Here is a 66705-nt window from a genome sequence, read left to right as displayed (position 1 = left end):
GATGCCATGTGGGCTGAGGCTTCTGGGGGATATCTCTCAGGGCCATGCATACATACCCTCAGAGCTCAGTCCCAGCAGGGTGAATGTGTGGGGTTGGGGGATGGACTGGTACCCCTTGTCCAGCCTCCTGGCACTAAAGCAGTTGCGGGGGAGGGGGGAGGCACTCTTCTTTGCTGCTTGTCCAGCCCCAGTGGCCCTCACCTCCAAACTGCTCCCCAAATGAACCCTAACCCCCGCCTCCACCCGCCCGGCTTGCTCCATCTCTTTGTGGTTGAGTTTACAGTGTGCTCTACTCCCCAACCCCCAACCGCCTCTCTCCAGGTACCGACAGCCAGGGCATCCTCCTGGGCTTCAACAAGACCGTTCTGCGGACCTTACCACGCAGCGGAAACCTCATTGTGGTGGAGAGTGTGCTCATGGCGGTGGCCTTCCTGGCCATGCTGCTGGTGCGGCCCAGGATGGGGCGGGGCGGAGTCAGTGAAGTCTGGGGACCGAGGCGGGGAGAAAGGGGTGTGATCTGGGCGCATTGCTGGCAGCCCGGGCAAGGTTATGGCTTGGAGTCCTGGCTGAGTCCGGGGGTGGGGGGGGGCGCTGAACCTAGTGGCCAGGCTAGAGGCTCGGGACTGAACCTGGAGTTGGAATCCCAGAGGCCAAGGGGAAGGGAACCAAGGCTGGTCCCATGTGGAGTGGGAGACTGTCTGAGAGGACTGGGCTGGGGGCGGAACCCCAGAAGCAGAATTAATATGTTGGGGGCGTGGTCTGGGCGTGGCCTACTCCTGGAGGCGGAGCTGGGAGGCCTGGCCGAGATCTGCGAGTGCGTCTGGAGGTGGGGCCTGGGGCTAGGAGGCGGGGCCCAGAGCTGTGGGTGCGTCTGGGGGCGGGGCCTGGGAGCCGCTGAGGGCCAGGCCGCCCTGCCCACCAGTTCAGCTCGCGGGTCCGCAGGTGCTGGGCCTGTGCGGTGCCGCCTACCGGCCCACTGAGGAGATCGACCTGCGCAGCGTGGGCTGGGGCAACATCTTCCAGCTGCCCTTCAAGCACGTGCGCGACTTCCGCCTGCGGCACCTGGTGCCCTTCTTTATCTACAGCGGCTTCGAGGTGCTCTTTGCCTGCACGGGTCTTGGCCTGGTAAGTTCAGCCTGCGAGGCATTGCCAGATAAAATACGGGACTCCCGGGCAAATTTGTATTTCGGATAAAAGATGAATGGGTTTTGAATACATGTATGTATATGCACAGGTGTGTCCCAGATGCTCCCCTCCCTCATTCTTCTCTTCCCTGGCTTCCCCACTTCCCCCCCACTTCCCCTCTGCCTTAGGCAAATTATCGTAGGGCTCTGGGCCTCAGTTTCTTTCCACGTAAAGTGATTCCAACACTTGCTTCCAGAGGGGTTTCACGGTTGAGATGGGATCCCACTCCTGCATCTGGGGACACTGTCCAGACTGTCATCTCCTGTCTGTGCCCTCACAACCTTCCCGTGACCCTCGGAGGGAGTTAGCCTGGATCTCTAACACCCCTGTCCTCCCTGCAGGGCTACGGTGTGTGCTCCGTGGGGCTGGAGCGCCTGGCCTACCTCCTCGTGGCTTACAGCCTGGGCGCCTCAGCCTCCTCCGTCCTAGGCCTGCTGGGGCTGTGGCTGCCACGCCAGGTGCCCCTCGTGGGTGGGGCCGGAGTGCACCTGCTACTCACGCTCGGCCTCTTTTTCTGGGCCCCCGCACCTCGGGTCCTGCGACACATTTGGATCCTCTACGTGGCAGCTGTCCTCTGGGGTGTGGGCAGTGCCCTCAATAAGACCGGACTCAGCAGTGAGTACAGCCGTGGGTGCTGGGATGGCAGAGGACCCTGTGGGGACCTCAGGGTGGTTGGGGAGGAGCAGACCAGGGACAGATACAGGCTCCTGTGGGCACCCTGGGGATCTGTTACGGTGCAGGTGGACCTCCACTGACTGACCCAGCCAGGTGCCCCGCGGGAGGGCTGCTGTATGGGAAAGAGCTGGGAGCAGGCATGAGGCCCCAACCGCAGTCTGCGGAGTGGCAGGGTGCACGCCCTGAGTCTGGGCCGTGGGGCAGGGGCATTGGGAAGTTCATGCAGGCGCAGCTCTGTGTGTCTTCCACATCAGCTTCTGTTCTGATGGGCCAGAATGTCACCCCTGGAGGTGTGATGTGGAGGACATCCCTGCCGTGGGCAGGGCAGGGGCTGGCTCAGGAGACCGCTGTGCTGAGGATCCAGCCATCTGTGCTTGTCATCGGGCTGGAGCTCCACACTCCGGGCCATACTCTCTTGGCTGCTGCTCAGAGGCAGCCAACCTGGGTGACTCGGGTCCACGACAAGCCGGGGCCTGGACCTGGCATTCCCTTCTGCCCACACAGCTGTGCCTCCTGCCTCTTCCTGGGGGCTCCGTGTCCCCTCCCAGCAGCTCCAAGGGGTACAGTCACACCACAGGGCCTCAGGGCAGGGATGTTAATGTCCCGGGTGGCAGGGGACAGTGCAGTTTGCCAGGCGCCATGCCAGGCTTTCTTGCCTTGAAACCTCGGAACACAACACACAATACCTGTGGTGGCATTTTACAGGCCGGATACCTGGTGGGGGACTTAACTCACCCTGAGTCATCCCCAGAGCCAACGTTGGAATCCTCCTCTCCGTACTAATTCTCTGCACTTTACCGTCCTGAGAGTACAGGCTGCGTCTCCTGACTCCAGTGGGCTCTTTCTTCCCGCCCCAGGGAGGATTCCTTGAGAAATAGTTTGAACCTCCCAACTTCAAGTCTGATTTGCAGAAAGCTTGTTTCTGCGAGCAGTTTGCCCTGCCTGAGTCCTGGACGAGGAGAAACAGCCTCCGAAGGTCCAAGAGAGGGCAGGAGATGACGGCACATAGAGCTTCCCACTTGGGAAGCCACACATGTGCTCTCGAGTGAGGCCCAACTGTCCGTCCCCCGCCCTGCCCCCTCAAATCCCCCACCACCACCACCCCAAGCAAGGTGCCTTGTCTGTTCCTGCCTCTCCTGGGCTCCCCAGGCGGCCTAACAACCAGGGCATCCACCAGGGGGCAGGCCAGGACCTGTTCACAAGGGCTTTCTAGGTGCTCCAAGGCTAATGGCTGAGACCAGCCCAATGCTAGGCCTCGGGTGGGTCCCAGCAGGGAGATCAGCCACTCTGGGGCCCTGATGATGCCTCTCCCCTTCCTGCCATGTCCTGCCCGCCTGCAGCACTCTTGGGAATCCTATATGAGGACAAAGAAAGGCAAGATTTCATCTTCACCATCTACCACTGGTGGCAGGCGGTGGCCATCTTCGTGGTGTACCTGGGCTCAAGCCTACCCATGAAGGTGAGCCTGAACGTGGTGGGAAGAGGGTCTCTGGGCTGTTAGGCACCCCACTGGCCAGCCCCCGGACCACAGATACTTTCTGAATGTCCACTGTGGCCTCGCAGTGCCCGAAGGGCACCACTCCCCAAGGGCTGGGTCCTAGGTCAGGCCCACTGAGTGGCCCCAAACCAAGACCCTCTTACTGCCTCACTTCCCATGGTCCTCAGTTTACCCATCTCTGAAGGGGTTCAAGTCTTCTCGTTCCTTGTGGGTGCCTCCCAGCCACCTTGTGGGTCCTTTGATGACCTGTTTCCAGATGTCACCTCTGAGCTGTCCCTTCCCAGCCTGCAGGGAGCAGGGTTCCTCGTACTCTGCTCCCACCAACCGGTGGGTCTGTTTAGCAGGTCCCCACCAACATTTGAAAAAATGAAACAGAAGAGAATGCGGTGCTTGTGTGTGTGTGTACTGTTAGGATGGGAAATTCTTTTTTTTTTTTTAATTTTTTAAAATAAGATTTTATTTATTTATTTGTCAGAGATAGAGGGAGAGAGAGCGAGTGAGCACAGGCAGACAGAGAGGCAGGCAGAGGGAGAAGCAGGCTCCCTGCTGAGCAAGGACCCTGATATGGGACTCAATCCCAGGACGCCGGGATCATGACCTGAGCTGAAGGCAGCTGCTTAACCAACTGAGCCACCCAGGCATCCCAGATGGGGAATTCTGTTTGGCTGTGGGTCACGGTCAAAATCTTCGGGGGGGGGGGTCCATTTCTTATGGTCTCTGCGTGTCAGGGACACAGTGGTCTTAGCTCCAGCTAAGGGCACAGCTGGGCTTTGAGCCGTTGCCCTCGGGGAGATGCTGAGGAAGCTGAGGTGTCCGGACAGAGAAGGAGCTGCGCCGGGACATGCGGGCCACGAGTGGACCTATCCCGCGAGGTATCTGTGCCCACAGGCCAAGCTGGCGGTGCTGCTATTGACCCTGGTGGCGGCCACCACCTCCTACCTGTGGATGGAGCAGAAGCTGCGGCGGGGCGCGGTTCCGCGCCAGCCCCGCATCCCGCGGCCGCAGCACAAGGTGCGCGGCTACCGCTACCTGGAGGAGGAGAACTCGGACGAGAGCGACGCGGAAGGCGTGCATGGAGGCGGCAGCGGCGGCGGCTTGGGGGACTGCGTGGAGGAGGAGGCGCCGCCCGCGGGGCCCCGGCCTGGCCCGGAGCCAGCTGGCCTCTGCCGCCGGCCCTGCCCCTACGAACAGGCCCTGGGAGGCGACGGGCCAGAGGAGGAGTGAGGGGCCCAGCCAGCTCGCTGGCCTCCGTTTCCCGAGGCTCAGGTCGGGGTCGGGGAGCATCTTCAGGAAGGACCTTCTCCGGGACCGCAGGTTCCAGAACGCCCCAGAGCCCCGGGCCACCTGCCACGCGGTACTCACCCTGACCCTGGGCCGGGCCTAGGGTTGGAGGGACAGCGCAGCCAATTCAACCCCGCTCCACGACCCCTCCCCAGGTCTGAGGAAGGACAGGGTCCTCCTGCCACAGCCACCCCCGGCCCTCCTCCCCAGCGCAGCCCTCAGCCACGCGCCTCGGCAGGGTGTGTCTCACGCTTTGCACGTCTATCCCCGTGGTCTGTCAAGAGGCACGACTTTTTACAGAAAATGAGAATTAAAGAGGTTTTGTATTGTCCCGACGGGGAAAGTGTCAGTCTGCGGGGGGTCAGCAGAGCATCCCGGATGTGTGCCCGTTGACCCTGCTGGGCCGCTGACTTTGAACCCCCATGGACCACCGATGACTGGGAGGATCCCCTAAGCCCCGCCCATCGGGCTGTAGCCCCGCCCCTCCCCACCTCTGCTTGTTTTGCCAGTCCCACCGTATCCGCCCAGGACAGGGAAGCCCCTGGGTTGGCCTGCAGGGGCCAGAGCGGAGAGTGCGAGGGGGCCTGGGCCTGGGCGCACCGTGGAAAATAACCGAGGCCCCGGGGGGGCCAGAAACCGAGAATGTTGGGGACCCCTGGGTGAGCACAGGGCTGGCACAGACAAAGCTCTCAACGAACGTGAACCATTGTATACCTATAGCGAGTCCCTCCCTGGACCCTGGGGTACCCTTTGCCCAGAGGACTGGCTGCATTCTTCCTGGGCCCAGTACTAGGGAAGGTGAAATCTGTGGTCTGTGACTCCAGGGAAGGGAGCGCCCCCGCCCCAGGTCTTCTGCAAACCCACGTACACCACTTACCAGGCTTTCAGGCAGATTCTGGGGTCCTGTAGTCATGGAGGACAGGGAAGGCGACAGCTATAGCCAGGGTCACAGGTCACCTCCCCCAGCCTCCCTACCAGGTGGCCGGCATGTTCAGGCAGGTGAAGAACCCCAAGCTTCCCCCGGTACACTCAATTTCACGGTCCAGCAGACCCAAAGAGGGTCACATCCTGGGACCTGTAGTCCGGGGGAGCGCCTGCCCTGCCCTTCCAGTTCCGTATCAGCATCTGCGTGGAAAGGAAAGTTCTCCGGCAACCGATGTGACAACATCCTCCTGGCAGGATTCCAGCTGAACTCCAGTTCGAGCTGAGCAGACACTCGGATAATAAGCCTCTGAATGCAGGACTGGGTGCCCTTCAGAGGAGCGCAGACCCGTGGGTGTGCTGGGAGAGGGGGCAGGAATAGGTCTACAATTTGTCACAGTCCAGAGTCATGTCTAACATCTATCCAGGTACCAAAGACTCCGATGTTGAACAGATGGGAAAGTGGCCCAGGAACGGGGAGCAGCCACTGGGGAGGGGAGCGTGGTTTCTGATCACGCTCCTCGTGGCAGGGGAGTTCCCCATGAGAAGGCGTTGCATGCCGCATCGCTCCTCCTGGCAGGTGGGTGGGACCCGCACACGGACCCATGACAGGGAACACGCACGCAAATGTGTCAGGCAGCGAGTGTCAGGTAACACCTGAAGGCTGCACACAGATCCACATTCAGGGCACTGCGCGTGTGTTCACACACACAACAGGCCACACAAATGAGCAGCCACACACCGTGCAAGTCGGGCGGTGTAACTGCCCACGGCAGTGAACCCCAGCAGGCTGGCCCTTTGAGGCTGGGCTCCTTGGGCCGTGACATGTGAACGGCCATCCCCGGGTCTGGTTGTAAGGTATGACATTGGTATCATCCCTCTTCGTCTCTGTCACCTCTGGATAAAGTGGCCGGGCGCAGTTTCTGGACCTCTGAGTGGAAGGAAGGTCAGACTCCGTGTTGGGGCTGTCCTTGCTCTGACCGTGACCGCCTTCGTTGCTCCAAGAGTGGCTCTGTGATTTGGTCACTCTGTACCAGAAAGATTTTTTATTTGTTTTTTTATGTTTAAAAAAGATTTATTTGAGAGAGAGAGAGAGAGAGAGAGAGTGTGTGTGTGTGTGTGTGTGTGCGCGCACACACACACATAAGTTGCAGGGGCAGAGAAAGAGAGAGAGAGAATCTCCGAGACTCCCTGCTGAGCGCAGAGGCTGGATACGGGGCCCTGAGATCATGACCTGAGCCGAAATCAAGAGCTGGATGCTTAACCAGCTGAGCCGCCTGGCGCCCCAGGAAGACTCTTAAATTAAATGACCCCAAGAAGGTACAATCTGAGACCTGAATGATCTTTAACTTCTCGGCAGCAGGTCAGATAGCCTGAAATTCTCCTTCTCACAAACACCTAGGGAGGTTGGGTAAGAAATAAGCTTGTTTTTTAAATAGGTAGCTGAGTTCTTGAGAAAGTAAGAAAAGTTCTTCAGGCCCCAAACTGAAGAGGGATTGGAACCGGGAGCAGGGAGCAGGGACGCCAGAGCTGTGGCTCTCTGGGTGGGAAGGGCCGGGCTCTGACGCCGTGGGCCACGCGCCGAGGGCTGCAGCCCTTACCGGGCAGGGGATTGGTATTAAGGCCGTACGGAAAGCTGGGACCATGGAGAAGCAACACTTTTAGGACAAGAAAAAGAAGAAATTCCACCCACAGATACAGAAAGATGTAAGGAATTTGGGGCTCTGGGTGGAAAAAAAGTTTCCCTTAAGAGCTTTGTGTTTTCAGGCGTTCCTTAGAGAAGTTTGGAGAGCCTATAAAGGAGGCTCCCCGTCTGTATGGCCTCCGAGCCCTAAAGTTGAGAAATTAACATTAAAAAGTAGTTATGGCTTGCGGCGCCTGGGTGGCTCAGTCGGTTAAGCGTCCGCCTCTTGATTTCCACTCAGGTCACAACCTCAGGGTCGTGAGATCGAACCCTGCAGGGAGTCTGCCTGAGAGTCTCTCTCCCTCTATCCCCTCCCCCAACTCCTGCACGCGTGCACAGAGGCCCCCGTGAACACTGCATTAAATATATTCATCACACAGTAAACAGCAAAAGGATCCCCTCAAAAGGAGGCTCCATGGGTCGGGAATGAAACAAGAATGAGGGGGCCAGGGCAGCTTTGGGTCTTTGTTTTGGTTAAGGGGGGGCCCGAGCTGGGGGTCCCGAAGGCAGGCTGGAGCGCTGGTGGTGTGGAAGGGACCTGCAAAGACATTCAGCTCGGTGGAAGGAGCTGGGCACGAAAGGCCCCCTAGTGCAGGATCCCATCTAGGTGAGAGGTCCAGAAGACGCAAGTCCCTGGAGACAGAAAGCAGACTTATGGGGGTCAGGGGCCGGGGGATGGGGAGAACGAGTGACTGTTGACGGGTCGGGGTCTCTCCCTTGGAGTGATGGCAGTGGTCTAAAAGTAGCCGGTGGAGATGGTGGTCCAATTCCATGAATATCCTGAAAGCCTATGGGTTATCTGTTACAAGGGTGAATTTCAGGGTATGCGAAGTATATTTTAGTAAAGCCGGCATTGAAAGGAAAGGAATCTGGCATACAATTGGCGTAATGATGGTTGAAAATTTCGGGATAATTGCAGGTCTGTGGAGTGAGGGAAAATAGCTTCAATTAAAGTCCCTACAAGATGCGCACAGCAGGCATTAATCAGAGAAGAAAGGGTCTATTTGGCCCCTGGTAAGCCCAGCGCTGTTTGATTAAGGCTGTGGGCGGAAATTCTAGTTGGAGATATACAGGGGCGCCTGGCTGGCTCAGTCAGCAGAGGGTGTGACTCTTGATCTCAGGATTGTGAGTTCAAGCCCCACATTAGGTGTGGAGATTATTAAGTAAATAAACTTAAAAAAAAGAAGGAGTAGTCATATAGTTGACCATTGAACACCTTGGGTTTGAACTGCATAAATCCACTTATGCTTAGAATTTTACAGGATGGGACTGTACATATATTTTCTCCCCCTTATGCTTTTCCTAACATTTTCTTTTTGCTAGCTTACTTTATTGTAAGAACACGGTACCCAATACATATAATATACAAAATACGTGTTAATTAACTGTTTCCATTATCCGTAAGGCTTCCTGTCAAGAGTAGACTGTTAGTAGCCAACTAAGTCTGGTGGGATTCAAAAGCCAGACTCAAATTTTCAGCTGCATGGGGGACCAGCACCCCTAGCCCTCACAAGGTCCAAGGATCCAGCTCTAATATTATTTGGAGGGATTCTGGGTCCAATAGTAAAAAGGGGAGGTTGGGGCTTAAGGTCCATTTGGAGAGAGATTTGAGGAGCGGTGTGATTTTTTTAGAGAGCTGTCAGAAGGAAAGAGCACATGGGGGAAGGTGACGTGAAAGTCACTCCTAGAGTTAATTCCATCCATTGGCAGGGACCTAGTAGTCAGAACGCTGTCACCATCGGGAATGAATCTACTGTCAAGGTTGGGGTTATCAGATGCAGAGTAATTTCATTGGAATTTGGAACATAATGATTTGGAGTCATATTGTCTACTGCGAGGCACAAAGCCATACTGGTCAGGGAGGCACATGAATGCCATGGGACAATCCGTCCATCACCCTACCTGTAGGACAACGTCCACACTGAGGATGTAAGGAGCCCAAGGGTGCCCACATTTTCTTTTGGTGCCATTTCCAGTATTTTAGAACAATTCCATTTGCTAATAACATGAACATAGGCTTGAAGATCGGAGGCCTTCTGTGGGTACCCTCTGTCATTTTGAGGGCCTTTTGCTATCAAGCATGACTCCCTTCTGATTCTAAAAGATGGTCAAGTGAAGAATTCCGACAGGTTATATATAGCTGGAATGGATTTTATCTTAGATTGTAGGAGGCCGCAGCCCCTACAGAGTATTGAAGAAATCAAATGATACTGGATAGTAATGGGGCCAAAAGAAGGCCCATGAGTATCTCAGACCTGAGTAGGATTCTCCCAAAGGATGGCAGTTCCTTGACCCAAGCCTAGCTCACCAAACGACCAGAAAGCAGAGTGGCTGTATTTTTATGCAGAGGGCCTGGAAACCCTGACTTGGAATCAGGATCGCCCCACTGGGAGGATCATTTGATATCTGTGCATCCAGGAGACCTTGGGGCCACCTCCTACTAGAACACACTTCATTGTATGTCAGGTTTAGCTCTTTACGCTCCTGTAAGAGATTTTCACTAGGATTGTATTTGTGCATTGTGTACTTTTAATGAATCTCATAAATTAGGCGGGTCTCCATGAACAGGGTACCAAAGGGAAATATCGAGCCTGCTTGAGATTTGTAATTAGAAGGTCCTGTTCAATGGATTCCTCTTGGCTTCAGTCTGATCTCCATCCCTTACAGGATAGGAGTTAGACTGCAGAGCTGTCTTGTTCAAGAGATGAGCCTTTTGGGGGCGCCTGGCTGGCTCAGTTGGGAGAATGTGCAACTCTTGGTCTTAGGGTTGTCAGTTCGAGCCCCATGTTGGGTGTAGAGATTACCCAGATAAATAAACTTAAAAAAAAAAAATGAGAGAGAGCTAAGCCTTTTGTATTTTGTAAGAAGGTAGGATTCTAGGATACCTGTTGAAAACTTGGGACAGGTTGAATCATTTTGTATTGTATATTGGATGTTCTGAGGCAATACATGTAGTTTTGTTTTTTTTAAAAAACATTTTATTTATTTGAGAGAGAGAGAGAGAGAACACCAGAGTGGATGCGAGCGGGGCAGGAGCAGAGGCAGAGGGAGAAGCAGAGTCCCCACTGAGCAGGGAGCCCGACTCAAGACTTGATCCCAGGACCTTGAGATCATGATCTGAGCTGAAGGCAGACGCCTAACCGAATGAGCCACCCAGGTGCTCCTTGTTCTGCTTTATAGACGGCGCATCCATTAACCCCGGCTGGGCAGGGAAAGTGCGGTGAAGTCGCTGGTGGGCCAGGGGGCATTGCTGCTAACATGCTAACAACGGCCCACACTTCTGCCAACTCAGCTGTCCTTCGAGCCATCACGTTTGATCAGGGAGGGCCCGATGACGGGATGGGACCGCTGCTCCCCAGCAAGCTCCCTCACCAGAGCTTCCATGCGTGAAGCCCCTTTCTTGTTTGCTTGCTTATTCCCGGGGGCTCCCAAAGTGTTTAGCGACTCTGGGACAGGGGGTGGCCTCTCCAGGCATCGGTGTCGGGCAAGGGACCAAGTATCACACGGAGACTACACCCGATGGCTCAGGTAAGGCTTTATCCTAAAGATGTCATCTCTACTGCAACAAGGGAGGCTTGTGGGTAAATTGAGCCCACGCGCTGCCTCCACGATGCAGACATCGTGGACATCTGTCTGTAGGGTGATGAGGTTGGAACCAGCGAACTCATCTCCAATATAGGGTCCAACATACAGCTAGTAATTGTTCTCATGGACTGTGTGTGGGGGCTGAAGCAGGCAGCTTTTCACCCAAGAAACCCATGGGCAGCCATCCTGAGTGGTAAGCCAAAGGGCCCAGCTCCCTGAGATCCTTGTCTTACACACCACAAAGGATGACCTTGAAACCAAAGGGGCCAGGGGACTGCAAGGTGAGTGGAAGCCCTTTTCTCTCCCGCAGCTCTCCCCTGAGGACCACCGTCAGAAGGCTTCGGGTTATTATTTTTCCCTTGACCTGCAATAAAGTTATCTAAACTGTCTGTAATTCAGGATATTTTCGGGAACATTCTATTTGCATTTTTGTCTTTTTCCTGCAGGACATTCCGAAGTGAATCAGCATATAGCAGCAAAGAGAGAACGTCAATCCCAAAGAAACATCTTGACCTTGTGGATCGCTGGTGGGCCATCTGCCGTGGAAAGGCCAGGCTCTGCAGGTCAGCACATGGTGCTCACACACAGTGGCCACCCCAGGGATCAACCACCCTTTCAGGGGATCACTTGGGAAAGGTGGGGGCAGCGGCTGGCTGAGACACAGGACTGTTAGCCTTCTTCTCGCAGAAGAATGGCCTGGCCCTGCTGGGGGGCAGTCCGGGGTCAGGATCCTCAGGCAGCCGGATGTAGGGCAGAGGCTTGGGAAAATCTAGAGGAACTAACAGACTGTGCTTCGTCACCGCCTGGAGCACAGACACGCCCCCCCCATCTACGGAGGCTGCCCAAGCCCTCCACCTGTGGCGTGAACCTAGTTGGTAAGCAGAGAGATCTATCGCCCGTGGTCATGCTCCAGCCACCCTGTTCACAGAACCAAGGGTTTCACTTGGGTGCCTGGCACCCCCTGCTGTATGCCAGGCCATGACCTGCCCCCCGCCCAGGGACTTACGGATTTGGGGATAAATGACATATAGGCACCGATGGACATGAAGTAATATCCATCACTCACCTAATAAACAGCAAAAGGTTTCCCCAAGGAGAAGGCTCAAACTGAATCTAATAAGAGCTTCAGGCTTTCATTGTACTGTGGGGGGACACCTGGGACCGGCGGGGGGAAATGCCAGTATGCAGGCTCCGGTTTCCACGGTTGGCATTTGAAATTTGGTTTGAAACTTCTACCAGTGCCAAGGAATGAGGGCTGCACATGGGTCTTCTTATTAGGCTGCCCAGAGGGTGGGGGGAGGCAAGGGGAGGATGGGGGCTTGGAAACCATCTGTGGTCAAAACAACAAGCATGGAGTCTCTGTCCCCCTGTCACACACAGGATAGCTGCTGTAGGCATCCTGTTGCAGGAAGGGGACGGGGGGCACTGGGGGGACTGCTAATTCACAGCCATTTCAAAATCCAGGCTGACAACATCCAGCCCACCAGAGACCCTGAGCTGGAGGGCCAAGGTAGGCTGCAGCCAGATTCCCGACCCAGAGAAACTTCGATCCTAAATGATGGTTATTTTAAGGCACTGAGTGAGGGGCGGTTTGTTAAGCAGCAGATTTTGATACCCGGAAGTGGAGCGCTGCCATAGCAAACAGCTAAAAGCAATAGGACGGCTTTGGAATGGGCCGGTGGGTGGGGGCTGGAAAGGCTTTTGGATCATGTCAGAGAAAGATCTAAATTGCCTTGAACAGGCTGTTAGCCGAAATCTGGAGCTTGAGAACAGAGTCAGGGAAGGCTGGAAAAGGAAGTAAGAAACCCGTTATGGGTTGGTTAAATTTATTCTTCTGTATTTTACTGCTTTGGATGCTATTGCAAATGGAATTGTTTTCTTAATTTCCTTTTTGGATTGCTCGTTGCTGGTACATAGAAAAACAACTGGTTTTTGAGTGTTGACTTTGCAGTCCGCGATTTTGCTTCATTGGTTTATTAGCTCTAATAGTGGGAGTGTATATGTTTTTGGGATTCTTTCTTTCTTTTTTTAAAGATTTTATTTATTTATTTGACAGAGATCACAAGTAGGCAGAGAGGCAGGCAGAGACAGAGGAGGAAGCAAGCTCCTGTCAATCAGAGATCCTGATGCGGGGCTCAATTCCAACACCCTGGGATCATGACCTGAGCAGAGGGCAGAGACTTTAACCCATTGAGCCACCCAGGAGCCCCTCGGGATTCTTATATATAGAGTAATATCACCTGTATGAACTCTTACTTTGCTGTGATTTTTTAAAAGATTTTGTTTATTTATTTGAGAGAGAGCAAGAGAAGGAGAGAGCGCACAGAGGGAGAGGGAGAAGCAGACTCCCTGCTAAGCAGAGACCTACGCAGGGCTTGATCCCAGGACCCCCAGATCATGACCTGAGCGGAAATCAGCTGCTTAACCCACGGGGCCACCCAGATGCCCCAACTTCTTACTTTCTTATTTGAATGCCTTTTCTTTACTTTTCTCTTGCCTAGATACTCCAGCTAGACTTTCAGGAAGTTATTAAACAGCTGTGGTGAAAGCAGTCATCCTTGTCTTGTTCCTGACTGGGAAGGGAAAGTTCTGTCTTTCAACGCGGACTATGAAGTTAGCTGTGGGTTTTTCATAGATGCTTCTTAATCATGTTCAGAAAGTTCCTTTCAATTCCTAGTTTGCCAAGTGGTTTTGATTATGAAAGTGTGTTGAATTTATCAATTTTAAAAATACCTATGGATATGATAATGCTTTTTCTCTTTTATTTTACTAATGTGGCATATTATATTGATTGGTTCCTGATGTTGAATCACCCTTGCCTTCCTGGGATAAACTCCATTAAGTCATGGTGCACAATACTTTTAATGTTCCATGACTCATAATCCTTTATAATCAAGTCTTAAAAATGATATCTCATCACCTTTGCTCTATTTCATTCTTTAGGAGCAAGTTACTAGGTTCATTCCATACTCAAGGAGAGAGGGTTACACAAGGGCATAAATGCCCGGAGGCAGGGCCCATAGGAGCCATCTGATAAGCTGTCTATCACAATTACCTTCAGACTTTTACAATCTCTCAGAGTTTATACACATACATATGACACAGCAACAACAAAGAAATCTTTAAGGTTTATAGGTAGAGTTTTATTTACTAACTATTCAAGGAAGAGATAATTCCAAACTTATATGTATTTTCCAGAGGACAAAAAAGAGAAGATGCTCTTCAACTTACTTGATAAAGCTAGTCCATCCTAAACATTAGAAAAAGAAAGTAAAGCTAATTACATGCATGAACAGAGATGCAAAAATGCTTGATATTTTATTAGCAAACCTAATCCTGCAATATACAAAAAGCAAATTTCTTTTTTCTCTTCCTTTTTTTTTTTTTTTTTTTTAGAGCGAGCCCCTCATACATGTGCGCATGAGCTGGGGGTTTGGGGGGGATGTGGGGGGAGAGGGAAAGGGAGAGAGAGAATCCTAAGCAGGCTCCACACACAGCTTGGAGCCTGATGAGGGGCTCAATTTCATCATGTTGAAATCATAACCTGAGCCGAAATCAAGAGTCGGATGCTTAAATGACTGGGCCCCCCCGGGCCCCACCAAAGGCAAATTTCTTCTAATATAACTCATCATATTCATTGATTAAAGGAGAAAAGGCATATGACCATTTCAACAGATGACAAGAAAACACTTGGTGAAATTCAACATCCATTCATGATTTAAAATAAACAAAATAAACAAGATTTCTCATCAAGCTAGGTATAGAAAATTCTCCAAAGAAAGGCAAAGAAATCTGCCAGAAATGTGCAGCAAACATTATACTTAAAGGTGAATTACTCATAGTCCATTAAGGACAAGAACTCGACACTAATTCCCTCGCTTATTTGCTTTTATTCAACATTGTACCAGAGGTCCTAATGCACACATTCGAATGAGAAAAACCAATGCAATGTAAGAATTGAAAAGAAAGGAAAAAACCTGTCAATTTCTATAGATTTTATCTTCGTGTGCATGTAAACCTCACTATTGTTAGAACCAGTAATGAAAATAAGATTCATACAAAGACATAAATTGCATTCCCATACTCCTATACCTTTTGAGAAAGTATGTTTTTAGAGCAACAATAAAAACAAGCTACCTTGGTATTCATCTAGCTAAAGACGTGCTAGTGGAAAATTTTATAATATTGTATTGAAAGACAGTAATAAAGAGCTAAATCAGTGGAAAGATATACCATGTCAATGGATGGGAAGATGTCACATTCACCAAAAATGATCTATAAATTTAAACACCTCCCATCAAGACCCCAACAGAAGTTTTCATGGAATTTGGTATGCTGATACTCCCATGTTTATGGGAAACATATAGGCCAAGAACAAGCCAAGATAATTCGGAAGAAAAACAAGGTAGGGAAACTTGTCTTACTAGATTTCAAGATTTTTATTAAACAACAGTCTTTAAGACAGTATAGTACTGGTATTGGGATAGAGAAATAAATAAGGCAATGAAATAGAGTACACAACCCAGAAACAGACTTACTACAAATGATTTATCATCCAACCAGTTGCTAGAACAATGTGTTATATTTACGGGGGAAAAAAGTTAAATTAGATCTCTGCTTCACACAATTCACAAAAATAAATAAATTCTAGCAGAACTTAATGTGGAAACCTGACTTTGGGGGGAAAAAAGACACACACACACACACACTGCACACACACACAAACCCAACTTTTAAAATGAACTTAGGGTAGAGAAAAATTTCTTAAAAAGATGTATAAAGCACAAATCTTAAAGTCAAAACAAATTGAACTATACTGTCAATGTCCTCTAGCCAAAGCTCAGTAAGAACACATTCCTCTTTGAACAAATTGGATTTATTGCTTTTGAGACCATGGAGAACTGTAAGGTGTCTCAATAAGGGGGTGCTGGAAAAGACTTAATGGGTTTGTGTTTGCATCGAGCAACTGGAGGGAGGTTTGAGGAAGCTGGGCTTTGCTCTGGATCAGAGGCTGTTAGAGCAGGGATCTCTCTGTGACTTGAGTATCTGAACCTATTTATCTATACAGAGTGCAGATGAGCAGGAAGGTAAAGCTACAATTGACCCACAGGCATCGTCATGCATATCATGACCAGGATGGGGGAATGTGTGGCTACTGTTGTGGTTTGGACAGTGTTCATGCCTGTTAGCATTCAGTCATGTTTTATGGAATGGTCTTGTTTTTGTCTCCATCCATCAAAGCTGCAGAATGTCTTTGATTCTGTTATTCTGTGGACTTGTTCCTGTTCAACAGGAGAGAGCAAGTCCTGGCCGGTCATGCCATCCCAGCTCTCAGATGTCAGGGCTTGGTCCTGTCTTCTTTAAGACTAAGTTAAAATCTAACCCACAACGGGTACCATAAACAGAGTGGGACAAGCTGCCAGCTGAGAGAAGATACTCTCAAGATATCTCCTTGGCTTCCAGCCCAGCATGTGAGGTGCTGAGAAGTCATCAGTACCTCTTTTTTTTTTTTTTTAAAGATTTTATTTATTTATTTGACAGAGAGATCACAAGTAGGCAGAGAGGCAGACAGAGAGAGAGGGGGAAGCAGGCTCCCCGCTGAGCAGAGAGCCCGATGTGGGGCTCGATCCCAGGACCCTGGGATCATGACCCAAGCAGAAGGCAGAGGCTTTAACCCACTGAGCCACCCAGGTGCCCCTCATCAGTACCTCTTAACCACAAGTACAAAACTGAACCAACTGAGGCATCAACACAGTCAGAGAAGTGAAATCCCAGGGCAAACTGCTCTCCCCAGAATTGGAGAGACAAGCAAGTGGATACAGAGAAATACAAGTTTGGAGAGCAGAAACACACCCATGAAAAGAAACTTCTAGGGGACCCAGTGCCAGCACAGGAAATCCTGAAATGCGAACAGAGAATTTCTGAAGGCTCAGTGTGGATAACTCTGAGAGTTAAAAAAGCAGGGGCCCCCAGTCATGGGGGACCCCTCCATGCAAATTTCATGAGTTTTACCTCCAGGAGTTCTACCTGATCCTTACAGTGAGTATTGGAGAAAAATTCCTTCATTCTTCCAGCAGCGGGAGGGAAAAGGAACTATTTTGAAACATGCCAGAGCTTTCTGTTCCTAACAAGGCCTGCCCTCAGCAGAAACCATTTTACCAGAGCCTAACCTCTCGGGTTTTGTGAGAGCCTACCCCATTTGGAGAAAGGGAAATGTGCAAGCCCAGGCCCCTCTAACCATCCTGTCCCATCTAGGGAGAGAAAAAGTGGAGATGCACTCAAGTTCAGTCGAGGGGCACGGGCTCACCAAGAGACTGAGACGTAACCACGGGACTGCACCACGGCCTCCCCTCCCCGACACTTCCCCACTTTCAACACAGTTCCTTCTACCCAGTGCATCACGTCCCCCTGTCAAAAAAAAAAAAAAAAAAAAAAAAGGATTACAAAGCATACTAAAGGGAAAAAACAGTCTGAAGAGACCAAACAAGCATCAGAACCAGAGTTAGTTGGAATTATCAGACAGGAATTTTAAAAAGCTAGGACTAACATGCTGAGAGCTTTAACGGAAAGGCAGACAACATGCAATAACAGGTGAATGAAGTAAGCAGAGACAGAAACTTTAACAAAGAATCAAAATGAAATGCAAGAGGTAAAAAATACTGTAACAAAGGATGCCTTAGAGGGGCTCATTAGAAGCCTAGACATGGCTGAGGAAAAAATCTCTGAGTTTGAAGATATGACACAAAAAACCCAAAATAGAAAAGCACAGAGAAAAAAGATTGGGGGAAAACATAGAACAGAATATCCAAGAACTGTGGGACAATAACAAAAAGCATAACACATGTGTTATAAGGAAACTGGAAGGAAAAGAGAAAAGGAACAGAAGTGATATTTGAAGAAGTGATGACTGAGAATTTCCCCAAATTAACATCAGACTCCAAACCACAGATTCAGGCATCTCAGAACACACCAAATAGGATAAACACATAAAAAGCTACATCTAGGCATATTACATTCAAACTATAGAAAATCAAAGAGAAAGAAAAAATCTTGGAAGGAACAGGTTGGGGGGTGGATACCTTATCTATACTTGATCTATAGAGGAACAAAAGTAAGAATTATATCTGAACTCTCAGAAACCATTTGAGCAGGAAAAAGTTCAAGTGAAATAGTTGGTATTTACCCAAAGGAGTTGAAAACGTATGTCCACACAAAAACCTGCACATGGATGTGTACAACAGCTTTATTCACACTTTCCTTAACTTGAAAGCAGCCAAGATGTCCTTCCAAAGGTGAATGGATAAATAAACTGTGGTCCATCCAGACAATGCAATATTATTCAGGGCCAAAAAGAAATGAGCTATCAAACTACGAAAAGACATGGAAGAAACTTAAATACATATGATTAAGTGAAAGATTCCAATCTGAAAGTCTGCATGCTGTCCGGTTCCAGCTACGTGGAATTCCAGAAAAGGAAAAACTATAGAAACAATTAAAAAAATATATAGTGATTGTCAGGGGTTCGGAGTGAAGGCGTGGAGCACAGAGGAGTTGAGGGCAATGAAGTTATCCTTTATGATATTACAATGGTGGATACATGTTATTATGCATTTGCCGGAACCCAGAGAATGTCTAACACCAAGTGGGAACCCCAGTGTAACTGTGGAATCTGGGGGATGATGACGGGTCAGGGTGGATTCGCTGATTTTAACACCTGTGTCACTCTGGTGAGGGATGTGGAGGGTGTGTGGGGGGTAAAGGGGGTAGAACGGAAGTATGTGTATTTTTCACTCAATTTTGCTGTGGACCTAAACTGTTCTAGAAAATAAAGTTTATTCATTACAAAAAGAATAGATATACAGCAAAAGGTTACTGTTGTGAATATACAGAATTCCTACAAACTAAGGGCACCCAGGTGAATTAGTGGGTTAAACCTCTGCCTTCGACTCAGGTCATGATCTCAGGGTCCTGGGATCGAGCCCTGCATCAGGCTCTCTGCTCAGCAGGAAGTCTGCTTCCCCCCCCTCTCTCTACCTTCCTTTCTGCCTATTTGTGCTCTCTCTCTCTCTCCCTATCAAATAAATAAATAAAATCTCTTAAAAAATGTTTTAAAAAGAGTTCCTACAAACCAATAAGACAAAAGAAAAATAACACAGTAGAAAACCATGCAAAAGAACCCCACAAACAAAAAACTGATAAGAAGCCCAAAGAGCCCATAAGCAAATGAGACTATGCTCAATTTCAGCAGTAACTCATAAAATATAAATTACAACAATTGTAAGATACTGTTACGTACCCATTGTGTCTGTTTCCTAGGACCTAGGTAACAAATTACACAAACTTTGTGGCTTAGAAACCAAATATTTAATTCTCTCACAGTTCTGGAGATCAGAAGCCTGAAATCCAGGTACAACAAGACCACACTCTCTCCAGCGTCTCTAGGGGACAGTCCTGCCTTACCTCTTCCAACTTCTGGGGGCTGGGGCAGTGAGCCTCCTTAGCTCACAGCCATCTCTGCCTCATCTTCCTGTGGCCGCCTCCTCTTCTATCTCAAATCTCTTTCTCTGATGAAAACACTCGGCATAGGATTTAGGGCTCCTGTGGCTAATCCAGGATGATCTTACAAGGTCACATTCACAGATGCCCAGGGTTAGAGCATAGACATACCTTTGTGGGGGTCAACTGACTACACTCATTGGCCAAAAGCAAAAGTCTGAAAATACCAAGTGTTAGAGAGGATATGGGACAAGGGGAGCTTTCATAAAATGTTAGGGAAATTTTTCCATTAGTCATTCTCTTTGGAGCCAATATCCTCCAAAGGTCGTGTGTAGCAATACCTAGGAAAGTTGAAGATGAAAATACCACCTACACGTCGTAATCCCAGATAAGCACCCAAGAGAAATATTGAGACACATATCTGATGATAAAAATGCCAATGTTTGTAATCGGCAAAAAGGGCGCACTCTGTAAAGTCCACCATATGATTTTAGAGGGGCAACACTCAGTCCATAGGAGTCTGTCAGATCTCAATGGAAGGTCATGGCCAAACCTCCCAGGCTTCAACCAGAGGCACTGTTCTGTCCTCAGATTTGTCACATCTGTCTTCCTCCTTCCCCTACTACCTCCTTCCCCTGGCTGGTTGTTACATCATGGAAAACAGAGAAATCCCCAGAGGAAATCAGTCCCTCGTTCTCTGCCCCCAACTCTGCCAGCCCTCACCCCACATGCCCTGCCCTTCTACCTTCCCCCGACAAGGGCTCCCCATCTGGTTCAACCCCATAAACACCCGTAGGTATTCCTAGATCTCCCCACCCTGAACCCATCCCACCCCAGCCACGACCCGTTCTTGGCTTCCCTGTAGCAACTCCTGGAAAGAATCCCCGAGGGGCTTCTGGGTGGCTCGAACAGTTAAGCGTCTGCCTTCCAGTGACTGTACGTACCCACTCCGAGGTGCTCCTGGTCTGTCCCCCGCCTTCCCCTGCTCTGTCTCACTGACACGCAGCCGGGCTGGGCTTCCTCTTGTCCTCAGATGCTTTCGCTTGTATCCCGTCTGCCCGGGATGGGTGGCTCTTCCCTCCCGCTGCAGGTGGCGGAGAAGGACTCGGCCTGGGAACCGTGGGAGGAAGCACGGCCCTGATCTGGGACTTCTGGCCTCCAGAGCCGTGAGACAATGCATTTCTTTTGTCCTCAGCGACGACGTTTGCCACCATTTGTTACAGCAGCCACAGGACACTGGGCAAATGGTACCGTGGTCTTATTTTCTGTTTTGCCAATCCCTGTGGCTGTTGAGCTATTTGGGTGGCTCACTTCTGTTCCGTTTCATTTCGTTTTGTTTTAACAGCTTCATTAAGGTACACGTCAGCCACCGGGAGTGTGTATCACCCAATGGTGGGGCGCAGGAGGCCCCTTCAGGTGTTACCCCCCCCCTGCTCTTAGATGGGCCCCGCCAGCCCTGAGGCTCCCTTCCTGGTGTCCTAACCCCACAGCCGTCTCCAGCCCGGGCCCAGACTCATGTCTGGGGGCTGTGGTTGGCTGCGGTTCCTGCTAGGCTGACTCCGGTCTGGGGCAAGGATGACGTCGGAGTGCCTGGGGGGTTCTGGTGGCTTCTCCCACGCTCTGCCCAGAGCCACTCCTCACAGCCCTCCGCAGCCGGTGGTCTCGGTCGAATTGGACCACACTCAGGGCTGGTCAAGGACGGGGTCGGACAACCGGTGAGGAAGGGGACAGAACCCGCACCGTGTTCCTGATTCCCAGAACTCGCTGTGCGCTCGGGAAAGAGCTGAGGCCGTGTCGGTAGCCAACATTTAGGAGAGCTGACTGCGCCAACAGCTGTGACCTGCCTTATCTATTCTGGTTATCTTCCTGCGCGATCCTCTCAAGGACCCTGTCACTCACTGTTGTCACCTAGAGAGGCTCAGGGAGGTTAAGTAACTTGCCCAGGGTCCTGCCAGGTGCCCCGCCCATCCAGGCTTCCTGTAGCTGTCACGGCCCCTTCCTCTGCCCCAAGGACGCCCATTGGACTTGTTAAAAGAGGGGAGATAAATGACCCCTGTGGCATGGGGACGGAGAGTCGGTGCGGGGACCTGGGTGGGCCATAAAACGCTGCTGGCTGAGGGCTTCCTGGAGGAGGTAGCATTTGCTGCCAGGGCTCCACTGATATTTTATCCTGTAATCCTCTGGGGGATTTTTCTCCTCAGATAACTTCCTGCCAGCCCCTGTCAGCACCCCCAGAACAGTCTGGAATTGCCAGGCCTGTCCTCAGGAACACCTGGGGATGATTTTAGAGCCATGAAGTAGGAGGCAGCTTCTGCTTCCCCAGGGCCACTGCCCTGTCAGGCATGGGCATGGGCGTCTGGTAGGAGCTGGGTTGGGGTGTGGGGGACACTGGCAGTCAGCAGGGGCAGGGGTGAGACCGGGGATAGGAGCAGAGTCAGTGCCTCTGGACGCAGAATGTCAGGCAAAGAAGGCAAAGGTGTGAGGAACCCAGGGTCTGAGCCCACACTGGGGTGTGTGGGGCCCGGGAGTCTCCGGAGTGAAACATGGGGCCACAAGGCCAGGGACCGGGGCCGGGAGCTGGCTCTGCTCAGGGAAGTAGGCACTGTCCTACTCTGGCTGTGCCTGGATTTCAGATTCCTGGGCTTCAGCGCCCTCAGAGGAGCCCTCCCCCTGGGCCTGGTGGGGGTGGGTGGGAGCGGACAAATCCCATCCTCCTCAATGAGCTCCTAGACTGGGAGAGGAGGCAGCATGTGGGCAGACTGGGACCAACCAGGTGTCACCAAGCCTGTGACAGGGACGGCTGGGGAGTTGGGAGAGGAAAGGGGAAGCCGCTTGGGAGGTGAAGCCAGAGCTGAGTCTTTGGTTTATGGTTGTACAAGTGACACTTACCGTCTATTTCTGCTCCTGAAAGCACTGCCTTCTCACTGTGGAACCTCTGGAAGCCACAGAAAGATGCTCAGAGTCAATCACAGAAGGGCGGGGGCTCAGCGCTGGTGGGGCGAGGGGCTGTGGGCCACACAGACTGGGACCGAAGCCACCATACAGCAGGTGTGAGGAGGGGAAATCAGGTCCCCCCGGCCCCCAGTACCTTGGAGGGGTCATAATCAGACCAGCTGTCTTTCCTGTGTAGTCTGTGCTCCGTGGTGGGCCCCCCACCCACGGACATAGCCCCAGCTCCCTGTGTGAAGGCACTGCCTAGCTGTATCTCGTTTCTCATAACCTGACCACATGCCAGTCCCTCTGCCCAGAACCCCGGCCCTCCCAGAGCCTGCTCCTGCCCCTCTTCCTCCCGCTGCATCTGGAACCCGCCGGTGGGGCCTCTCACTGGCCTCAAACAGCCTGTGGCCCACCGATCCCTGTTTGTGAACTGTTTTCAGTGTCATTGTTCCTCCACGTTTAGACTATGAGGTCCGCGAGGACTGGCCAAGTCGGCTGTGTCACCTACACAGCCCAGACCCAGCCAAAGCCTGCCCTGGTAAACATCCAGGTCAGTAAGCCCCCAGTCCTTGCCCTCCAGGGGAGCAAGCAAGAAGGTGTCTTGGATGAGAAGCAGGAACCAGCAGGCCAGCTCCAACCCCTCCGGGCATGCCCCCACCCAGCTTGGTTTCCCCATTTATTGGGCAAGAGTGGGGCCGGGCCTGGGGATCTGGCCATGGACGTCTGAGGTTGTCACCAGACACTCCCAAGTGTGCACAGTGAGGACACACCTCACCTGGGAAAGGTAAGACTGAGCTGCGGCCAGGGACTGGGGAGGGACATTGGGACACCTGGGTGCCATAACTCAGCTCAGACTCTTCCACTCTGGGCCTTAATTCAGGGCCGAGTCCTTTGGCCCTAGAGAGGTTCTAGGGAGCCACTGACAAAGTCAGAGCCGGGCTGATAGGCGCGGGAGCTGTTTGAAGCCCAAGCAGAGAGCTGGGTGAGGAGGTGATGCTGGCAATCCAGGCAGAGCTTCAGGTCCGAGCTCCGGGGGCTCCAGGTCAACCCTGCCAGCGGCCCACTCAGGCCTCGCTCCTCCAGCAAGTTCTCAGAAGGAAATGGTGGGACAAATGTGTTGGAAGGGTACGGGGGCAGCCCGGCCCTCTGGGGTTATGCAGGTCCCTGTAGGAGTGTCCGTGAGCCCATAGAGGTACAGCCAGGGGCATAGGGAGGATGCCCGAGAAGGTGGGGAGCCCTGGCCCACGCTGCCCCCTCCCTGCAGGATGGACCCCTACGCGGACACCCTGCGGCGGCTGCGGGAGGCCTTCAGCACAGGGCGGACGAGGCCTGCTGAGTTCAGGGCGGCGCAGCTCATGGGCCTCCGCTGCTTCCTGCAGGAAAACAAGCAGCTTCTGCAGGAGGCGTTGGCACAGGACCTGCACAAGGTGGGCGGGGGTGTGGGGGGGTACTGGTTGTGCCCCCGGTGCTTTCCTGTTTATTTCACATTTTCCCAGCAAACAATGTGTGACAGCGTTAAGTCATCCAAACCCGTGAACCACGGCTCCCATGTTACTGAGGGGGAAACTGAGGTGCATGGGGGTTAAGGCATTGGAGCTCGGGCCACCTGCCCTGGGGCCCCGTGATCGTCACCCCTCGCTGTGCTCACCGTGTGGCCTCTGGGGGCTCTCTCCATGACCTCAGGGTTGGAACTCTTGGGGATCCCAAGCACTAGGTCCCTTCCCTGCCCGGCCCCAGACCTGACCCTGAATTCTCTCTCCACTGCAGTCAGTCTTTGAGGCAGAAGTATCCGAGCTCATCATATGCCAGAACGAGGTCGACCTGGCGCTCCAGAAGCTACACACCTGGATGAAGGATGAGTACGTGGCCAAGAACCTGGTGAGCCGCTGCCCGCAGCGGGTGGGGCTGGGGGTTGGGGGGCAGGGCCCCAGCCCAGGCCTCTTCACCACCCAACAGCCCCGCCCCCAGTCTCTAACTTCCTCTGTCTCCTCCTGAGGACTCCACTCCACATGCCCCTCAAAGACTCTGGGGGGCGGCTTTGGGGTGATCCACGGTCGCGCCTTACTACGTGTCCTGAACCAAAGGTCTTGTCGCTGGACTCAGCCTTCATCAGGAAGGAACCCTTGGGCCTGGTGCTCATCATCGCCCCCTGGAACTACCCGGTGCACCTGATCCTGGTGCCGCTAGTGGGCGCCCTCGCTGCAGGTGGGGAGGCCGCCCAGAAGCCCTTCCCAAAGGAGGCCCCCAGAATTCCATTTATGTGGTACCCCGGGCCTCTGGCCTGTTCTTTGCATCTCTGCCCTGGGTTGGTGTGGGGCACTGGCCTTTCCCCACGACGGCCCCATCTGTCCCTGAAGGGAACTGTGTGGTGCTGAAGCCATCAGAATTAAGTAAGGGCACAGAGAAGGTCCTGGCTGAGGTCCTGCCTCGATACCTGGACCAGGTGAGGATGGCCCCACCCCATCAGCCCCCAGGGTCGCACACCCCTATCCCTGTCAGCTCCTGAGGGCCAGCTGTCCCCAGAGCCTTGAACCACCTGCCCTGCCTTGGCAGAGCTGCTTTGCCGTGGTGCTGGGAGGGCCCCAGGAGACGGGGCAGCTGCTGGAGCACAAGTTCGACCACATCTTCTTCACGGGTGAGAGTGGCCTCAACCAGAGTCCTGGTTGGGGTGGGGGTGGGGAGAGAAGGCTGTGGAAGGATGAGGTGGTGGCCAGCAGCGGCCAGCATCCCAGATGGCAATCAGCCCTGGCCTTAGAGGGTGGAACGCTGGGGCAGCAGGGCCTGGGGCAGATCCCAGCAGACAAGGTACAATGGGCCATTGGTGCCTGGACCATCTAACCAAGGCCGGTTGAGCATGGGGGGCGGTCAACTCCCATATCCCCAGGGAGCCCCCGTGTGGGCAGGATCGTCATGGCTGCCGCCGCCAAGCACCTGACGCCCGTCACGCTGGAGCTGGGGGGCAAGAACCCCTGCTACGTGGACGACGACTGCGACCCCCAGACCGTGGCCAACCGCGTGGCCTTTTTCCGCTACTTCAACAGCGGCCAGACCTGCGTGGCCCCCGACTACGTGCTGTGCAGCCCCGACACGCAGGAGCGGCTGCTGCCCGCCCTGCAGAGCGCCATCACCCGCTTCTACGGCGACGACCCCCAGAGCTGCCCGAGCCTGGGCCGCATCATCAGCGACAAGCACTTCCAGCGGCTCCGGGGCCTGCTGGGCTGCGGCCGCGTGGCCATCGGCGGCCAGAGCGACGAGAGCGAGCGCTACATCGGTGAGCGCGTCCTGTCGCCGCGCGGTCGCCGGGCGGAGGCCCTCCCAGGACGCGGGTCGCGCGTGGGCCTCGAGCCTGGGTCGCGAGTCCGGGCCCCGCCCTCGACACCCAGTAGCCCCGCCCCGACCCCTCGTCGCCCCGCCCCGACCCCCTCGTCGCCCCGCCCCGCCTCGAGGCTCCCAGGGCCTCGCCATCTAGCCCAGCCTGGACTCCTGCCTCCCCCACCTCTGCTCCACCGTGACCCCCGCCCGGGCTGGACAGCCCCTCGCCGTCCTTCCTGGGGGCCGCGGGGCCGCTCTCTTCCCCCGAAGGCCCCTGAGGCCCGCCGGTGGCCCACCCCCACCCCCGTCCCGCCCCAGCGCTGAGGGGTCCCTTGTGCCCGCAGCCCCCACGGTGCTGGTGGACGTGCAGGAGACGGAGCCGGTGATGCAGGAGGAGATCTTCGGCCCCATCCTGCCCATCATGAACGTGAGGAGCCTGGACGAGGCCATCGACTTCATCAACCGTCGGGAGAAGCCCCTGGCCCTGTATGCCTTCTCCAACAGCAACCAGGTGGGGTCTCAGGAAGGGTTGGGACAAGGGAGGGGCTGAAAAAGGTGCAGACAGGTGACCTTCCCCTTGATAGCCCATGGTGGGAGGGTTAGGGGCAACATCTCCCGGACAGAGGTTGCCTGCACAAGGACTCCTGGCAGAGAGGGCTTGAGCAAGGCCACATGTGTGGCTGGCCAGCTGTCTGCCCTGGCTGGGGCAGCTTCCACCAAGAGAAGAGATGCCTTTTTCCACCCAGAGAGCCCCGTCTTCCTAAACCAGGAACGGGCCAGCAGAGGCCCTGCAGGCTCTGAACGGGCCAGCAGAGGCCCTGCAGAGGAGAGGGGGCAGAGCAAAGCTCTCGGGGGAGACATCTCAGTACAAGATGGGACCATGGGACACTCTCTGCTCCCCGTGGAATGACGGGGGCCCCAACTCCTCTTTCCTGATGACAAACCCACCACTGGGCCTCTCCTGTCTACCCCCAGGTAGTGACCCAGATGCTGGATCGGACCAGCAGCGGCATTTTCGGAGGCAACCAAGGTTTCACTCACCTGTCTCTGCCGTCCCTGCCGCTGGGGGGCGTCGGTGAGCCCTGCCCTAGTCCGTTCCCAGGCCCCCACCCCTAACCCCACTCCCCACCCCGCCACGGGAAGACCGGGTTGGTACTCCCAACCTGGGAGGGCCCGGTTTTGCCTTCACTCTCTGTTCTACCTTGATCCAGGCCCTGGGCCTCTCAATGGCTCAGTTTCCCTATCTGCAAAATGGCTCTTGGAGTGGCTTGACTTGCCCTGAGCGCCGTTCCAGCTGTGGGCTCCGGCTTGGGGAGGGGGCTGCTGCTAAGGCTGGCTGGCCTGCCAGCCTCAGGCCCTCACCTCTGTGCCGGTGCAGGTAACAGTGGCATGGGAAGATACCATGGCAAATTCTCCTTCGACACCTTCTCCCACCACCGCGCCTGCCTGCTCTCCCCCTCGGGCCTGGAGAAGCTCTATGAATTCCTCTACCCGCCCTACACCGACCTCAGGCAGCAGCTGATAGGCTGGGCCTTGGGCTCCCACAGCTGCACCCTTCTGTGAGCTCCCCCTGGGCCACCTGCTACTGTCCTGCTACTGCCCAGGCGTCCAGTGGTCCCTGAAAGGTGGGGGTCCTGTCCTGGAGTGCAGAGATCCTGTTCTTAGGGTTTCGTCTCAACAGACCCCTGGCTGGGCAGGACCTCGGGGCCACAGGACCCGCCATTTTCAGGGCCAAGTCCTGTCTGAAACCCACTGACAGACTCACTGACCTGACCCTCTGCTTGGATATGTCTGTGTATTTACAGATATATGGATATCTGTAATATGGATATGTTTGTGTTTATAAAGGACACCTTTATATCAGATCTATAATTAGGTTCCCATATCTTCTTTTTTTAATAGCAAGGGAGGGGATGGGAAGCCATGGTGGGGAGGCAGCCCATGGGTTGGGGCTGCTGGGGAGGGGTCCTCAGGTCAGCCTTGGGCCAAAATCTGCTGCCACGGCCACCTCCAACTCCCCAACCTGGGCTGTTGCCAGGAGGACCCCCAAAATACAGAGCGATTTCTAACAGTTCCATTCACACCTGGTTTGGGGAGCTGGTTTGTGTGACCTGAAGTGATCCGATCTTGAGTCCAGATCTGACTAACGGCTGATGTCACCCTGATGTGTGTGTGTCCCTGACAAGGACTCCGACGCTCTGGGTGCTTGGAATCAATAGGAGAGAGTGCAAAGTTTGATGAGTCATGTCTGCTAGGGGCCCAGGATGGGGTCGTGCCCATTTCGGACGCGTCTGTCATCCTGCCTTGCACTCCCAGAAGGAGGTCGTGGTGGGCAGAATTTAAATCTAGCCACTTCCTCTGACATGTGGGGAAACTGAAATCTAGAGACAGGACAGGGTTGAACTGAGTTTATACAGGAAAGCAGAGCAAAGCTGAATGATGAGGGGGGTTTCTGAGAAATAGGGAGGTGGGGGGAATCAGCAGAACAAATCTAGTTCACTGCTCTTTCCCTAGTCCTCGCCCTGAGAGCCCATGCCCACCCTCCTCTGCTCTTACTCAAAGAAGGTACTTAACAGGGACTTGTTGAGAGTTATGAACACACGATATTCTCTCTGGGTAATGGCACAGGTGCTCCTTAGAAGACAGTCCTAAGGTCTAAGGCCATTTTATTTCAGAGGAGAGCTCTCCTCAGCAGAGACATGTCAAGGAAGGACAGGCTTTATTGGTTATCACAGGGCTTGCTGATTGAATTTGGTAGAGGTTTCCATGTGTGCTACAATGTCCTCTAAATCAATGAAGGGAACAGAGACAGAGGCCAAATGATCAGACTAGTGGAAAATAGAATGTGCCCACAGGCCCAGAGGAGAGGGAGGTTGGCAGCTTTAGAAATTTGACCTGGTTGTGCGTTCCGTACCTGCTGCTGGGGGAGGCAGCTCCGTCAGGTGTGGGGGAGGGACTGGGGGGTGGCTCTGTGAGACCAGGACCCCACCTTCTCCCCCCCACTTTTTTTTTAAGATTTTATTTCTTTGTTTGACAGACAGAGATCACAAGTAGGCAGAGAGGCAGGCAGAGAGGAAGGGGGAAGCAGGGAGCCTGCCGAGCAGAGAGCCCGATGTGGGACTCGATCCCAGAACCCTGGGATCATGACCTGAGCTGAAGGCAGAGGCTTTAACCCACTGAGCCACCCAGGAGCACCCCCCTTCTCCCCTTTCTCAGTGGCATGCATTCCGCCGGTCCGGCTTGCAGCAGGACAATGGGATCCAGATGGAAACTGAGTGTTCGCTCTCACCCAGGGTGTGAACTAACTCACCCATTGTAAATTCCGGTAGATAATGTCTCTTCCATGTGCGGTGGGGCGGGCTATTCTCAGCAGCAGGGCGTGTAGATCTTCAGTGAGAGTCGGGATATTGGGTGCCTCATTTCTATACCTTCACGATATTGGGTGCCTCATCAGGAGTCCCCAGTCTGGTGTATGGGGCGACAGGCCCTGCTCGTTGATTATTTAAGTGCATCAGAACCTGGGACGGTACTTGGGTTCACCCAGCCAAGGGGGTTTTCACCTGTTAATAATTTAATTTGCTGCTTTAAGGGGAGCCGCTGCCTCCCACTTTGGGCCGGAGGTACATCTGTCCACACCTTTGTCCAGGAGGCACTGGGCAGTCCCTCTGCCCCCCAGACACCCTGGGGACACAGTGTTTGCACGTGGGCTGATTAAGGCCAGGGCTGAGTGCCAGTCCCTGACCCTTTCTCTGCAAGCCTTGTGTTCCTATTTCCAGTCCTTTGCAGAAAAGCTCCCCCTGTGCCTTAGGGGTCCTGTGAATGAGTCATTACGAGGCGACGGGGTCAGGGTCCCAGGAGATCCTGCCCAGAACCCAAATACTCCTTGTCATCCTGATTATTAAGCATCACTGTTAACTTTTATTGAGGCATAACACTCAGTAAAGTGCATGAATCTTTAAAAAAAAAAATTGAGGGGCATCTGGGTGACTCAGTCTGTTGAGCCTCTGCCTTCGGCTCAGGTCATGATCCAGGGTCCTGGGATGGAGTCCTGAGCTGGGCTCCCTGCTCAGCGGGGAGCCTGCTTCTCCCTCTCCCTCTGCTGCTCCCTCCTACTTGTGTTCTCTCTCTCTCTGTCTGTAAAATAAGTACATAAATATTAAGAAGCTGCTAAGTCTTTAAAAAAATTTTTTTTAATTGAATTTGCTGCTTTAATATTCAACCCAGCTGCTTGCGGGTGAGGGGGGACAACACCTCCATCTGGCGTCACGCTTTATGGTCTGGCACACCATGACCTCTGACATGAGGCCCCCCATGACCGGCTAGTCGACAAGGCCGTCTGTACATGGTGATTACATCCCCTAGTTCCTTGGTCTGCACGATGGCGAGGGATGGCAGGGGCTAGGCCCTGCACGGTGGCATATGTAGAGGTTGGGATCTGCCGGGCTCAGTCAGCCGGCCGCTCCGTGGCGGGGAGCTCTGGTGGATGGCCCCGGATTTCTGGCAACTGTCTTGGGCGTTTAGAGCACCAGGTCACTGTAGGTCAAGGACAGCCAGGAACCCTGGACAGCATGCCGTGCTGCGGGGGCACTGTGGTGTCCACTCTCCCTGTGCCCCCGATCTGCCCAGCCGGCCCCCGAGTCCGGGACTAGGGCTCCCCTGCGAGCCGGTCTTGGCTTCCTGACTGTGAGCGCTTGCGCCTTACGCACCGAGTTAGAAAACCAGAGAGGGCGGCCTCAGGTTCCTGCAGGTGAAGCCAGATGCCTTTCCACATGTCCTGCCCCCGAAAAGCCTTATTCCTGAACTTCCTCCCCACGGCTTCCCAAGGTCAGAGCCTTGAGGTTAATCCCTTTTGAATAAGCCACTGTCCAAGGGTTAAAGGCCACTGCTCCTGAGTAATCACGGGCCTGATTGCTTTGTGCTCCTCCTGCTGGCTGCTGGCTGCTGGCGGAGGCTGCGTGGGAGGGAGCCTCTACCTGGAAGAACCAGGTGCCCTCTTCCAAAGCTGGGACCAAAACCCTCGGGGCATTGTCCCTTTCCGTTGGCTCTTACCTTCCAGATGCACAGACACATCTAACTCAAACCAAGCCCTGCTTGGGAGATGCCCAGAGCTATCATCTGCTTTCCCAGTAGTTTTGCCTTCTCAAGGTGGGCTTGCTGCTCCAACCCCCAGACCCACAGGTGCCTTTTCCTTACCAGGTGACATAAGGGACAGCGGCCCACAGTCCTGCCCCCGCCACACTGGCTGTGACCTCAGCCGCACCCTCACCAGCACCTTCCTCACCTGGAGCGTCCTCGCCGCGGGGCAGCCCTGCCTGGGACTGAAGTCCCCGCCTCAGACTGTCCCCTTCAGCCACCAGCAGGTCACACCCTCTGCCCGAGATACTCATTCTTCCCTCTCCAGCTCAGAAAAAACCAGACTGATGTCACCTTTCCAGGAAGCCCGTTCTGACCTCAGGCTGGTCAGGGCCTCCTGAGTTCCCCAGACCCAAGGTTCACCTCAACTCAGCCCCGCAGGTTGTGTTTGCCTGTCTCGCTCCCTAACTGCTGTTACACCTTCCTCTGGTAGATACTCGCTGAGCCCCACCTCTGAGCCGGCTTTGTCCTGCTCCGGTGAAAAAATGGGGAATAAGACCCAGGTGCTGCCCCCGACCTCAGGGGGGAGACAGAGGAAGAACCCGGCAACCACAACGCGAGAGGCTAAATGTAGGGGTGCGGGCAACGTGAAGCATCTAATGAATTATTAATGTAATACATTAATGGGATACATCTAATGTATGGCCACAGGTAGCCAAGGAAGGCTTCCTGGACGTGGAGCGGCCACCCCCCAATTCACCTGCTTGGAGGCGCAAACATGGGACCCTCTCTCTGTTCTCCAGTTAATTCCTAGAGCATCCCTCTGCACGTTAGGGAATCCAGCGAGGCCGTCTGCGGGCCTCCCCTTCCCGAATGTTGCAGGAGTCCTGCTTCTACCTCCGGCAGGGAGCTCTAGAAGGATGGGCAGCCCAGCCGCTGCTGCTCTGCCTGCCGCCACGTGGTGTCGCTGTCGACAAGGTGCGTGACCTCCATGGCCCTTGTGTCCTGCAGTGTCCACGCTGCAGGGCTGCCCACGCTGGGTGCCCAATCCTAGCCTCCTTAGTGACGGATCCCCATGACTCCCAACCGACCTTCAGAGGTGGGAGAGGCAGGCCTCAGAGGGGGCCACACGCTCTGGTGGCTCAGCCCTCCCCCACCCATCGCAGAGATCTGCCCCTGAGCCCAGGGAGCTGCCACAGCCCCCTCCTTCTAAGACGAGTCCTTGTGGCCCAGGGGGTCCTCTCCTGCCGACAGAACTCGGGTGGGGACCCCCTCCCCGAGATGACCAAGAGAGATGACCAAATGCCCTCCTTCCTCCATCAGCCCCGTCCATCCCGGCAGAAGGGACAGCGGGGTCTGGCTTCCCACCCCCAAGTGGGCTCCCTCCCATGGGAATGGCCCAGCCTGGGAGTGACCCAGCAAAAGGCAAAGATACACTGAAAAGACTTTAAGATTTCAAAAATTGTTTAAAGAACCAAAGTAACCAAAGAACTTGCTGGATTTATTTATTTATTATTATTTTTTTTTCTCTTCTTACAGCTTGTGATTTCCTCCACAATTTTTTCTTTTTTATTATTTATTTATTTATTTGAGAGAAAAAGCGAGAGACAGCATGAGTGGGAGGGGCAGAGGGAGCGGGAGAGAGAGAAACTCCAGCAGATCCCATGCTGAATGAGGAGCTCCAAGCGGGGCTCGATCTCACAGCCCTTCGATCGTGACCTGAGCAGAAAATCAAGAGTTGGTCACTCAACTGACTGCCCCGCCCTTGATTTCTCTCCTAATTAAAAAATTTGATAAACTTTTATATTATATTTACTGTGTGTCAGACACTGTTTTAAGGACTATTAACGGTTTAATTTAAACCTCAGGATGATAGGAGAAGATATTATAGTTCCTATTTTACAGTCGCGGAAGCTTAGGACCAGAGGGGTTAAGTGACTTGCTCAAGGTCACACAGCTCGCAAGGATTCATACTATCAATGCCCTTAACCACTAGGCGGCACTTCCACAATGACAACTGTCTTTCTAAGGTGACTTGTGTCTCCCTTTCTAAACAAAGGAGCCAGGGCAGAGGTTGGCCCCAGCAACCTTGGCCCTCAGCTCTCTTCCCACGATGAGACTTGCGGCCACTGCCGCTCGGTATGGCCATCTTCCAGATGTTCAGTGATGAGGTTGTGCTCTATGGGGGGGGGTCCGCTAGGTACCCCGTGTTCATCAGGAGGCCGCGTGCTATGAGAAGGGCATTTCCTCCCTCCAGACTGCCAAGCTCCCATTCTCTGTCCCTGCCCTGCCACCCCACCCCAGGTCCCTAACCCATGCCAGACCTGCCCAGCCTCAGTCCTCCCATCTGAACAGTGGGTCCTGAGCCACAGTCCTGAGCCCAGGGGCCCCCTTTGCCGTCCGCTGTATACCCTGTTTATTGCCATACCTCATACCTCCGTGCCTCAGCTTCCCATCTATAAAATGGAAGATGTCCATGGATTAATGGTTCACGTCCTCTATCCTGCATGGTCCCTCTGTGACCTCACAATCTGGGGCAGGTCTGGCCCAGCGTGGTCTTAGACACGCTGTGGGTCCCAGGGCCAGTGGTGGCTGTCTCTGTACCCACGATGGCTTATCAGTGCCCAGGAGGACTGATTCTCCCACTTGGAGAAAAACGGTCCTGGAGACAACAGACGGGTCCCCCCCAACCTGCCTGTACTCCGTGGGCCGGGGAGTCAGTCTGAGAGAGCAGAAGCTCGTGCCCGTGTATGCGCACACGTGTGTGGGCCACCACATGTGCCTGCCCAGGTGTTGTGTGTGTGTGTGTGTGTGTGTGTGTGTGTGACTGCACACACATGTGTTTCCAAGCCCAACGTCCCTAGGGCGTCCTTCCAGGGGTTCTATATGTGGCTGGGCACAGAGCCCTAATATGCGTTTCCAATGTGTAATGGCTCCAGTGCCCCTGGAGGTTCAGGAGGAGTTGGGCTGGGGAGGGGCTGGAGCCCAACAAGGCTTTCCCCGCCCAGAACAGCCTGCCCCGGAGCAGGGATGGGGGAAGAGGTAACTTGACTTGGGGTAGGGGAAATCCTGCCAGGGAGGCTGGATGGAAGTCCTCAGCACCCCAGGAGAGAGGGGGCACTGGGTCTGCTGCCGGGGTCCCCTCGGTCCTGAGCCGGGCACTCTGGGGCACACGTGCAGGCCAAACTGGATACAGCCTGACAGCTTCCATGCCCACCGGAGCCCGACAGGGCGTCTGGGGGGCCCGGCGCTCCGACCACGGGAGCTGTCACCCCCGTGACACGGCCCGGCCCACGGCACCCCCGCCTGGCCCATCTCTCCGCCCGCGGCCACAGCTGCCACGCGGCCTCCCGCTGTCGAGCAGCGAGATGAGAAGGTGTGAAGGATATGGGGGCACGAGGGACGGGCTGGCAGGCAAGATGGATGAGAGGGGCAGGGAGGCCAGCCGGCGCCTCGGGCAGGAAGGGCAGGCCAGCCGGGGAGGCGGTTATGCAGAGTGTGCTCGCCTATGCACAGCACGCGTGTCAGAGAGACGCGTGTGCACGTGTGCTCGAGAGCGGTTACGGGGCGTTGTGGCTTGGGTTCATCTGTGTGCGTGTGGGTTGGCGTGTCCGTGTGCGCACAGACGTGGGGGGGCTGTTTCCCATCACACAGACTGAAGCTGAGGGCGCGCGCGCACACACACACACACATCAGTAGCCAGCAGAAGCCCAGGCTGGCCCGCTCCTGGGACTCCAGGCAGAGGGGGATCCAGCCACCAGGACTGGTGGGAATCTCCCAGGCCCACCATGGATCCTGGGACAGTGTGGCCCTGCTGGCCACAGCCCACTGGATGGCCCCTGAGAGCTATTGGGACCCTCACAAGCACAGAGAAGGCCCCTATCTTGCCCCACAGCAAAGTGCAAAGCCTGACATGGGTCTGTGCCACGGGTCCGTCCGCCTCTCCCAGCTCAGCCGGCAGGGACCGGGGAGATAGGAGACCACAGCAGGCGCCATCCCTAACTCAAGGGAGGAGAGGTGGCCCCCCGACATGGGGCTCTGGGAAGAGTCAGGGTGTCCCCCTGGAAGAGCAGTGGCCCCTCCAGCCCTCGGTCCCTCCAGCCCTCGGTCCCTCCACGGCCACTCTCAGGTATGGGCTTCTGTGTACCCCAGGTCCCCAGAAGAGGTGGTGTGTTGGGGGAGGATGGTCTCGCCGGCCTTCGGGACCCCCGTCCAGTGTGCCCAGCACAGCCTGAGGTTCTGTCACCTAGCGCTAGCCTGGGGGCTCGAATACCCCCTCCCAGGGCAGGCTAGCTTGGGGTCCAGCCCCGTAATCCTCCCTGGGCCATGCGGTAGGGACGAGATGACCAAAGCACACTCTCCATTGACAGCAACCAGTTTGGGGGAGCCCCACCCCCACTGTGCCTTCCTGACTAGTGATCTATGCGTCCCCGAATGCTGGCCAGGACAGGCAGGGACAGCCTGGAGAGGGTGCCTAGTCAGGCTGGAGAGAACAGACAGAGCCGTGACCTCTGCCCGGGCCAGGCTCCTGCCCTGTGGGGATGCCGGAGGCCCCGTCAATCAGGACAGGAATGGTTTACCGCTGTCTATCCCAGGGACAAGATTACGTGCTTACTACAGTTGGGGAAACCGAGGCACAGGGACCTGTGCCACCAGCATTGCACAGCTCATCAGCAAGACCCAGCTTCCTGCCACCCAGGCCAGGGGCTCTGCTGTCACGGGCTGACGCTGACCCCTTGTGTCTCCTGCCCCAGTTGCCCAGGCCACGCCGCACCAGCAGCCCCAGGTCAGGGGTCGGGGTCCCGGCGAGAGGGCAACACTTCTGCCAGCCAGCCCTCATATTCCTGTGGCTCCTGCGGCCTCCCCAGCCTCCCCCAGGCCCTGTGGGCTCTGAGCCTCTCCAGTCACTGGGCCTGGGCCCCTGCGGACCACCCAACAGGTCCTCAAGATGAGGCCCCCACCTGGCATCTGGGTCCATTGATCAGGAACGGCTGGGGGTCTCCTAGCTGGGGAAGGGAGGGAGCTGGGAGGGGGACCGGGAGGGGGAGAGGAGGCTTTGCAACGTCAGAGCCTTCCCACCTGCCCTCCTCCCACACAGCGCCACGCCCGGAGCTGGACGAGCCCAGCCAGCAGCCTTGTGCAGCCCAGTCTGAGCGTGGCTTGGAGAAGGGGCCCTGCCTCCCCCCAGAACCAGGGTCCCACCTGCAGAGACCAGGTGCCTGGCGCCGGTGGAGAAGTGAGACGTGAGTGATTGCTCGGAGGGAAGGGCAGTCCTGCAGAACGGGCCGGAGCCGTGCCGCTGAGTGAGACCCTGAGAGGCTGACCACCCTCCCAGCAGGCAGGGGACCCCCAGGTGGCAGCTGCAGCTGGCCCCCACTGAGCAGGGCTCCTCCAGGAGCCAACGTCCAGGCCGTCCCCATGGCAGGTACGGTGTAGGCAGCCGAGATGGCCCCATGGCTGGGCTCAGGCTCCGGGGTGAATGGGGCAGGGCCAGGACTGGGTATGGGGACCAATGAAGCCCCTGCTGGACCCAGGTCCTGGGCCAGAGGGTGGGGTGGGGGCACTTCACTCTGAGGCCTCAGATCCCACCAGGGCAGGGCTGATGGGCTCATATTTGTAGGTACAAATATGGGGGTGTTGCTGGGTAGGGATAATGAATCATTTCTGGGAACGGAAAGCCTTTTCAGGCATGGATGACCTTGGACCTGTCCGCTCTCCTCTCTGGGCCTCACGCATTGAGTATTAACGTTGGGGCGTGGGGAGGAACCGGGCAAGAAGGCTTTAACTTCCCCTCCAGACCTGACTCCGTGCTTGTGGGGAACTGTCAAATCCCGACCCCAAGGGATGCCTACTTCTAGAGGAACCAGGCAGAAAACAGGCCCCTCCCAAGTTCCTGAGAGTCCTCGGGGGTGGCCCGCTGACCGAGGTAGGCAGGGGATGGGTTCGTTGAAGACCTGGGAACCAGCAACCAGCCCGCAAAGTTCCCAGGCCCAGGGAAGCCCTGAGCCTCTCCCCTGGGGACCCAGCACCATGGATCGTGGGGTACCAGTTACCTGGATGATGGACCTGCCCCCGCAGGGGCTCTGAGCAATGGACCATTGCCCATCTGATGGCCCAGTCCCAGTGCTGGGGGACATCAGCCCGTGTAGCCGTCCTGCCCCTCTGGGGGACGCAGAGCTGATGTGCCCCCTCCCTCTCAGAGAGACCCCCCCCCCACTCCCAGGCTGCAGAACTCCCAGGGGCTTTCATGAGGGGCCACTTTTCCTATGCGACCCCTCAGGGCTGCTAAATAGGGGGCCACAGACCCTGGGCCCCACACCGAGATGAGGTTCCTGTTGTAAGCCAGCTCCGACCGCGTGCTGCCCGCCTGCTGGCTCACCAAGTACACCGCCCCCGGCCCGGAATCTCCCTCCACCCATCCGTCTGTCTGTCCATCCATCCGACACCGAAATCCACCTCTGCCCCCGGGGGGAATCTGTTTTACCAGGCTCTTGGTCCCTCAGGGGGAGGTTAGAAACGAATAGTCTGTGTTCCAGGAATTTTTTTTCCCTCTCTGGTTTTAATTTTTAAATTGTGGTAAAATATACACAAAAATTTCCATTTTAGCCATTTGTAAGTGCAGAGCTCAGGGGCACAAGGGACGCCCACCCTGCTGTGTTTGCGTCCCCACCACCGTCTCTAGAAGTCTGTCATCTGGCACCACCGGAACTCTGTCCGCATTAACCGCTCACTCCCCCTCCCCCTCCCTCTTCCCATACCCCCCCCACGCCCCCCACAACCACCATTCTCCTCCCTGTGAATCGGACCATTCATGGAGTCACACAGGATTTGTCCTTTTGTGTCTGGCTTGTTTCACTTGGCATAACGTCCTCAAGGTCCCTCCGTGTCACAGCACACGGCAGGGTGTCCTTCCTCTTTAAGGGGGAATAATGGTCCGTGGTCTGGCCAGACCACAGTTTGCTCATCCGTCAGTGGCCATTCGGGGTGCTCTCTCCTTCAGGCTATTGGGGACAAGGCTGCTGTGGACACAGATGTGCATGAATCTGTCAGGTCCCCGCCGCACCCCCCACCCAGTTCCTTTTGTGCAATTCTCCACGTCTCGGCAAATGCCTAGAAGTGGAGTTGCTGGATCGCGTGGTGGTTCCGCTCCCCAGCAGCCGCGTCGCTTCCCATCCCACCGGCCACGCACCCGGGCTCCCACTCCTCACATCCTCTCCGATCCCAGCAGCATGTTTTTGCTTTGTTCTTGGCTTTTGTTTTATGTTTGGGAATAGCCCTCCACGTGGCTGTAAAGTTGTATCTCACTGTAGTTGGGATTTTTTTTTTTTTTTTAATAGAAGACGACAAAACGCGTGGCCAAGGCTTGAGCCAGGATTGTACATCAGAAACTGGAACTTTAGGGAGAAAGTGAGGAGGCCTTGTTGAAGGGTCTGGTGTGTGCCAGGCTCTGTAATCCATTGACCCTAGGAGGCAGATAATTAAGAACCCCTTGCGACAGATATGGAAACCAAGGGTCTGGGGTGGGGGAGGGCGTGAAACAATTTGCTCATAGCCATGAGTCCACTTGATGGCTCAAAGAATCCCTGGGGAGCCAGACAGGCCCCTTCTCTGGCCTCCAGGAGCTTTAAGTCTGCATTTACCTCATGAAGGGATGCTCAGTCAGGGGTCCTAGGGGAACACAGGCCTGGCAGTCAGGGAGGGCTTCCTGGAGGAAGAGGCACCGATGTGCAGCCTGAAGGATAAGAGCTGACTTGGTGGCAAGGGGGTGAGGCAAACGGGCCCACACTCTCATCCTCTCTCCCCAGCCTTCCTTTCCGCTGGCCTCGGGGTACTTGCATCCTCGGAGCCCTACACCCTGCCTATGACCAGCTCTGGCTGGGAGCCCCGGCTGGACGCCCCATTCCCGTCGGGCCCTTCCACCGGCTCCGCAGGGACCCAAGTCGTGGCCGAGCCCAGCAAGCAGGGCCCCAAGAACCCACGAGTGTCCAGCGTGACAGTTCAGCTGGAGATGAAGGCTCTGTGGGAGGAATTCAACCAGCTGGGCACAGAGATGATTGTCACCAAGGCAGGCAGGTGTGAGCGGCGGACGTGTGCGTGTGTGGGGTGGGGATGGGGGTCAGGCCGGCGCTGCATTTGGGTTCCTGAGCACCTGTCCCCTGCAGGCGGATGTTTCCCACCTTCCAGGTGAAGATCCTGGGCATGGACACACTGGCTGACTATGCCTTGCTCATGGACTTCGTGCCTCTGGATGACAAAAGATACAGGTCTGGGGGCTGCCCAGGGAGGGAGCTCAGATAGCAGGGGCTGAGCCAGGAAGCAGACCCCTCCCCGCACTCTGGGGTGAGCCAGGGGCGCGTCGGAGGAGCAGCGTCAGGCAGGCCCATCCCCGGGCAACAACTGAAGTCTGATGGCAGCGGGGGAGCCGAGCTCAGGGCAGCCGAGAGTCTCAAGTGGAATCGCGGGCCAGCCCAGGCAGGCAGAGTGGGCTAGCCCAGTGCAACCACGGGGAACTCAAGGCCTGACTGGAGGCCTCGTGTTCCTCACGGGCGAGGTGGGGCTGGTGCACGGGCAGTAATGTTGAGGGATGGCCCCTATGCCCCGCCGGCCCCGGCTCCAGGTGGGGGACCAGGTGGGGCACCCCTGCCACCTGCTCTGCTCCCCAGGTATGCCTTTCACAGCTCAGCCTGGCTGGTGGCAGGCAAAGCGGACCCGGTCACACCTGGTCGTGTGCACTTCCACCCGGACTCGCCGGCCAAGGGCGCGCAGTGGATGCGCCAGATTGTGTCCTTCGACAAGCTCAAGCTGACCAACAACCTGCTGGATGACAACGGCCACGTGAGGTCCCAGGCAATGGGGAGGGGTCAGGCCAGGGCTGGGGGACGCTGGGGTCTGATCGTAATGAAGTCTGGGACCAGGCCTAGCCATGCTGTCCATGCCCAGTGGCCTTGGTGCCCAGCACCCCGATTCACTACTAATGGCCAATGCTGGGGGCCAAGTTCACCTGGCCAGGGGCTGGACAGCAGAGGGGACTGTCCTAGCAGGCAGGTAAGGGGGCAGGAGGTGTGGGAATGTTCCAGCAAACATTGTCCTCCTTGTAGACAGTGTTTCTGGAATTCCCACCACAGGCCAGGCCCCTGGTAGGTGCAGGAACCCAGCACTGTTGCCGCTTTGTCAAACAGACAAAGATCCCTGCCTCCACGGGGCTCGCCTCCTGGGGTAGGGGACAGATGGTAAACAAAGAATCCAGAAGGCTCTGTGTGCAGTGTCTCAGATGCTGATGAATGCCAGGAGAAAAAGGAACCAGGGAGGGGGGCTGAGACAGAGGTGAGTTGTCTATTCAGGGAGGTTCTAGAAGCTGCTGAATCAATATTTGAAGAGAGAGCTAAAGGAAACGGGGAAGGCAGCCTGTGCACACAGAATTGGAAGCTGTTGCAGGGGATGAACAGCAAGTGAAAAGGCCCTGGGGCTGCAGAATGTTGGGTGGCTGGGAGGGGAGTGCAAGGAGGCGCCCATGTTTGTGAAGTGGAGTGAGTAGAGATGGGAGGAGGGGGACCCCGAGGCTGCCAGGGCTGATCTGTGGAGCCCACCGGCTGTGGAGGGTTCTGACCTTTGCTCTGCACGGGAGGCTTTTGAATGGGGGTGACATGAGGCAGCTCACTGGGGTTGCTGTGCACGGAACGGACAGAGAAGCTGGGAGGTGGGCCTGAAGGCAGCGGAGGAAATCTAGGCAGGCGTGATGGTGGCCAGGCAGCGTGGAGACGGTGGGTTGGGAGAGGTGGTCAGATTCTGGGTATTTCTGAAAACTGACAGCAGGTAAAGTGGCAAAAATGTTGGCACAAAGGGGTCTCTGCCACAGAGCGGTAGGCTCTGGAGACCAGACTCCGTGCCCCCATTATAAGAAAGGCAGTCTTCACGCCCTGGAGAGGATTTAGCCTCAGGGAGGGTTTGCAGCTTCTCCCCTGCACACCACCTTCCGCACCACCCCCTGCCCCCGCAGATCATTCTCAACTCCATGCACCGCTACCAGCCCCGATTCCACGTGGTCTTTGTGGACCCGCGCAAGGACAGTGAGCGCTACGCCCAGGAGAACTTCAAGTCCTTCATCTTCACGGAGACCCAGTTCACGGCCGTGACAGCCTATCAGAACCACCGGGTGGGTTGGGCCACAGCTCACAAGGCCGCTGCCAGCCCATTTCACAGGGAGGGAGACCGAGGCTCAAGGCTCTGAGGTCCCACGTGCTCACAGGGCCCGGCCCTTCTCTCCTTCTCTAGGCCCCGCAGACCTCTGCCCTCAGTCATTCCCCTGCTCTCATGCCCACTGGCTCTATGGCTCCTGGGCTGAGGGGCCCAGGCCCCAGAGCCTCGTGATTGGGGCATCCAGGGAAGACGGGGTGGCTGATCGTGGGGCCCCGCAGCCTTTCCCTGGCTCAGGGCCGGCTCATAACCACACTTTCTCCTCTGCAGATCACCCAGCTGAAAATTGCCAGCAACCCTTTTGCCAAGGGCTTTAGGGAGACTGACTCGGACTCCTGGTACTGTGTGGGCCCTGGCAGCTCCACCCTGGAGGGCACTGCCCTAACTCAGCCCCTCGCCCCCATCCTCATCCCCCGGGCCTCTCCTAAGGCCTCTCCTCAGACCTTCTCCGAGGGTCGTGCCCACTGACTCATCCTGGGGTCCTGCTGTCTTATTGATCACAACCCTCGGCCTGGGCTCTCCCCTTGACCTTCTGCCTCCGTTCCTGCTTGATGCATCTTCAGGACTGTATCTCCACGAGCCCTGCTCAGCATCCCAGCCCGGAGTCACAGCAGCCTCAGCCCCTGCCTGCTGAAGGGCCCCGCAGAGCAGGAAAAAGGTTCGCCCCCAGGAGGACCAGAGCCTGCATGGTGGGCAGGAAGTGAGGTGACAGGGCCACAGGGCCTCCAACAAGGGGCTCTGGCAGGTTCAGCAAGCCCGCTGGGCACCTGTGTGGAGAAAGAGCGAGAGGCAGAGATTTCTGGAACAAGTTAGGATCAACGGCAGAGAGAAAAGGACAGGGACAAGGTGCTAAGATCGGGGGTGGGAGGTTCGGGTGGGCTTCCTGGAGGAGGTGGCTCCTGAGTAGGAGCCCTGAAGAACTGGGAAGGATTTGGATAATTAGAGAGGGTGGGGAAGAGGGAACAGGGAAGGGAGAGGGAAGAGCAAAGGCTGAGAAGGGGAGGAATGGGATGGGAGCAGGGAAGGAACAAGGGAGGCTGAGGATGTAAGGGGAGGTCTGGGGTCCACTCAGACCACATCCTCCCTCAGACCCCAACAAAGCTCCAGCCTCCAACTCCAGGACATCTGCCCAGGTGCACCATCAGCTGCTGGCCCCCACTGATACTCTGCTGGCCCCAGCCACCTACCAGCCCCTCAACTACCAGGGCCTGTACCCTGGAGCCTCAAGTCCCCTCAGAATCCCAAGGGCCCGACCCACACCATATCCCCTCCCGAATATTCAGGCAGGCAGAGATCAGGAAGGCCTGCCCCTCTCAGCTAGGTTGGGGCTCCTGTCCCCCACTGCCATGTGCTTGAGGCCTGTCCAGGACCCGCAGTGATGATGAGGGCCCTGTGGACCGACTCGTCTTGCCCCGAATGTTACCCCCTCCAGCCTTGCCTCTACAGAGGCCCTGTCCCCTTCCAAGGAGAGCAGGGCAGGTGGAAGCCCAGAGAGGAAGGCTACCTGCCCAGAATCGCAGCAAGGCTGAGAAGGTGCCAGGCTTGGAACCAGCTGCCTCCTCCCCTCAACCTGCCCCCTTCTGCCATGAGGGGTGACTCGGCCAAGCCCTGCTTCACCTCTCCCTTTCCCCAACATTAAACTATTTGGCAAGAGTAATCACAGCACTTCTGTCCTTGGGGCTCGGGGTGGAGGGACTCAGGAACACCGGGACCCCAGATGATGAGCTGCAGACACCCCAAAGCTCTGCCCAGTGGGGGTGGTGTCTCTGGGAGCAGAGTGATGGTGAAGATACCAGCTGACACCAGGGCTCTGGCTGAGGCTGCACTTTCTGGTCCCTAACTTGTGTGTTGAGGTGAGGACTGAAACTGCAGCTCAAAGAGGCACCTGCTCAAAAGCAGTGCAAGGCTCGGTGACACGGGCCACTCCACGGACCGGGGCTGTGCCCAAGACTGGGGTGGTCTGGTCCTGAGAAGCGGGCGTCTGGAGGGATGCAGAGACATGATCGGCAGTGACCTCACGGGCCAGGCCAAGATGGGGGCGGGGGAGGGAGAAGGGCCTGAGAATCCAGCCCAGACTCGAGGCAGGACAGCTTCACAGAAAGGTGACATTTCAGCCGGCACCTAAAGGGGTAGCAATTGCGAGGGAAAGGGGCGGGGAGGAGGGGAGACAAGCTCCCAGCCACGGGAAAAGCGGGGCAAAGGCCTGCGGCGCCTGGGGAGGAGCCCCGAGGGGAACCCGGCCGGGCGCTCCCGCCGCAGTGCGTCCCCGGCCTCCAGGAGGAGCGCCCCGTGGACCCCCGAAACGCTGACTCCCAACATCCTGGAACACTTCGCGTTAGGTCCTTAGGAAAGGGACGGGCACAGGAGGGACGCGGGGCCCAGCAAAGCCTCGAAGCCTGACGCCCCAACTCCCGCAGCCCGCGGCCAGAAGGGCCGGGGGCGGAAGCCGGACGTGCGCCCCGAGACGCCCCAGCGGCTCTGAGACTAGCCCCCCGCATCACCGCCAGCTCCGACCCGGGCCCGCCCCTCTGCCGGAAGCCGTATCCTCGGGACTCGCCCCTTCCGGCCCCGCCCTCCAACGGGAGGGGGTCCCAGGCCCCGCCCCGTTCCGCCGAGGCCCCTCCTCCCACGTAGGCCCCGCCCCCAAGGGCACTCCTGGAGCGGCTCCGGGACTGGCCCACGGCCCGGCCCAGCTTCCCCCGGCAGGCGGAGGACGAGCGCTGTCCTTCCCCTTCCCTCCCAAGGCCCGGCGCCCTCCTTGTCCCGGCCTCGCCGGGCCGGACATGCAGCCCGACTGCCTGTCGGCTGAGGGCGAGCGGCGCTGCAGGCGGCTGCTGGCGGGGGCCACGGCCCGGCTCCGCGCTCGCCCCGCGGCGGCCGCGGTGCTGGTGCCGCTGTGCTCGGTGCGCGGGGTCCCGGCGCTGCTCTACACGCTGCGGTCCATGCGCTTGTCCGGGAGCCACAAGGGTGACGTCAGGTACACCGGCTGGGAACTCCTGTCCCTTCTGGGAGGACCGGAGGCACCTGAGCGAGGCGCTTCGCCTCTGCGAGCCTGGGTTTCCGCCTCTGGGGAACGGGTCTGGGGAGAGCCACGGCCCCGCGTCCCTCCGACCCGAGCCTGACGCCGCGGGTGCTCTTGTCCGGTCGCCACGCCGGACCCCTCGAAGCGCGTCCCGCACCGCCTCGGGCTGGGGACACCTCTCGGAGCTGTGTCCGCCCCTCCAAAAAGGCAGGACCCCGCCCCCTGCCGGAGACTCAAGGGAGATTCGGGTCCTGGAGCCGAAGAAGCTGGCCTGAGGGGGCTGCCTGGTTTCCGGCCCTGGTCCCGTCCGGGTCCCAGTCCCCGGGGGTCATAGCGCCACTGGGGCCACCATAGGTAAAACATGAGCTCCAGGGCCTCTCCCTTACCTCTGTCGTTCGGGGAGGTAGACCGAGCCTGGAGAGCTCATGTGGCTTGCTTGAGGCCTCACTACAAACTAGAGGCAGAGATTGAAGATGCTTAGGTGGGTGACTAGCCCTCTGCCATAGCTGTCACGCCCACCCACCATGGCCCCAACAGACCAAGGACCAGACTCCCTGTGCTTGTCAGTTTCCCAGGTGGCAAATGTGACCCCACTGACCAGGATGTGGTGCACACAGCCCTAAGGGAGACCCATGAGGAGCTGGGCCTTTCTGTACCTGAGGAGCATGTGTGGGGCATCCTGCGGCCTGTGCAGAATAGGGTAAGGCCACCACCAGGGACAAAGAGGGTGGCCATGGTCTCTGGCAGGCTGACAGCATGGTGGAGCCCCATACATCTGCCTGGTGGTCACGTTCCATCCCCACACCCCCCAACAGAGAGGGGCTGGGGTATCTTCACTCCTTTTCACCGGGGATCCTGAGGCTCAGGTCTGGGGCTGGAGGTGGCCCCAGGGTAAGCCGGCTCTGCCCAGCTTGGCGGAGGAGGGTTGGGGAAGGCTTCACAGGGTAGACAGGAATTGGATGATGAATGGGAGATTTTAGGGCAGTAAAAGTCAGGAAAGGTTATTCTAAGCAGTGGGAACAGTCTGCAAAGGCCCAAAGGGCTGCATGGCTCTGGTGAGTTTCAGTGCCCTCAGTTAGTCACCCAGGCCGGTGGGCTCAAGGACAGGGGCCTCCAGTGCTGAAGGGCTCTGGATGGCAAAGGGGTGGTGTCCCCCTCAGGCTCCCCTCCCCACGACCATGCCTCCCCTGACTGCCTGTCACCCTCCTGCCCCAGCAAAAGGCCAACGTGGTGCCAGTGCTTGCCGGCGTGGGCCCCGTGGATCCCCAGAGTCTCAGGCCCAACCCAGAAGAGGTGAGTGGGGGCGATGGTGGGGGCCGACCCACTGGGGAGGCTCCGTCCGCAGCAGTCCTCCGTCCGCTCTCTGACCGCCTCTTTCCCACAGGTGGATGAGGTATTTGCCCTGCCCCTGGCCCACCTGCTGCAGGCGCAGAACCAAGGGTATACCCACTTCTGCCGGCGTGGCCACTTCAGCTACACACTGCCTGTCTTCCTGCACGGGCCCCACCGTGTCTGGGGGCTCACAGCCATCATCACTGAGTTCACCCTGCAGCTGCTGGCCCCTGGTGCCTACCAGCCCCGCCTGGCCAGCTCGGAGCGGCCCCTAGGCTGAAGGCCTGGCCCTGGGCAGCCCCCTCCTTCAGTCTGTCGGGCCAGCTCCATTCCCGGACTGAATAAAGAGCTTTTACCAATTCTGTGGCAGCCGCATCTTCTGCACTGGGGCCTTGACCTTGGGCAGACCCATGGGACAAGTGGCCTCCTGGCTGGGGTGCCTCTGTCCCATCACGCTGTTACCCACTGAACAGTGTGGGTGCTTACTTTGTACTGGTACTTGGCTGTCACCACAGCCCTGAGGTGGGGCCAACGCTGGCCTTGGCTGGTGAGACCAGGGCTCAGGGAGAAGAGACACCTTGCCCAAGTTCACGCCAAGCTAGGACTTGAGCCAAGCCCTCGCTGACTCCAGCGCCCATACTCAGCCACAACATTATAGTTCCTGCTCCTGCCTCTGTGTTTAGCTGACCCCGTGCCAGGCGATAGGAATCCAAAGAGGAGCCCTGCTTGTTACTGCAAAGTTCCAACATGACCAGCTCCTGCCGTGCGCCAGGTTCTGTGCTGCCCTGACTTCTGGGGTGACCCAGTCTGGGGAGGACCTCAGAGTAGGTCCCACAGATAATCACGTGATTATACATTAATTAAGCACAGACAATAGTGGAATTATACATCAGTTATATAGAACAGAGAGAGGTGGTAAGCAGTCTGTCCTTGTCACAGTAGACTGGGCAATATTAGCTGGACAGGTGATAGGAAACTCCACCCACTAGCTGACTTGGGCAGAAGAGGAATGGTGATAAACTTGAGATATACTAGCTTCAGGCATGGCTGGATCCAGGAGTTCAGAGGCTCTCTTTCCCTTACTGTGCTTTCCACTATGTTGGCCTAACTCTTGGAGAATCTCTACTCTGCAGGTGAGAGGTAAGGAGCAGGCAACAGCTCTGGGATGGCACAGCACCGAGAACTGGGAAGGAGGATGAACCTTCTAGACTGAGTCTAGGGAAGGGGGCAGTCCCCAAAAGACCAATGGGAAGAGAGAAGGGAAGGTTGAGCAGGTAAAAATCAGCCAAGTTCCCCTGCAGAGTGACCTTGAAACCAAAGGTGGGCAAGAGCAGGTCAGATCAAAAGGCAGGGGAGGGAAGCTGGGGTAGGAGGAGGAGCACATACACAAAGTTTAAGGTGTTTGAGGAAATAAGATTAGCAATGTGGGGGTGGGGAGGGGCCCCACCACTCCGGGGCCACATGCTGGCTCCAGTGATGGGTTAGGATCTCGTTCCAGGCTGGGAGAGGGGCAGATAGATGGAGATGTTGAAGTGACATGATTGTGTTTGAAAAAGCTTGAGCTGCCAAGAGGCCCAGACGGCAGACGCCCTCCTTGAGTCTCTTCCCCCAGCGCCCATTCCCACTCCACAGGAGCCCTGTCACCTCACCTCCCGTGTGCCCCCTCCACACCTCCCAAAGTGTCCCCCACACCGCTATCTGCTCCTACACACCTCCCCACGTGCTCCCTCCTGCAGGGTCCCTCCCGCCTCACCCACCCCTTCCTTCACAGGCCCCTCCTGCGGCCCCTCACACTTCGCACCCCTTGTGTCATCTCTGGCCCTCCAGGCTCCTCACCTGGGAGCAGGGCGCGTGATGGTGGTAAAAATAGGTATGACAGTGTGTGAAGTGGGAGGGAGGGAGGTGGGCAGCTGAGCCCCTGCACTAGAGAAGGTGCCAGCCTCCCAGCCCTGGAGCCCAGTTCGGAGCCCCGCCCCTTCCCCCTCAGTGGCGGGCCCTGTCACCGGGTCTGGGAGGCCCCTTGCTCAGGTTCTTGCTCTCGAGGGTCACCTCAGTCTGGCTTATACTCCGCGAACCAAAGCAAGGAGGAGCAGCTCACAGAGCGGTGAGTAGCCGCGGGCCTCCTTCAGGCTGGAGCGCCCCCCCCCCCGCCGCCCGCTGTGACTCTGCACTCTGTCCTCAGGTCCTGGCTGCCACCCAAGACCCCCACCAGTGCCCTCGGGGATGCCTCATCACCCTGGCTTCTTGGCCCGCCGCGTTCCCTCCGTCCCCGGCCTGTGGAGGCGTTTCTGAGTCCCTGGCCCCATGTCCAAGCCCCCATGGCAGGCACTGCAGAGGTGAGCCGGGGGCAGCCACGGCGGGTGAGCATGCGGGAGCACATGGCCATTGACGTGAGCCCCGGCCCCATCCGGCCCATCCGTCTCATTTCCGACTACTTCCCGCATTTCTACCCCTTCGCTGAGCATACCCTGCGCACCCCCGAGCCACAGCCTGCAGTGACCCCCGCACCCCAGCCGCAGCCCGACCCAGAGCCAGAGGGAGATTCAGATGACAGCAGTGAGTGGGGACAGGAGACTGGAGAGGGGGGACACTCCTGGCCCAACCTGGCCAGGGCAGAGTTTGGGGCGTCCCAAGCATCTGACTGGGGAAGGGAGGGCAGGAGGCATAGTGCCATTCGGGCGGCGGGGCGGGGGTCGAGGTGGGCGCTGACCCTGCCTGCCACCTGCTGTTAGCTTCCCTGGGCACCCTCGAGTTCACGCTTCTTTTTGACGCGGACAACAGCGCTCTGCACTGCACAGCTCACCGTGCCAAGGTGAGGATGGGGGCGGGGGTCTGTGGGCCAAGAGCCTGGGCCACAGGCCTGTCCCACATTCAACATCTCTTTTCAGGGTCTCAAGCCACCGGCCTCAGGCTCTGTGGACACCTATGTCAAAGCCAATCTGCTGCCAGGGGCCAGCAAGGTGAGGCCGACACCCAGGCACCTACTGATGCCCCTTGGCCGCACCCCAACCCGGAACCCCCGCCCGGTCCTGCCGTGCCCCTCCCCACCAATGCCTGGACATCAGGCATGGAGCTCCCTGTTGCTGGGGAGTACAATGGGGGGGTCTACCAGGGAAGTGGGCCAGCATGGGGCCCTGGGGCCTGAGGAGGCCCTGATCCACCCTGCCGGGCCCCCAGGCCAGCCAGCTGCGGACCCGTACGGTTCGGGGCACAAGGGGGCCTGTCTGGGAGGAGACACTCACCTACCACGGCTTCACCCGCCAGGATGCTGGGCGGAAGACTCTGCGGTGAGGATCTGGCCTGGGCCACGAGGGGGCAGGCCCAGGGTGGGGGGTGCTGAGGTGGGGAGGCCTTGCCTGGCCAGGTCTGACCCGGGCGGCCACCAGGCTGTGTGTGTGTGAGGACCCACGGCTGCGGCGACGGCGGCGGGCGCCTCCCCTGGGGGAACTGCGGGTGCCCCTGAGGAAGCTGGTGCCGAACCGAGCCAGGAGCTTCGACGTGTGTCTGGAGAAGCGGAAGCTGGTGAGTGAGGCCGGCACAGGTAAGGGTGTGGGGACCAGGATGCTTGTGGTGGGCAAGCCGGAAAGAGAAGGAGCAAGGAGGGGGCCCAGAGCAGTGTCTGGCCAAGGTGACCAGGCTCTTTGCTCTTTCAGACCAAGAGACCCAAGAGCCTGGACACAGCACGTGGCATGTCCCTGTATGAGGAGGTGGGTAGGACGATGGGACCAAGCAGGGATGCGGGGGGCAGGCCGGGGGCCCAGGCCGAAGTGCAGCAGGCAGGGCCTGAGGCGGGTTGAGGGGATGCGTCCCGGCCCAGGTGGGTCTGGGGAAACTGAAGCCATCGCTCTCCCAGGCCCTAGCATTCGTAGCCCCAGGGAACAGCCAGACCCCAGGGTGTAGGCAGGGAGGGTGCCTCTGGCTAGAGCAGCCCAGAGCAACTCTTGGGTACTGCAACAAGCAAAGCTCTCAGGGGGCAGAGACACAGACCGTGCAGAAGCAGAGGCTGAAACTGGTGGGATCTGTCCATGTCCTGATCCTCCCAAGTCCGGAGGGGCAGGTCAAGGTCCAGGCGAGAATGAACAGCACATGGGGCTCCCAGGCTTCTACGTCACCCCCTAGGGCATTGTGGGAACCACTCCTGGGGCTTGTAGCCCTAGACAGGCCTTTGTCAGGAGGCAGAAATGACTGCAGGAGGCCAAAGGCATGGCCAGAACCCCACCCCGGGGCTCAGCGGGGGAGGCACCTGCAAGGCTGCGGAGGGCCCTCCCCAGCTCCTCTAGGACGGAAGGGCCAGGCACTGCTGTCCGCCCCCTGGTGGAGCCGCAAGTTGCTGCACCTGCCAATTAGACACCGAGCTGGCAAGTCCCACCCCGGTGGGGCAGGCCCCCCTGAGACGCACACTTCCTGTCCCAGCCCCACGCACAGAAGCTGCTCGAGGCGGGTGCCTAGGGCACACTCCTTTACTGAGAAGTGAATGTGAGCCAGGTGGCTGGGCTTTCCGTAACGGAATCCTGTGTGCAGCAGGGGAGGAACATGCTTCCTGGGATCCTCCCCAAGTCCTTTGCAAGCACCAGGGACTGAGGGTGGCAAAGGCCATTCAGAACCTGGTCCCCTGGGCGGTGGGGAGTGAAGGGGGTGAGTTTTGTAAATTTAGTGACCTCTGTGTCGTCAGGTAGAGAACAGCCTCTCGGAGCTGCTTCTGTGACACAGGGAAGGGGGGTGATGGATGCTGAGCGAGAGGCCACTTAGGAAGCTCCTAGCACGTTTGTGCCACTCAGCGCCCTTCCTCTCCGGACAAAGGTGCACTGGACTGACCAGTACCATGGCCTGAGCAAGCCCTTCCCCTTCGCAGGCCCTGGAGAGTACGGCGTGTCTGGAAGTTCCCTTCCAGGGCGCCAGGCCAGTGACTGTTTTGGGAAACAGAATCCTAACATTAAATTGTTGGCCCCGGATTTCTTTGCCGCCAGCCCGAGTTGTCCCGTGGGGGCGCACACTGGCGGGTGGGCGGGCTCTGGCTGCACCGGGCTGACCACAGCCCACCCCTGCAGGAGGAGGTGGAGGCAGCAGGGGAGGAGCGGGGACGCATCCTGCTGTCCCTGTGCTACAGCTCTCGGCGGGGCGGCCTGCTGGTGGCTGTGCTGCGCTGTGCCCACCTCGCCCCCATGGATGCCAACGGCTACTCGGACCCCTTTGTCCGCCTGTGAGTGCAGACGGGTGGACAGGCAGGTGGGCAGCGGGGGTTCCCCAGAACCCCTCTCTGGGGCCACACCTAAACTGACCCTATCTTTCCCATCCAGTTTCCTGCATCCAAATGTGGGGAAGAGATCTAAATACAAGACCAGTGTTCGGAAGAAGACCCTGAACCCCGAGTTCAATGAGGTAGGCCAGGGCCAGGTGGGGGCAGTCCCAGCGACTCTGGGGTTGGGGAGGTCGGCGTTCTGTGTCACTCAGCGAGCACAGGTCCCACCCCCTTACCTAAGCAACTCATTGCCTAAGCCTGTTTCTGAACCTATAAAGGACTCAAGCCCACCTCCTTCCTGCCTTTCTGCCTCTTTCCCCGCAGGAGTTCTTCTATGCAGGCCCAAGGGAGGAGCTGGCCCAGAAGACGCTGCTGGTGTCTGTGTGGGACCATGACCTGGGCACAGCTGACGACTTCATTGGTGAGAATGCAGGGGAGTGGGGTGAGGGGCCCAATGGGCTCCCATGTGGCTCCTGACCCCTGTCCCCCCAACCCAGGTGGGGTACAGCTGAGTAGCCAGGCTGGCGGGGAACGCCAGTGGCACTGGTGTGAATGCCTGGGCCGCAGTGACCACCGACTGGAGCTGTGGCACCCGCTGGACGGCGTGTCCCTCCAGCTCAGCGACTAGAAGGGGTACCCGGCCTGGCCCTGCTCATCACCCTCCCGAAAACTGACCCGTAGAGCTGGGAGGACCCAGAGCTGCCTCACCCACTATACCGAGCCCCACGTCAAACTGTTTGCTTTCCTGCCCACCCTTCCCAGTTCATCCCGCGGCCCATCACAAAGCAAGAATAAAGCTGCGGACCAGAGTCTGTTCTCTTCCCTGCCCGCCGCCTCACAGGGCAGACTGGGCCCCGTTCTCCTTGCTCCCACCCTCCAGAAGCCCACACTGGGCCAGGCCCAGGTCTGGACCCCCGGCCACTATTTTCCCCTAGTCACACTGGGAAAGGGCCCCCCCCCGTCCCCACCCCCACCATCCGCACTGAGGGACGGGCACTGAGGATGGCCGAGGACAGACTGACCCACAGGAAGCCAAGGTGTGGATTCCTAACATGTCCTTGAGCTGACCTATCCCCACCCCGAAGTGGGGTCCAAGCAGGGTACAGGAAACCTCTCACTCTGCCTGGGAAATAGGCTCCCTGAGTAACGGCTACTGGGACAGAGTAAAGAGCAAGGCCGCAGGAAAGCCACATCAGGATAGCGGGCAGCACGGGCTTTATTGTCCGGCCACATGGCTGTCAGCACAGGGCAGCGGGCTCAGGACGCAGCTTGCCTGGCCTGGTGCTGCAGGGCAAACCTCTGCATCCGCTCCTCAAGCTCCGGCCGGAAGTGGCGGATCAGACCCTGGAGGCGGGAAGGAGCCGCGGTGAAGGAGAGCCGAGAAAATCCCAGCACCCTGAGCCCTCGGCAGCCCCACCCCAATGCCCACGAGCGGGGCAGCAAGTACCTGCACAGGCCAGGCGGCTCCATCACCCAGGGCACAAATGGTGTGGCCCTCTATCTGTTTGCTGATCTCCCAGAGGGAGTCGATCTCGGCCGGCCGGGCGTCCCCCTTCACGAAGCGGGCCATCACCTTGTTCATCCAGTCCACGCCTGCAGCCAGAGCAGGAAAGGAAGGCCCCATGATCCCCAGCCAGGGCGCGGGGAGGGGCCATGGGCACGGTGGGACCCAGAGAAGGTACGGCCGGCTGGGAAGCAGCCGCTGTCCACTCAGTGTCCACAGCCCATCCAACCTTTGCCCGTGCGCCTAAGCCAGGCCTAGGGTGAGCCCCAGAGAAAGCCCCCACGCCGCCCCAGGAGCTCACCCTCGCGGCAGGGGGTGCACTGGCCACAGCTCTCGTGCTTGTAGAACTCAATAAGGCGGGCGATGGCTTTCACAACATCTGTCTGGGGTGACCAGAGACAGTGAGCAGGCCCCTGGGCTGGAGCCTCAGGCCCCCAGCAGCACCCCAATGCAGGCGGCGTTCTGGCCACCCCCTCCCCCATCCTGCACATCCAGCACTGCCGAGACCACAACGAACATTCTGTCTTGGGGGGTAATTCTCCCCTCTCCCAGTGACTGTGTCTCAGGTCACAGGAACTGGGATCCAAGAGCTGGCAGTTCTCAGGAAGCCCGGGGAGGGGTACTGACTGGGTGGGGAGCAGCGGTGGCCCTTACCGAGCGGTCCATGACAATCACAGCGGCTGTGCCCAAGCCCGTCTGCGCCTGCACCAGCGCATCGAAGTCCATCAGCACCGTCTCGCACACCGACTTGGGGATCAGTGGTGTGGATGAGCCGCCGGGGATCACAGCAAGGAGGTTGTCCCAGCCACCTGTGACGCCTCCTGGGACCGCAGTCAGTCCCCAGAAGGATGGTCAGGGCTGGGACCAGCACACCTACCTAGTCCTCTGTCTGCCCCCGTGTGGCGCTGCCTCCCCAGACCCTCCCACCCTGGCTCTCTTCACCGCCATCCGCCCTGCTCCGGCCCTGGGTGGCCCCAGGCCTCACCAGCATGCTTTTCAATCAGTTCCTTCAGCGGTACAGACATCTCCTCCTCCACGGTACAGGGGTGGTTCACGTGGCCAGAGATATTGAACAGTTTGGTGCCTGAGTTGCGCTCACGACCGAAGCTGGCAAACCATGCACCCCCGCGGCGGCAGATGGTGGGGGACACGGCCACGGTCTCCACGTTGGCCACGGTTGTGGGGCAGCCGAACACTCCTGCGGAGGAATGGGATGAGGGACTGGGGGCCTCCAGAGGGCGGCGGCAGGTGCGATCAGGCTCCCAGCGTGGGGTCTGTCCTAGGAGCCTGCTCTGTGACCCAGCTCCCCTTCACCCCTTCGTCATTCCCATCCCCGATGGGACCCTGAACTCCAGTAGGCGCACTGCACTGCCTCCTCACCCTCCTTCCTGCTAGTCCCTGGAGGGCTGGAGAGGACCCGGGTGTCTGCCATGGGGGCACGAGGGACTGCAGGCAGGGCCTCTGCCTTGTCACCACCCTGCTGTGTCTGGCCCCCAGCCCAGAAGAACTCGGAAATCCCCTAAGAATGATCAGCGGGGTCGTGAAACCAGATGGGATTCCACATGACACAGCACATGGCCCAGGACCCGGCCAGCTCTTACCCACGTCCGCGGGGAATGGCGGCTTCAGGCGGGGCTTGCCCTGCTTGCCCTCAATGGACTCGATGAGCGCCGTCTCCTCCCCACAGATGTAGGCCCCAGCTCCACGCACAACAAACACGTCAAAATCATAGCCAGAGCCGCAGGCGTTCTTGCCGATCAGACCAGCCTCGTAGGCCTCTCGGATGGCCACCTGTGGGACAGGAGTGTGAGGGAACCACTCCCGCCAGCCCGGGAACACTGTGTGGTGGGGAAGGACACAGGCCCTGGAACCCCGTGTTCATAAGAGTCTAGGAAAAAGTTCCCCTTGGGCGTGAGCAGAAGATGTTCTGGGAGAGGCATAGGGATTTTACAAAGTGTGCTACTTCTGTAATGACACTTAACAGTGTCTCCAACTACACGTATTTTTAAAAGAAAGGCTGAGGGAATAATGAAAATTTTAATAAGCAGTTTCGTACAGGTAGTGGATCCGCAGGAGATCTGTGTATGTGGATAGTTTCCTATCTTTACGTGAGTAAGTTCTACTTCTGCAACAGAGGAAAAGACCCTCCAGGTTGGTTTTAAAATATGTAGCAATAACACTTAAACACAATGCTACTATGGGCCAGGCGTTGTCCCAGGTGCTGTCCCCTTTCCCTCGTCACTGTTGTACAAGAGCCTAATAGAATGGTGTGAGACTCTGGCTCTGGACCCATCACTACAGGGGCCGCCGAGCTCAGAATGGCTGAAATGACCCCTTGGCCCTTTTGCAGAAAAATGCCTAGGAGCCCGCCCCTGCCCCAGGAGCCACAGAGCCCTAAAAGCCTCCCAAGCTGAGGCTCGGGATATACAAAAAGCGCCCGGAGGTAGCTCTGGGGGCCATGCACACCCAGCACCTTCCCCTCTGTGAAGGCCCCTCCCCTTTCCCACCTGCAGATTGGAAGCCTCATTGTAGAATTCCCCTCGGATGTAGATGTAGGCAGCGCGGGCGCCCATGGCCCGGCCCCCAACTAGGCAGCCTTCCACCAGCTTGTGGGGATCGTGACGCATGATCTCCCGGTCCTTGCAGGTGCCCGGCTCCCCCTCGTCTGCATTCACAACCAGATACTTGGGCCTGTGGGTGCCAGCACATTGGTGAGGCTACACGGCCACCGGCGCTGGACCTTTAACTACACGCTATCCCCCCTCCACCCAAGGAAGCCTCAAAGATGTCTCCCTGTCCCCCCAACATGTCCCCAGGGGCTCTGCTTGCTCTCCATCAACCACAGCAAGCTCACTGCCTATTGCACCTTTGCGTGGCTCTGACCCCAGGTGAGATCGTTGTTCTGCTCAGTGCAAATGTCTCCTTGTGCCTTCCTGAGAGACCAAAATTTGCTCTTGGTCACAGAGAACCTTCCTGAACTTCTGCCACAACTCTAGGGTTAAAAGAAGGTTAAGTAGTTGACATTTACCATTTGCTTTCTATGTGCCAATGTGAGGGGCAAAAGCTATATGAAAACTTTCTAATCACTGCACAATATCCACTTGCAAAAAAGAAAACTGAGCTCAAAAAGACCAGGAGATGCACAAAACTATGAAATTAGAAGACAGCATTGGCCAGTAAGTCTGCCTCAGTCAAACTCTTGTGTTGATTCTGCTACCACTGAGGAAGACTGGAGAGAACCAAGTCCCATCTACTTACGCTCTGATGACATTTTCCCATTCACTCACTCTTAGTTTCCAAGGAAACAGCCCCAAGGCCCAGGGAAGCCCCAGCCACCCACGAGGCTTCTCCTGCAACCCCATCTCCGCCTCCCCACACACACCTGCCATCCGAGGGCTTATTCATGAAGCTCCATTTGAGGCCAGTGGGGAATCCAGCACCTCCACGGCCTCGTAAGCCGGATGTCTTGACCTCACCCAGGATCCAGTCAGGTCCCTTCAGCAAGATCTCCTTTGTCTTGTACCAGTCCCCTCGACTCTGTGCACCTTTCAGCCTGGACAGAGTGGGAAAGGCATTGAAGAAAAGCCCTGCTCCAGGACCACCCACCGAGCTAAGGGCACCGTCTCACCTCCAGTCATGGCGACCATAAAGGTTGGTGAAGATCCGGTCTTCATCCTTCAGTGAGCCAAATGAGGTTTTCTTTGCTGCTGTCTGAAGACACAAAGGGTCAGGTGTCCTGGCACAGTTCTGGGGTCAGGAAGGGCCTGGCCAAAAGTTACAGATTCTTGGGTTCCCCTGATTAGTTGGGGCTGGGCTGAGGAAAGGTTAGCGGCCTAAGCCTCAGCACTCTTCGTGGTGTCATACCACTACTACCGCTATGTAAGCACTTGCTGCTTAGCAGGCATTGGGCTAAGCGTCTGACGTCCAAGACGCCATTTAATCCACATAACCCTGACACACAGATGACTTCCTCTGCTTTACAGAGGAGGAAACCGAAGCCAAGAACAAACAGAACTTGCAGAAGGACACACAACCAAAAGCAATCGGTGGAACTGGAACTCAGGTCTGCCGTGGTCAAAGCCCACACCTGAACCAGAGCCCCATACTACCTCCCTGAGCCCAGTGGACACTTCCATTCACTTGCCTGGCTGTCCCGCCGGGCCAAAACTTGGTCAGACCAGGGCCTTACATTACTAACTTTCCTGGAGACAAAATGTGTTTACTGATGCAAAAGGAACGCTTCCCTGGGGCTGGGATACAAGGTGATGGAGGGAGACCCACGCGGGATAAAACTGATGAGAAGTGGGGTCTGTGATTCCATCTGACCCAGTGGCGAGCATCCCAGGCGAGAGCTAAGGGTACCTGGCTTCCAGGCTGCCAACCCCTTAAAAGTCATTACAAGGAGCAGAGCGCTGGATAGGGCGTCAGGAGACTCCCCTCCCCAAAGCTAGTTTTCTGCACCTGTAAAATGGGGCAGTGCAAAATTACACTGTACAAGGCTGTACCAAGAAGGAACGAGACACGGACGCTTCCCCACCTGCACAATTTCCCCCTATGTCGCCCGGCTGTTAAACAGGGAAGCCAAGGAACCGAGGGCTGGGGAAGTCAGCCTTCCAGCGGGACCCATTCCGCTCTACACCTAGACCGGAGCGGCAACCTTCCTGCCGGACCGGGGGAATGTGCAGGATTCTCTAGAAGGCGCTACAGACCCAAGGGGCGGCGCGTGCACAAGCACTGCAGCGAGACCCGGCCCTCGGACACCCCGGCCGGAGGCAGGCTGGGCCTCACCGTGTCGCCGCTGAAACGCACAGACACCCGAGCGGGAAGCGACCCGCTGAGCAGCCGCCGCGCCACCAGCATCGCGGGAGACAGTTCAGTCACCTCCCGCTGTCACCTTCAAGGCCCCGAACCCAAAGAACCAGCGCGCCGGGGACGCTAGGCGGCGCACAGGAAAAACGTCACGCGCCCTGGCTCCAGCTGCGCGCCCAAGCTGCCCGGCGCCTCTCTCGCCCCGCCCCCGCATCCTCGGAGCTGGGCGGAGCGACCAGGAGAGGCCTGTCTATCGCAGCGGCTGCTGGGAAGTGTAGTCCTGTTGGCCTCGGGGCCCGCCTTCCCCGTGTGCAAGTCGACGCTTAACCTCATAACCTCCAGCTCCTTTGCTAGGCCTGCCCTGTTCACGTGCGCTTCCGGACACCGGACTTTCATTCTTTTTAATTCTTTTATTATTATTATTTTTAATGTCCGTTCTATTTTAAACCCCAAGTTAACAAACATCACCTTCTGCTGGATTCTGGTGTTTTCTGCCTTCTAGAGGTTCTGCATTTAGTGTGCACTTGTATGCACAAGTGTACGGCCCAAGGAGAAATCAGGCTGGTTAGGGCCGATGACCTTCATGACCAGGTTGTAATTATTCTGCCCCAGTCCAAACCTGTAGACTGATCTCTCTCCAGCCCTGCTCTGGACACCCCTGGGCTCAGGGAAGTACTGCCCAGTAGCGGTAGAAAGCAGGGACAGCTCCAGAGGCCAGCGGGGGATAGCTGGTGGAGGTGTTAGGTTGGGGGGAGACCGAGAGAGTGGAGATGGTGGGGATGGTCAGTGAGTGGCACATCCTTTTGCTCTGGCTGCTAAGCTCTCCCAACCAGTGCTGTCCTCAGCCCCTCAGTAGGGTCTGGCACTTGACACTCCTGCTGGAAGTCTTGGAGTGGCCCCCACTGCCTTCACAGTCAGGCCCCAGCCTGGCATTTAAGGGCTTCACCTCTCCCCTGGCAGGGTCATCAGGCCCACACCAGGTCACCCACGCAGCCCCTGCTCAGGACCCCCTCTTCTTGGAACTTTACTGTCCTCCCCTATTCTGTGTGCCCTACCCCTGCCCCCCAGGAGGTCGCGCATCCTTTGCTTTCTCTGGAAGTCTCAAAAGTCTGATTAGCTCGCCTTTTTTTTCTTTTTCTTTTTTTTTTAGATTTTATTTATTTATTTGACAGAGAGAGACAGCGAGAGAGGGAGCACAAGCAGGGGGAGTGGGAGAGGGAGAAGCAGGCTTCCCACGGAGCAGGGAGCTCAATGCAGGGCTCAATCCCAGGACCCTGGGACCATGACCTAAGTCAAAGGCAGACACTTAAGGACTGAGCCACCAGGCGCCCCTAGCTCTTGTCTTTGTCATTTTGCTGGCACCCTGTGGCTGTGAGATGTCGCCTGGTCCCGTGACAAGCGTGCCCTTTTCTATTCTCTCGTCCCATTGCCGTTCTTTGTCTCTCCTGCTAGTTACAAACTCATTTGCTCTGATTTCTCCAACACCCCCCACAGCACCCTAGAATAGAGTTAACATATGTGAGAAGAAACTGAGGCCCACAGGGGTTTCGTCTCTCGTCCGTGGGCATGAGGCAGCCGAGTGGTAGAGATGGAATCAAATCGAGGCCTTTCTTCCTTTTTGGAGTCCCCGGATGCGCCCCTGCCACCCCACCCCAAACACACAGAGCAACTAACACACATGCGACAATCACTGCAGACGTCAGTGGTAGTCCCATTAAAGGCACCAAAGCTTCAGCATGTTGGCTGAGGACCCAGAGTACCAGGCCCAGGGCCCAGCAGTTCTGGCCCCCAGCCAGCAGGCCCCCACTCCTGGGCAGGGAAAGAGATTGCCCAGACAGAGCTGGGGATTACACAGCTAAGCCGGGGCTCCGATCTGAGTCCATGGATCCCTCTCTCTGGGCCAGGAGAAGGGGAGGCAGGATAGAGCCAGAGGGTGGATTCCCTTCCCAATCCCTGTCTAAGTGTGTCAAGGGAACATGAGGCCATGGGGAGAAGGCAGGCTGGGAAGGTTGTGGATGGGGGAAGGCTGGGCAATGGGAAACTGAGAGTGAGGGGCAGGATCTCCTGTTCATTTAGTGCCAGGCTCTGTGCCAAATACTTTCCGTGTGTCATCTCCTTAATCCTCCCACAACCCAGGGCGGAGAAATGATGAGCCCCCGTTTCCAAAAGGGGACAGAATGCACTAGCAACGCTGAGTGGCTTGCCCAAGACAGCACAGCTGCCTAAAGTCAGCCTGAGGGTTCCTGACCTTAGACCCTCACTCAGTCCCCACCCATCCAGGGCTCCCACTGGCCCACCCACCTCCAGACCAGAAGACACTCCATTCAGCCAATTCTACCTTCCAAATGTTCCTTGTTCCTAGGTCCTCCTGTCCGTCCCACGGCCATGACCGGTCAGCTTTCACCTGGAATTTTCCAAAGTGTCCTTGAGGTCTCCCAGCCTCATCTCAGATCTCAGCCCTTCCGAATCCTTCTCTTCACCATGAAATGAGTGGGATTAAATGTCAGATCCATTTTGTCTCTCCTTTGCCTGAGACCCTTGGTGGTTCCCCAGTGTCCTCAGTATGAAACCCAAGGCCCCTGGCCTGGATTCAGGACCAGATGCTGACCTCTGCTGTTCCAGCTCTATCCACGGAAGCAGGATTCTCACCAGAGGATCCGTCTTCCTCCCGTTTCTTCTCCTCCTCCCAAAGAGCCCTTTGAATGTCACCTTCCTGGGAAGTTTTCTTCCACCACTCCATACACCCATCTCAAGCGATGACTGCCATGGGACCAGTATGACAAAGGCATGGTGACATCTTCTATTTTCTCCAACCCCCAGCACAGAGCTTCTCAACGGAGGTGGTTACTCAATATTTTAATCCAATTTTATATTTGGAAAATGAAAAAAAATCAATGTTTCTCCTTTTCGGGGACTTTAATAAGATAGACAGAAAAGCAAAAAGAAAGTAGTAACATGTTTTCACCACCCTGACTTAATCCCCATTATCATTTGTTTCCACTCTGTTTTCTAAGTAATTTATAAACACTTCACAGTAATATATGCATATACTGACCCTTAAAAATTTAGACATTAACAACAACAACAACAACAACAAGGAAACAAAAATCCTTCCATCCCAGAGCCAAATGCTATTGAATCCAATATTCTCTTCCAATCTTTTAAAGAAAAAAAAAAAGCCTTTACTTGTATGTACTTGTATGTGCAGTTTCAGCAGAAAAAATATGAGCATTTGGTGCTTTTTACTTGTAGTAATGAGTTCTTTCTATGCCGCAATTTTTCACCTTGCTTTTTTTCATTCAAAACTGTATTTTTGAGGGGCGCCTGGGTGGCTCAGTGGGTTAAGCCGCTGCCTTCGGCTCGGGTCGTGATCTCAGGGTCCTGGGATCGAGTCCCGCATCGGGCTCTCTGCTCGGCAGGGAGCCTGCTTCCCTCTCTCTCTCTCTGCCTGCCTCTCCATCTACTTGTGATTTCTCTCTGTCAAATAAATAAATAAAATCTTAAAAAAAAAAACTGTATTTTTGAGAAGAGTCCATGATGCTAGAAATAGATTTAGAGACATGATTATCTACAGCTAACACCAGAGCTTCAAGGCTAAGGACCTGCACTCAGATATCCTACTTTCACTATGCATGACCTGTGCGATTCTATGTCTGGTGCCTCGTTTCCCTCCAGGGGGAAGTTAGGATAACATATGCCCTAAAGGAGCCTGTGTTCGGGTGGAGAACAGTTTATGAGCAGTGCCTGACACAGAGTAAATGAGCTAGGAATGTTGAGCCAAATGCCCTGGATTACAGATTGATTTGGAGAAGATCTACATGTTTGCAGTATGGAGTTTCCTCACCCAGGAAATGGGATGTCATGCCTCAGTCTTCCAGATCATTTATTTTTTAAAGATTTTATTTATTTATTTGACACAGAGAGAGAAAGACATCGAGAGAGGGAACACAAGCAGGGGGAGTGGGAGAGGGAGAAGCAGGGAGCCCAATGCGGGGTTCGATCCCAGGACCCTGGGATCACAACACGAGCAGAAGGCAGATGCCTAACGACTGAGCCACCCAGGTGCCCCAGTTTTCCAGATCTTTTAGGATCCTTACTAAACATTTAGAACTTTTTCTTAAAAAGCTGTGCACATTTTTTCATATAGGAATTTTATGTGATGCCTTGTGTTTTCATGTATTATGATCTGTTTTTATTTAATTTCTTAAAGATTTTATTTATTTTAGAGAGAGAGAAACAGCATGAGTGGAAAGGGCAGAGAGAGAGAATTTCAAGAGGACTCCACACTAAATGTGGAGTCCCATGCAGGGCTCGATCCCAGGACCCTGAGGTCATGACCCAAGCCAAAACCAAGAGTCAGAGACTTAACCAACTGTACCACCCAGATGCCCAGTGATCTCTGTTTTAATGACATTTTCTAACTGGTTGCTTTTTGTGAATAGAGCACTATTGATTTGCCTGTATTAGTTTTGATCTGAATCCCTTAATTGACTCCCTTATTATACAAAAGTTTGTCCATCAAAGCTTTTCTGTTTTCTATGATGATGGTCATCATGCTGAGAAATAATGAGAGTCTACTATCCTGTTTTCTAATATTAGGTGTCTAGTTTCTCTCTCTCTCTCTCTCTCTCTCTCATTGAATTATAACTGACATACTCTGGTTTCTTATTGCCCCAACTCAGAGCTTCAGATAAGGTTAAATAGTAGGAGGCTTCCTTATATGGGGCGTGGCTTGAATGCAATAGGTAACAACTTAATATTCAAGTCTCCAATTCCATTTGTTAGAATTGTTGTTTTGTTGCCCACGCTTTCCATTTCCTTAGGGCACTCACTTTCCACTGGCTGCTCAGACACGGAATTCCGGGGGCGGGTGTCTGACTCTTCTCCCCCTGTGAGTGGCAGCTGCTTCTGAACAGAAGGGCAGAGGGGCCGCAGAAAAATATCAGATGCAGACGCCAAAGGAACTGGAACTGTAAACAGCAATACCTTGAAACCTTCTCAGATAAAGCTGGAGCCTGGAAACCTTCCCAAGAGCTTCTGTCTAGGCTCCTCTCCACACTGTTGCCTTCCTCTACCGTAGAACATCTTCTACCCCACCAGTCAGAGGATATTTCATGACACCTCCTGCAGCCTGAGGAATGAACCTCCAAATAGCTCGCTAACAAACTCTGCTTACGGAGGGTCCTGGCGATAAAATTTGAATTGCCCTCCCGGATCTGGATATGGCTTGGTTGGGTGCCCAGAGGCACCATGGAAATGGGCTTGCCCTCCCATCAGCAGGAAGGGAGAAGTTGCAGAGGATTCTGACCCATTTCTTGTCTCCAGACGGAGCGTCAGTGTGACAACTGTCCCAGCATGCTGTAAGTATGAGGTTTGCTGAGGCTTTTGGTGGAGACCTTGATCATACCGAGGAAACTCCCTTCCAAGGCAGTGATTTCATAAATGGGGTGCTCAGCTGCATTGAATGCTTCTTCTACATCTCATGGTCATATTTTTTTCCTTCTTTCTTCTTAATTATATCCGTCTTTTTTTTCTAATCCATTAGACTATGGGTGACCTAAAGGGGCAGTGGCAGAGTGAGGCAGGGAAGAGAACAGATTGTAGCCAGTTGGGACTACCTTGGGCTGTACTGCCTACCAGCTACGTGGCACTTGGCAAGTTCCTTGACTTCTCTGTACCTCATGTATCATTGCGATGATTAAATGTTTCAGTCTCGGGGTGCCTGAGTGGCTCAGTTGTTAGGCATCTGCCTTCGGCTCAGATCATGGTCCCAGGGTTCTGGGATCAAGCACCACGTTGGGCTCCCTGCTTGGCAGGAGGCCTGCTTCTCCCTCTCCCACTCCCCTTTCTTGTGTTCCCTCTCCTGCTGTGTGTGTCTCTCTCTCTGTCAAATAAGTAAATAAAATCTTTAAAAATAAATAAATAAATGTTCTCTGTAAAGCCTTACAACAGAGCCTGGCGCATAGTAAGTGCTATATGAGTGTTTGCTGTTCTCATTTTTTATTATTCCAGGAACAAATATTTCTTTTTTTTTTAAGATTTTATTTATTCATATGACAGACAGAGATCACAAGTAGGCAGAGAGGCAGGCGGGGGTGGGGTGGGGAGTGGGGAAGCAGGCTCCCTGCTGAGCAGAGAGCCCAGTGGAGGGCTTGATCCAAGGACTCTGGATCATGACCTGAGCCGAAGGCAGAAGCTTTAACCCACTGAGTCACCCAGGCACCCCGGGAACAAATCTTTCGGTCATGTTATATTAGTCTTTCATTGTAATAGGCTGGATTGGTTTTTACTTCAGTGCTCATAAGGGAAGGTGGCTTTTAGTTATATTTTTTCCAGGGGATCTTGCCCAGTTCTACTAAAATGACATGGTCACTTTCTACCTTTTCCTATTTGTGGCAGGAGTTTGCTGAGGGTTAAAATGCTCCCTTCCTGAAGCATCGCTAGAATTCACAGTAGGACTTTCTGGAGCTGGGGCCTCTGCTTTGGAGTGATCTGATCACAGTTTCCATGTCTTTTATAGTTGTTTCTTTCCTTGAGCCAATTTTGAACCATGTTTTTTGAGCCATATTTTACAGGATATTTTCTTTATGGATTGCTCCTTTTTCTAATGTGAACTATCTCTGAGATTATTGTAACAATTTTGCCTTGAGGCCTAGGTTCTCTGATAGTACTATTGCTACACAGACTTTCTTTCTATTAGCATTTAATATTTCTCTTTCTCTTTTTATTTCTAATCTTTCTCTTGTTTTAGGAATGCCTCTTAAAAACAACATCTAATTAAATTTCCTTTTGTTTTATTTTAATCGAACTGGTGTCTGTCTTTTTAAAAAAATTTTGACCCCTTTACATTTATTGGTATTGCCACAAGACCTGTACTTGCCAATTAGAGTATGTGTTCTATTGAGTATTCTTTCTATTTCTTGTTCCCTTCTTCTCCTATCTTCTGTTGAATTAACTGAGTTTTCTTTATGCTATTCCCTTCTCCCCCATGATTGCTTTACAAGTTACACACTTTGTTCCTATTCTTAGTAGTTCCCCTTACATTTTTAACAGTCCTACATAAATTTCTTTTCCCAGCAAAAAGCTAATTAATATGTCTATCCTCCTGCTGAATATGAAATGAAAACACAGAGTATACTGCTCCCCTTTGTGCTTCCTTCCCTCCCAAACTCCGTACTCTCTATTTTCTGGGTTGGCCCCAACTGTGACCTGGCAGGGAAGGCATTTCTGGCCCCCTGCTACGTGCTGCTGGTGGAGACCGAGCCTCATTCATGGGCAACTCTCAGCTTTGCTTTCCAGAGCTGAGTACAGAACGAGGACCTGGCCCCAAGCCCTGTGCATTCAGTCTGTCTGTCTTCCCTCTTCCTGTCTAAGACGTAAGCCTTCAGCTCCCATCTCAGACTGTGGGTTTCTTCCTGGTTGTTTTTTACCCCCTTCAGAGAGAGGTTTATTTCAAGCCTATACAGAAAATTCTCACATAGTTGTGTGGCATTTAATATTAATATTTTTTTCTTCTATGATGTTAATGTTTTTGAGAGGGACAGGCTTGATTTCAGGTTGTACTCAGCTATCTTGAGCTGGAAATCTTTTTCCCCAACTAATTTAAACGTTTGAAGATAGAGTCAGTCAGTCATGGCTGGCTGGTGGGTTACACATAAGACAAGGCGAGTGTATTTGGGGCAAGCAACAAAATTAACTATGCATCTCAGCGTGGGGCGCCTGGCGTGCTCTATAGACTTGAGTCCTTATGTGAGAACCACTCCCTGTCAGCCAGCCAGTGTGTCAGGGTCCCTCGTTGGCTCTTACTGGTTCTGAAGCACTGGACAATAGGGAGGACCTGTGAGGTGTCGGTTGGACACAAGTCCCAAACACCAGCACAGTCCTTTCAGCCCACCCTTCCTGGCACCCCCCCACCGGCAGCAGACCCACTCCCAGATACCCAGCGGGTCAGGTCTAGGATCTGGAGCGTCTCCATGTTGGTCCTCTGCCCATCTCCACATCATCCCCTGGAGTCCTGCCTACAGCCCCTTTGTCCCTCCACAAAAAGCTCTTGTCTCTGCTTCGTCCAGTGTAGCCCTTGCTGGTTATTTGGGATGACAGACACCAGGAAGAGTTTACCCACTCCTCAACTAACCCCAGGCTGTTAGAAACATTAGACTCATCTTCCCCATCCCTCAAGCTTTCAGTTCTTAGAAATGCCAGGTCCTATCTTATTGATCAGATAAGAGATAACAGAGAAAAGAAAAACCTGTTGAGTGTATATTATTGGAAACAGACTGAGCTGTCTGTCTGTTCTTCCTCCCATGACCACTTTGCCCCTCCCAAAGACAATTTCCTTCCAATATATGAAACTCAGAGCCATAGAGGACATATGGAGGGGCCTCTATTGCTGCAACAGGTCATGACCCCACTGCCTGTATCTATGGTTTCCGTCCTTCCCCATGAATCCCATGCTACCTTTACCTCCAGTGAGCATGTGAGCTGCCCAGGGGGCTTTACTAGCTTTACTAGGTGGGGTGACTTAATATCCGTAAAGTCGTCTCATCTCACCAAGTTAATCTACAAATACACTTGAGTACCGATCAGAATCCCATCAAAGCTTTTCATGAAACTGGGAAAACTAATGCTAAAATCTATAGAGAAGAACAAAGGGCCAAGAACAAGATGTGGGGGACCTGCCCTGCCAGATAGCAAGACTAATTGCAAGGTTAATGTAATCACAATAAGCAGGTGTTTCCGTGCTTGACCAAAGCAGTGATGAGGGTGGCCGGTACGTGTGGTGTGAGTGACAGGTCTAAAAAGAAGGGCATGTTTTCTGCTTTTCCTTGGGCTGCTCAAGATGAACAGGAGGTAACTTGCTGGTAAGGAACCAGACCCCATTGGCTGGTTCAGTTCCGAGTTCATTTCATCCCTAGCTGCGAGTGCCTTTGGTCTGGAAAGTTGGCTTGTCTTATCATACCCACAGCTAGGACATTCTTTCTGTAATTATGAATTGTCCTTGTTTTAGGTTAACTAAAAGAGAATGTCTTGCTCACTAGGATTTGTCAATGTTGGATTGTTTCTACTGTGAGGTTCTTAAACTTTTTCGCTTCATGATATTGAAACAACTCATGTTAGAGACCGTTTCAACATGAAAGGTTTATAGTTGAGACATTACATATATTTCATTGTTCATAATAAAAATCATCTATACAGAAGTCCTGGGTGTTAATTTTAGTATTTGCACAAGACCTGTTTTCCATACCTACACTTTCACTAACTGTTGATGCTATTTTCTATTGAGATTCTGGAGCCTAGGAACTATGTGTTTGTTTTGTTCATTTTCATTCTTACTTCCCTGAAGCAAGAGATTTTGTATGGACTTCACTGTGAAGCCTTCAGACTAATTTTTTGCATTACATTTGGTTACCTCTTGGCTATATAAATTCTGAGTGTAAATCATTGATCTCTTTAATGAAATATTATAGAGAATAAATCATAATGGGTAAAAAATGAAATATAGTGCTTCTTTATCATAGTTTGCTAGAAGTTTTGCAATGTTGGCTTTGATTTCTTCTTTGACATGTGACTTTTAATAGAGATTTATAAATATTATATATATTATAAATTAATATTGTTAACTATAAGGATTAGGGTCTTTTTGTCTCCTGTCTTTCTCATTGTATTGCTTTATAATGGGACACTGATGTCTGTCTTATTTCTCTCTTTTCTTCTGGAATGTTCTAAAATGTACTGTAAGCCATGATATATGGCTCTTATAGTAAATGTCCCAAGAGCAATGGAAAGGGCAGCACCTTCCCTGTCTTCCTTGCAGAATTTGAAATTAGTTGTTTCCAGCTCCCAAAGTCCTTGTCCTTCTGTCAGCTTTCACTCATGAATGTTGGAGTCTATTACTTGGTACAGAGAAGCTCTCAATGGTTCTCACTTCAAACATCTCCAACTTTCATGCCAGATGGTG

At 55.3% G+C, this 66705-nt stretch overlaps 6 protein-coding genes across 7 annotated transcripts in view; 5 read left to right on the top strand and 1 right to left on the bottom strand.

The window, feature by feature from the left end:
* The window catches only part of UNC93B1 (unc-93 homolog B1, TLR signaling regulator), a 9811-nt gene extending 4837 nt beyond the window's left edge, over nucleotides 1-4974 (top strand). Inside the window, exons 7-11 of the mRNA XM_044259842.1 lie at nucleotides 322-446; nucleotides 943-1125; nucleotides 1527-1800; nucleotides 3201-3319; nucleotides 4247-4974. Coding sequence (XP_044115777.1) covers nucleotides 322-446; nucleotides 943-1125; nucleotides 1527-1800; nucleotides 3201-3319; nucleotides 4247-4582 — 1037 coding nt within the window. The 3' untranslated portion in view covers nucleotides 4583-4974. The remainder of the gene's footprint in view (nucleotides 1-321; nucleotides 447-942; nucleotides 1126-1526; nucleotides 1801-3200; nucleotides 3320-4246) is intronic.
* Nucleotides 4975-23091: 18117 nt separating this feature from the next.
* On the top strand, nucleotides 23092-30794 carry LOC122914572 (aldehyde dehydrogenase family 3 member B2-like). Of its 2 annotated transcripts, XM_044261205.1 has the most exons (10): nucleotides 23092-23282; nucleotides 23527-23689; nucleotides 24030-24140; nucleotides 24347-24467; nucleotides 24620-24705; nucleotides 24816-24897; nucleotides 25147-25533; nucleotides 25919-26085; nucleotides 26550-26649; nucleotides 26953-27329. In XM_044261205.1, the coding sequence occupies exons 2-10, from the start codon at nucleotides 23528-23530 to the stop codon at nucleotides 27135-27137; spliced, it is 1401 nt and encodes a 466-aa protein (XP_044117140.1). In that variant the 5' UTR covers nucleotides 23092-23282; nucleotide 23527; the 3' UTR covers nucleotides 27138-27329. The 2 variants fall into 2 exon arrangements, 1 of the variants encoding a protein (XP_044117140.1); XR_006385799.1 differs by lacking the exons at nucleotides 23092-23282; nucleotides 23527-23689; nucleotides 24030-24140; nucleotides 24347-24467; nucleotides 24620-24705 and adding an exon at nucleotides 30771-30794 and having other exon boundaries at nucleotides 24823-24897; nucleotides 26953-27199.
* Nucleotides 30795-33856: 3062 nt separating this feature from the next.
* TBX10 (T-box transcription factor 10) lies at nucleotides 33857-42220 on the top strand. The gene is made up of 9 exons (XM_044260344.1): nucleotides 33857-34061; nucleotides 35402-35433; nucleotides 38410-38720; nucleotides 38810-38911; nucleotides 39311-39482; nucleotides 40645-40800; nucleotides 41112-41179; nucleotides 41405-41499; nucleotides 41931-42220. Exons 1-9 carry the CDS (start codon nucleotides 33857-33859, stop codon nucleotides 42218-42220), a joined length of 1431 nt encoding a protein of 476 aa, XP_044116279.1.
* A 1304-nt stretch (nucleotides 42221-43524) lies between these two features.
* On the top strand, nucleotides 43525-45561 carry NUDT8 (nudix hydrolase 8). The gene is made up of 4 exons (XM_044259840.1): nucleotides 43525-43818; nucleotides 44431-44563; nucleotides 45079-45156; nucleotides 45248-45561. The coding sequence occupies exons 1-4, from the start codon at nucleotides 43625-43627 to the stop codon at nucleotides 45473-45475; spliced, it is 633 nt and encodes a 210-aa protein (XP_044115775.1). The 5' UTR covers nucleotides 43525-43624; the 3' UTR covers nucleotides 45476-45561.
* Nucleotides 45562-45592: 31 nt separating this feature from the next.
* Nucleotides 45593-51243, top strand: LOC122913196 (double C2-like domain-containing protein gamma). Its single transcript, XM_044259841.1, has 12 exons — nucleotides 45593-45967; nucleotides 46967-47299; nucleotides 47378-47751; nucleotides 47928-48007; nucleotides 48084-48155; nucleotides 48373-48482; nucleotides 48582-48717; nucleotides 48849-48902; nucleotides 50244-50395; nucleotides 50493-50574; nucleotides 50759-50855; nucleotides 50932-51243. Exons 3-12 carry the CDS (start codon nucleotides 47514-47516, stop codon nucleotides 51060-51062), a joined length of 1152 nt encoding a protein of 383 aa, XP_044115776.1. The 5' UTR covers nucleotides 45593-45967; nucleotides 46967-47299; nucleotides 47378-47513; the 3' UTR covers nucleotides 51063-51243.
* Nucleotides 51244-51632: 389 nt separating this feature from the next.
* NDUFV1 (NADH:ubiquinone oxidoreductase core subunit V1) lies at nucleotides 51633-56915 on the bottom strand. Its single transcript, XM_044259839.1, has 10 exons — nucleotides 56727-56915; nucleotides 55567-55649; nucleotides 55321-55491; nucleotides 54446-54629; nucleotides 53540-53729; nucleotides 52924-53136; nucleotides 52593-52759; nucleotides 52240-52321; nucleotides 51882-52027; nucleotides 51633-51778 (listed from the first exon to the last, which is right to left on the bottom strand). The coding sequence occupies exons 1-10, from the start codon at nucleotides 56796-56798 to the stop codon at nucleotides 51692-51694; spliced, it is 1395 nt and encodes a 464-aa protein (XP_044115774.1). The 5' UTR covers nucleotides 56799-56915; the 3' UTR covers nucleotides 51633-51691.
* Between the last annotated feature and the right edge of the window lie 9790 nt (nucleotides 56916-66705).

The sequence above is a fragment of the Neovison vison genome, chromosome 7 (genome assembly GCF_020171115.1).
Source record: "Neovison vison isolate M4711 chromosome 7, ASM_NN_V1, whole genome shotgun sequence".
Taxonomy (NCBI): Eukaryota; Metazoa; Chordata; class Mammalia; order Carnivora; family Mustelidae; genus Neogale; species Neogale vison.
Note: the sequence above shows the minus strand (reverse complement) of the source record. Positions and strands in the feature narration are given on the sequence as shown.

Coding starts and splice junctions, on each gene's coding strand:
- TBX10 (XM_044260344.1), top strand. CDS start 33,857: ATGCCCACCGGAGCCCGACAGGGCGTCTGGGGGGCCCGGCGCTCCGAC. Junction 34,062..35,401: donor CACGAGGGACGGGCTGGCAG/GCAAGATGGATG, acceptor CTCCTGCCCCAG/TTGCCCAGGCCACGCCGCAC. Junction 40,801..41,111: donor CAGCCTATCAGAACCACCGG/GTGGGTTGGGCC, acceptor TCTCCTCTGCAG/ATCACCCAGCTGAAAATTGC.
- NDUFV1 (XM_044259839.1), bottom strand. CDS start 56,798: ATGCTGGTGGCGCGGCGGCTGCTCAGCGGGTCGCTTCCCGCTCGGGTG. Junction 55,492..55,566: donor TATGGTCGCCATGACTGGAG/GTGAGACGGTGC, acceptor CACTCTGTCCAG/GCTGAAAGGTGCACAGAGTC. Junction 54,630..55,320: donor AATAAGCCCTCGGATGGCAG/GTGTGTGTGGGG, acceptor TGGCACCCACAG/GCCCAAGTATCTGGTTGTGA.
- LOC122914572 (XM_044261205.1), top strand. CDS start 23,528: ATGGACCCCTACGCGGACACCCTGCGGCGGCTGCGGGAGGCCTTCAGC. Junction 24,706..24,815: donor TGCCTCGATACCTGGACCAG/GTGAGGATGGCC, acceptor CTGCCTTGGCAG/AGCTGCTTTGCCGTGGTGCT. Junction 26,086..26,549: donor CCTTCTCCAACAGCAACCAG/GTGGGGTCTCAG, acceptor GTCTACCCCCAG/GTAGTGACCCAGATGCTGGA.
- LOC122913196 (XM_044259841.1), top strand. CDS start 47,514: ATGGCAGGCACTGCAGAGGTGAGCCGGGGGCAGCCACGGCGGGTGAGC. Junction 47,752..47,927: donor GGGAGATTCAGATGACAGCA/GTGAGTGGGGAC, acceptor ACCTGCTGTTAG/CTTCCCTGGGCACCCTCGAG. Junction 50,396..50,492: donor TCGGACCCCTTTGTCCGCCT/GTGAGTGCAGAC, acceptor TTTCCCATCCAG/TTTCCTGCATCCAAATGTGG.
- NUDT8 (XM_044259840.1), top strand. CDS start 43,625: ATGCAGCCCGACTGCCTGTCGGCTGAGGGCGAGCGGCGCTGCAGGCGG. Junction 43,819..44,430: donor AGCCACAAGGGTGACGTCAG/GTACACCGGCTG, acceptor TGTGCTTGTCAG/TTTCCCAGGTGGCAAATGTG. Junction 44,564..45,078: donor TGCGGCCTGTGCAGAATAGG/GTAAGGCCACCA, acceptor CTCCTGCCCCAG/CAAAAGGCCAACGTGGTGCC.